At 43.1% G+C, this 68,991-nt stretch overlaps 8 protein-coding genes across 12 annotated transcripts; 3 read left to right on the forward strand and 5 right to left on the reverse strand.

Moving 5' to 3' along the window:
* Nucleotides 1–6,694: 6,694 nt before the first annotated feature.
* Nucleotides 6,695–8,090, reverse strand: LOC129599576 (uncharacterized). The gene is made up of 4 exons (XM_055497860.1): nucleotides 7,770–8,090; nucleotides 7,552–7,712; nucleotides 6,929–7,088; nucleotides 6,695–6,867 (listed from the first exon to the last, which is right to left on the reverse strand). Exons 1-4 carry the CDS (start codon nucleotides 7,987–7,989, stop codon nucleotides 6,695–6,697), a joined length of 714 nt encoding a protein of 237 aa, XP_055353835.1. The 5' UTR covers nucleotides 7,990–8,090.
* Nucleotides 8,091–18,272: 10,182 nt separating this feature from the next.
* Nucleotides 18,273–20,457, reverse strand: LOC129599577 (ELAV-like protein 2). Its single transcript, XM_055497861.1, has 4 exons — nucleotides 20,238–20,457; nucleotides 20,013–20,173; nucleotides 18,558–18,717; nucleotides 18,273–18,484 (listed from the first exon to the last, which is right to left on the reverse strand). Exons 1-4 carry the CDS (start codon nucleotides 20,455–20,457, stop codon nucleotides 18,273–18,275), a joined length of 753 nt encoding a protein of 250 aa, XP_055353836.1.
* A 1,153-nt stretch (nucleotides 20,458–21,610) lies between these two features.
* LOC129599554 (dachshund homolog 1-like) lies at nucleotides 21,611–23,969 on the reverse strand. The gene is made up of 5 exons (XM_055497841.1): nucleotides 23,722–23,969; nucleotides 23,601–23,654; nucleotides 23,015–23,230; nucleotides 22,595–22,951; nucleotides 21,611–22,143 (listed from the first exon to the last, which is right to left on the reverse strand). The coding sequence occupies exons 1-5, from the start codon at nucleotides 23,909–23,911 to the stop codon at nucleotides 21,968–21,970; spliced, it is 993 nt and encodes a 330-aa protein (XP_055353816.1). The 5' UTR covers nucleotides 23,912–23,969; the 3' UTR covers nucleotides 21,611–21,967.
* A 189-nt stretch (nucleotides 23,970–24,158) lies between these two features.
* Nucleotides 24,159–26,351, reverse strand: LOC129599551 (mucin-5AC-like). 2 transcript variants are annotated; one of them, XM_055497835.1, is made up of 4 exons: nucleotides 26,225–26,351; nucleotides 25,940–26,074; nucleotides 25,074–25,547; nucleotides 24,159–24,433 (listed from the first exon to the last, which is right to left on the reverse strand). In XM_055497835.1, exons 1-4 carry the CDS (start codon nucleotides 26,271–26,273, stop codon nucleotides 24,336–24,338), a joined length of 756 nt encoding a protein of 251 aa, XP_055353810.1. In that variant the 5' UTR covers nucleotides 26,274–26,351; the 3' UTR covers nucleotides 24,159–24,335. The 2 variants fall into 2 exon arrangements, with proteins under 2 accessions (XP_055353810.1, XP_055353808.1); XM_055497833.1 differs by having other exon boundaries at nucleotides 24,159–24,518.
* On the forward strand, nucleotides 25,884–29,469 carry LOC129599552 (uncharacterized). 2 transcript variants are annotated; one of them, XM_055497837.1, is made up of 3 exons: nucleotides 25,884–27,457; nucleotides 27,538–29,017; nucleotides 29,329–29,469. In XM_055497837.1, exons 1-2 carry the CDS (start codon nucleotides 27,399–27,401, stop codon nucleotides 28,277–28,279), a joined length of 801 nt encoding a protein of 266 aa, XP_055353812.1. In that variant the 5' UTR covers nucleotides 25,884–27,398; the 3' UTR covers nucleotides 28,280–29,017; nucleotides 29,329–29,469. The 2 variants fall into 2 exon arrangements, with proteins under 2 accessions (XP_055353812.1, XP_055353811.1); XM_055497836.1 differs by having other exon boundaries at nucleotides 25,888–27,457; nucleotides 27,535–29,017.
* LOC129599550 (uncharacterized) lies at nucleotides 29,383–32,274 on the forward strand. Its single transcript, XM_055497832.1, has 5 exons — nucleotides 29,383–30,323; nucleotides 30,767–31,092; nucleotides 31,337–31,565; nucleotides 31,634–31,775; nucleotides 31,901–32,274. Exons 1-5 carry the CDS (start codon nucleotides 29,800–29,802, stop codon nucleotides 31,913–31,915), a joined length of 1,236 nt encoding a protein of 411 aa, XP_055353807.1. The 5' UTR covers nucleotides 29,383–29,799; the 3' UTR covers nucleotides 31,916–32,274.
* A 1,505-nt stretch (nucleotides 32,275–33,779) lies between these two features.
* LOC129599555 (uncharacterized) lies at nucleotides 33,780–37,362 on the forward strand. Its single transcript, XM_055497842.1, has 7 exons — nucleotides 33,780–35,285; nucleotides 35,471–35,543; nucleotides 35,635–35,694; nucleotides 35,864–36,011; nucleotides 36,072–36,216; nucleotides 36,570–36,702; nucleotides 36,800–37,362. Exons 1-7 carry the CDS (start codon nucleotides 34,224–34,226, stop codon nucleotides 36,901–36,903), a joined length of 1,725 nt encoding a protein of 574 aa, XP_055353817.1. The 5' UTR covers nucleotides 33,780–34,223; the 3' UTR covers nucleotides 36,904–37,362.
* A 5,580-nt stretch (nucleotides 37,363–42,942) lies between these two features.
* Nucleotides 42,943–49,122, reverse strand: LOC129599548 (uncharacterized). 3 transcript variants are annotated; one of them, XM_055497829.1, is made up of 7 exons: nucleotides 48,614–49,007; nucleotides 48,308–48,448; nucleotides 47,714–47,860; nucleotides 47,213–47,649; nucleotides 46,629–46,975; nucleotides 43,277–43,788; nucleotides 42,943–43,123 (listed from the first exon to the last, which is right to left on the reverse strand). In XM_055497829.1, exons 1-6 carry the CDS (start codon nucleotides 48,792–48,794, stop codon nucleotides 43,764–43,766), a joined length of 1,278 nt encoding a protein of 425 aa, XP_055353804.1. In that variant the 5' UTR covers nucleotides 48,795–49,007; the 3' UTR covers nucleotides 42,943–43,123; nucleotides 43,277–43,763. The 3 variants fall into 3 exon arrangements, with proteins under 3 accessions (XP_055353804.1, XP_055353803.1, XP_055353802.1); XM_055497828.1 differs by lacking the exons at nucleotides 42,943–43,123; nucleotides 43,277–43,788 and adding an exon at nucleotides 45,180–46,169; XM_055497827.1 differs by lacking the exons at nucleotides 42,943–43,123; nucleotides 43,277–43,788 and adding an exon at nucleotides 49,014–49,122 and having other exon boundaries at nucleotides 46,201–46,975; nucleotides 48,614–48,800.
* Nucleotides 49,123–68,991: the final 19,869 nt, after the last annotated feature.

Here is a 68,991-nt window from a genome sequence, read left to right on the forward strand (position 1 = left end):
TAATTCATTGTAATTAAAATTATAGACTTCACCAAGCCGGCTAACTCCGTGTACAAGCACAGAAGTACTTACTCGTGTAACTCCCTTCCAAGCGGAGGCTTGGCTGTAAGCCGGTATGTTGCGTAAGAAAAACGAACATATATTTGTAATTTGTGCAGAGTACTTGTATTCATTATATTAATTCATGGTAAACTCACTGATATACTTAAAAGTTAAAAGGGTAGTAAACTACATGTACAAGCGTATGGGAGAAGATATTAAAATAATATAAGAACATGCATTCATATGTATTTCCATAAGCAGCGTGGGATTGCTTCGTTAAAGAAAATTTAGGCAAATTTGCTGTTGTAATGGTTCATCGTGCTAGTAGTTGTGGTGACGTGGTCTGTGAGAATGCGATCACATCAACACCACGTTTCTTGTTTCTACTACCTGCGCATAAAACTAGAGCTTCGTGAGCAGGAAACAGCATTGTAATTTGTAACTAGGGAAGTGCACAGCTGCTCGCTAGCACTAAAAGACCGAAGCGAAGCTAGAAATATTCCGAGCAGTACGGTGCCCGCGCTTGCATTTTGTTGCTTTGATGGCTATTGCCTATTAAAAAGTACTGCTTTCGAAAAGTAATAGAACTGGGGAAGTGAATTGCACGCAGGGTTGTTGAAGCACTGAGCAATTTTTCCTTTTACTGACTCTAATATCCATAATAGTGATCACTGATAGAAGACTGCATAAAATCAGACACTAATTAGATTCATTAATACTCACTATTCACGAGCGATATAATATATTATCTATGCTTCGTCAAAAAAAAGCTCATGCAGACGCTCTATTTTAACTGTCCAGTTCTTTTTACTTTTGAGCGGTACTCGTAGCTTTTTTATGGACTGCAGAATATTCAAAGGGGAACGGCCCCGGAAACCTGATCTATCGCCAATCCACCCCTGTTTTCATGCGGAAAAAGCCGACATGCTGTACATAGAAATGCCGACTTTAACCCCTCTCGCCGCACACTTTACATACGTTCTATAACTTAAAGTGCCGGAAGTATTGCAGAAGTGAACCTACCAATGGTGTAGCGCAGAGCGCTTCAGAGCAACGAAAAACAAATTTAAAATGATGTGTCCGGTTCCAATTCCAGATTATTTTTTTATAGATTACTATATGAGAAAAACTATAGAGTGCCAAATGGCTCAGTTCCCATGCGTGTCGTTTCGGCATCATGGTGTCCTGCTTGACCTGTGGTCAGAAAAATTACACAAAAAGTGACTTTTCTTAATTGAGTTTTTTAGTCGATGAACACCAATTTTCAAATCGGTATTCCCGCTCTTTCTGGTACCCGGCGTTAGTAGGTAAAAGTGCGCGGCGAGACGGGCTATATTATATGCGTAAAGTGCTGAACTTCTAGTATATTAATATAAATAATTATTACTGGATAGAAGAATCTTAGAGAAAGTACTGTATATTTCACGCATCATCACCATTTATGCGTAAATAACCCTCGGCTCCCGGATGCCGGTTTTTCTTCGCACAGGGTTTGAAATGTTGGGCATTCCCGTTTTCATGTTTGAAAGAAGTTTCGACCAGCTTTTCATGTGTTTTCTGTATTAGAAGTTGTCGCTTGGTCTTTTCAATGTATAGGGTGAAAGGCAATGTTTAATGTACAGAGTGAAAGGTAGGTGAAGGTAGTTTATGGAGTGGTCACTTTAAGTTATTCTGGGTGGCCACGATTGCGCAATAATTTATGTGTGCGTGACCGACGTGACCGATGTGACAGAAAGGCCCCTTTTCTTGAACATCGAGGACCTTCGCTTCGCTTCGGTCGACTACGGGAACAAATGCGCAGATGCGCATATCTGGATGTAGTGCGTATAACTCACTTCAGAACTAAGTAGCGCAACTTTCGTCTGAATATTAATGTGGTTGCACTAGCAAATCTGCACAGCAAATCTGCATTTCTGCACATTGGAGGAGAAGGCGGTACGCATGTGTACGGATTGGCGTTTGTGTTATCCTTCAGTGCGTACTTTTTATTTGTTTTTTAACTTTTAATTTTGAAACAAAATGATTAGAAACTGCTTAATTACACAGAAGAGGGGAGTATTGGTGATTTTTAAGCACAAGTTCCGATCTAGGTGAGCACATGGCCTTTTATGTGAGCACATTTTGTGCTATGTGAGCACAAGTTTTCAGGCCCTGCAGAAGGCAGCGCATTCAGCCAAATACCGGCTTCGGGTCGGGATTGCGCAAGAAAACGGGCTGTATTAACTGCGTCGCCGCGAAACAGGTCCAATAAAACAGAAACCGACACGTTACAGAGCGGTAAGTCCCATGTTTTTTGGAGCTTTCGGAAGCCAACTTTTGGAACTTCTGCTTGCCGGGCTTTGGTTTTCCATAACTCCACCACTTCCGAGGCGTACACTGCCGGAAAGGTAGGAAGCATTGACAATAACAAATCAGATGCAGAGTGAATCGAAGCCAAGTAGGCTGGGAGTGCTAATTCCTCCGCACGACGTATGCCAATACCTCCTCGGCTGACCGGGAGAGTCGCTTGTCGCCAGCACGGGTAGTCGTCATGGTTTACGCGAACGTTACTGAGTTCTTGAAAACAGGAGCGCAATGACTCGTCGATTTGATACAGCAGTTTTGGATGTCTCCAAGCGTTGCAACATCTGAGCATATAGATTATCTTCGGGGCGCCTAAACAGTGTCTAAGCAGATATAGCGCATGGTGGCGAGGAAGGAGTTGTAAACGTTCGCAAGCTCTCTTTATGGCGCTTGATTTCTCGACAAGAGTTTCACCAATCGCATCGTCCAGAACCGGGGCACCTAGCAGAGTTAAAGTTGAGCTTGACATAACACGGAGTTGTGGGTAGTGCGAAACAAAATCATCAACAACTTCCAGCCGTTCGGTCTCGAAACCTCCTGATACAAAAAGCTCACATTTGGATTCATTTATGTCCAAACCAATGGCACGTGCGCCTTCAATGACCCGTTTGAAGTTTTCTGCCACTATCGCCGGCGCACCGCCCAGGATTCCGTCGTCAAGGTACCAGGCGTTAAGCTCGGTGTTCAACGTGGCAATTACGCGGAGCAAAACCCGGCAGAACAGCAGCGGACCCAGCTGGTCGCCTTGTTGTACCCCAGACTCTGACGACAGCACCGTTTGATCAATGAACAGGGAGGAATGATGCCCATTGCCCATACGCCGACCAAAAGAATTCATCATATTCGGGAAAATGAGTATGCACAGCTTCCAGAACCGCTTCTCGAGAAACAGTATAGAAGGCGTTTCGAAAGTCGATCTTCACCAGCGCTTTAATGCCCTCCGGTGAAGACTGGACAAAATGTCGGGTTGCGTGGACGATGGCTTCGGCTCCGCCCCGGACGTTGAAGCCCGACTGCTGAGGAGTAAGCAAGGTGGTTGCCCGGTCCGCTATTCTGTTGCAGATTATTTTGGCGAGTAGACGACGCAACGACAGTCCTACCGCTATGGGGCGCAGTCCGCCGTCTTTCTGTCGCAGTGCCAGTAATCTACCTCCAAAGAAAATCGGTCGTATATCTGCGGGTATTTTACCTTGTAAAACCAGCGTCAACACCGAGGCAATGGCTTCGCAAAAGGGAACGCTGTCGTCGTCCAGCTTTGATCCCACCAAGTCCAGCAGATGTTGAGGCCTTAAGCCATCTGGACCTGCTGCAGAGCCCCGCGGGAATGTGTGGATAGCAGAAAAAACTTCTGCAGCGGTTATTGCAGGCGCGGCGGGAGTACTCGCAGCGTGGCGAGCCGTAGACGGTGGGGCGTACGTGGGGTGTTTCTCTCGTAAGCTCTGGAGGACTTCAGGTGTGCAGTCCACCACCGAATCTGTGGACAACAAAACTTGCATTGCTCCAGAGATGGATCCATCGTCGATTTTTTGGCCGACTTGACGAACCAGATCCTCTTCGCTGCTACGTTTCTTGCAACTAGGTGGTGGGGGGTTGGGAGGTAGAACTGCACCTTGGTCATAAAGCGCAAGGTTTTTCTTCACAGCAGTTGCAAGTGACGCTGCTCGCTCAGATTTCACCTTAGCTGGGAGACGTAGGGCATTAGGACAGAAAAGGAGTAGCTTCATCCACGAGTGGCTGTCATTCTTGGAGGCGACCTGTTGGAGCACTTTCCGAAACACGGATCTCACCGCAGGTCTTGCACCATGGAGAATGCGACGCAGTATTCGCTCTTTGTGCGGGTGAAAAGATGAGGCCGCAGGTGGGGTAGGTGCAGCTCCTTCCGAATTGGCTGACGAGTGAGCGGCGATGGCGGCGGTGGCGGCCGGGATCAGCTTCAGCTCCTGCGACAGAGTTTTGGGACAAACAGGTCTATGAGATCCCCAGGCCGGCAACAGTTTACCGCAGCCAGAACACGAAAACTGAGGCATGGTGAGGGAAACGTTATGCGGTAAGTGGCATAATTAAGGGGACCAATTGTGGGGAACTTACTAATAGTCCGCTGGTGTGTCGCTGGATGTCTACGGGACAGCTGCCACCACACAGCCTCTGGAGAACAACAATCTACCAGACTCAGGTCCCGTAGCCACCCTCCATACTGAATGACGGGAAATTTGTCATTCAGGGGCAAAAAACGTGAGCCCAATCACAAAAATAAAGGTTATCCGATGTAAATTCACTGAGTTATACCGATTATTCTTCTAATTTGCGTTTGGCCACGCCCATCTGAATTACAGTTGTTGTCCTATATATTATTATCAAAATGCGCTTCCGCTACAATGGGCATTGACTGCGTTATGGTTACGGTGTTATCTGTTTTCAAAGAGGCTTTCTGCTGCTTACCAAATGCTGTGTTGTTTTACTCGTAATTTACTTAAAAATCACTACAATTCACAAGGACGGAAAAAAATTTGCTAGCGGCAGCAGTTGGATAACGAAGACACAGAAATGCCGGAAACTGGAAACCCGGTTCGAGAGTACAGCGATCGAACATGTTCTAAAGATATTGCAAATCATTTCGCGACACAGCGCCATAATTTACTCAAAAGAATGTTTTTGAGTGCGCCAAATTGAAAATTTTCGTGCATGTACCCGAGTTTGGAACGATGTACTGGGTCACTTCCCGCAATTCCAGTGCTCTACAAACTACTGAGTATGTACTTGTACTGCTTCAACTGTATATATCGGTCTACAACTCCACATTTTTATGTACACCTTCGAATGAAACAATGATAATATTATGCAGAAGTACTGTACAAAGTTTGAGAATTGTGTCTTACAAGTACTGTAAATCTGTTTTGTAAAATTAATGGAATCGTACAGTTATGTCGGTACGTTCACATTATAGAGAAATTCACATTACTGTGTAAAGTATGTCTGAAATTTTTTATTTATTTTGTTGTAACTCTGTTTCTGGCTTTTCAGGATGCATGTAATAATTAACAGCACGATTCCGTAATGCAATGTATTTGGGAGTGGCGAAAACAAGCCAGGAGCAACAGCACAGTTGGTACTGAAATATTCATACATGAGCCTACGCATAAATTTTTTTTTGCCCTTAACAGCTTTTTTGTGCTTAATTTAATTAATTAGTAATTGTGGTCATTATTGAAAGTTTGTCGCATACTTTACATACATTAATCATGATTAATGTAAAGGTATAAATTTGGTTAACGTTTGAGATTGCGTCGGTACTCTAATATTTTGTATTTATTGCGTACACGTTTTGCTTAATTAATGTTTAATGGTTCAGATTATTTACTGTTAATTCTCAGCTGTTTTAATTTAGGAAATCACTATAGCCACCCCTTCTCGCACCTTGTTTTTTATAGCCACCCTTTTCTGCTATTAATTAAATAAAAACATTCCATTGTGGTTTTTCTATAGACACCCATTTAATTTTTCATTTTTAAGCTGTTTAATTTAGGACAACGCGTGATCTTCGTGATATTTCTAAGAATTTTGATTCTACACCACTTCACATGTTCGCGCTGTCCTTGTGTGGCCAAGCTCTGCAGAGAATGCGAGCAGTCTTAACGGACCGAGCAGCAACAGTGCTTCCGGTATCTGGCTTACTATGTACAGTAGTTCCTCTGTTGTCTTCAGCTGCCTGTGTGTTATTAAAGGTTTCTCCGCACATACCAGATGTAATTCGTTGTGAGCTCTTTGGTTCACCAGTGCAACGATATTCTACGCATGTAGAATAACAAGCTATATGTACTTTGCAAATGTAAGCAAAACAGCGAAAAGTACTGTACTGTAAATCCACGTCAAGAAAAAAGGATTTAGAATCCGCGTTGCTAATCTGAATTTGCATATTAATTAGCACAATATCTATATATATTTTATGTACCGGCGGCTACCCGAGACAAGACAGGCTTTAGTTGTTTTTTTCGTCTTGAAATTTTAACTATCAAGTAGTGCAACATTTGTTAACTGGGTGGCTACTGCCAATAAATTATTTATACCGACATTATTGTGGTACAGAAAGACCGAGAAAAAGCAATACATTTTTACGAGTACAAACTCGCAAAACACTGACGCGCTACACGATAAACGCAAGTAAAAAGATAAACAGTGATGAATCACTGTATCGACGCAGCAAATGGCAGCGAAAAGGCGTGCGCGAAAAAAAAAACAGGAGCGACTAGCATCGCGGCAAATCAGCTGTCAGTGACGCCGTTGCTGAGAACCGCTGCCGGGCCGCTACGGATTACGCGTGGTGGAAGCGCGGATCGGCGTCGTCCAGGAGCGTGACGTGCAGCAGCGGATTTGACGGATCTCCGTGCATCTTGTGGCATTCGTCGCGGGCCGTCACGGCCTCCTCCTGGCGAGCGAAACGGACAAATCCCCAGTTGGTCCGGCTGCAGGGCCGCACGCCGCCGTCTACGAGAAATCACCGCTAATGGTCACCCGCAACGTTGAACATAATGTAGAATAAACGTACTGCAGGGACAGTCGCGTGGCGCGATCGTGCTGGCGGTGATGGTGCCGCCCCATTGGTTGAAGTGGCGCTGCAGATCCGCCAGGCGCCACGCACACGGGATCCCGGTGGCGAAGAGGTTGCTGTGGCGGTGCGGCTGGGCGGGCGGGCGACAATGCGCCACCTGAATAATGACATATTATAAATAGGTTTAATGGTTGAACGTCCACACACATTGGGCGAGAGACTAATTCGAGGCAGCAGACACAACAACAACCGTTCTCCAGAATACACAGTATTTCAGATCAAGCTTTAAATAAGAATAAATAAGAATACAGCAGCGTATTTAAAACAAAAATGATTGCACAAAAATGCAACCATCGCTTTAATAAGCAGTAGCCATCAACATAACAAAAAGTGCAAGCGCGGGCACACTACTTCACAACTGAAATTTAGACGGTAAAAAAACAACTGAAACCTCTATTTAGATTTATTTCGCGCTTACAGTTTGTGTATGCTTTACATTTACAGATACATTGATTTACAGTTACACTTTAAATAGTTACAATCGTAATTTGTATTTTAATTAAAACATTTTTAACAGAAATAATTTAAGTCAGCTAAAACTGCGAAACGCTGAAGCTTACCTTTAAGCGCTTGGTTTTGCGCTTGGGACGGCCGTCGGCGTCCACCTCCCACGGAGCAGCCGTCTCAATGAGACAGAATCCGTCCAGCAGCTCCATCGCACGGGCGGCCGCCTCCGCGTGGCTGTACGTCACGAAGGCGAAGCCGCGGCTGGTTTCGCGACCTGCTCAACCAATGACAGTTACCCAGGGCAAAATTCAGCGCACAATGGGACCGTTACCTGTCGCGTCGGTTCGCATGGCCACACGGCACTCCTCCAGCGTGGCGTCCGGGCCGAGGATCCGCCGCGTGCCGAAGATGCTGCGCAGGAAAGGCGCACGCACGGCGATGGGGAGGTGGGTGACGATCAGGTTGCGTCCGCCCACCTGCTGATCCGCGTTCGCCATCTCCACGGGAAGATCCGCCACTCCCGCTGCACCGTCGGCCGTGCTGCGTTGCATCCTCACGATAAACAATTAGAAGAAACCGATCCTCTAACAAAAAGCACAACGCTGCACAAAACACCAACACAATTTCTGATGTGGCACGGACGCGTTCGCAATCAACACTGCTGAATCCAAAACACGTGAAAGTGAAAGTGAGCATTGCTGCAGAACAGACGACTGCAGCCTTGCTAAAGCCGATAAAGCCGCTGTATCAGGAATTCCGATCTACGAGTGTCACTGGAAGTCAACGAAAACAAAGAACGGCCGATTGCACAACAGGATGTACGACCACGCCGTATCCTGCTTCGCGCGGGCGTAGCACAGCCGGCAACTCAATTTCTCCGTATTATTCGTAGTCAGAATACAAGCTCATTCTTTCAAATTTTTTCTAATAATTTGCTTCGCCCGCTCGAAATGCTGCATCAGTATTCTACTTAATTACAATCAATGGAGGAATCAATCGACGAGCAGCAAGCAGTCTTCGCAGTCCGCGGTATTATCCATTCGTCATCGGTAGTTATGACAGGAAAGCGCACTCGCTATCTAGATAATTATCTAGGAAAGTGCACTCGCTTTGCGGGCACTGTATGACCGAAGCGTAGCAGGACCATAGCATAGGAAAGAGCGACTGCTATCCCTTTCTTACCCAGATTTACTTTATCCATTCCTCTTCGGTTATATAATGCTAACATTCCGGCTGGTAGAAATTTTAAAATAACTGCAACAGTCTGCAAGTGGAACCTCGGCCTCTGACTCCGGCCAGCATCTGTGCAACTTTGTGAATGCGTTTGGAAATGGTAAACAAACTTAGTTATAATTTATTTCGCTTCTGTGGATATACTTAATGTTGGCTTCAGGCGTTGCATTGCTGTGCGCGGTCACCGTCACAAAAGACACCTACCTGTACATGTATGCGGTAGTGCTGGATGCTGAATCCGGTTTGAATTGTCGGATTGACACAAACGCCAGTGGCAAATTGCAATACTTTTGTATCTTTTACTGTATCGTTTACTCTTTTACTGGGTACAGAGTACAGGGGCACTGAAGTTCTACCAGGTCGGCGAGAATGCAAACCGAGGTCGGAGGCCGGGATTGCCTTATAAAAGAAAGACAGACAGAGAAATGTCACGCAACCAAAAAGGCAGGCATCGCTGAGAGGTTAAAAAAAGCAGGAAAGGGCTTAAGAACAGTGTCAGGAAACTCGAATGCATGAAAATGGCAGGCTAGACTTTGCAATTTATCGGGCAGCAAAAGCCGTAAGTTGATGCGCGCCAAGAAATTTAAGGACCTCGAAAAAAATAAATCCAGAGCCAGAAATCTTCGAAATGTAAGTGCTTTTTTGCTCCAGTGCACCATAGCGGATTGCCTCAAGCTCAAATGGCGATAGATCGGTTGTATAGAGGCGACTTACTTCCTTCTAAACTTTTTAATGGCAGAATCTCAGTTTTAATCTCATTTCTCAAAGATTTCGGCGGTTGCCCCGTTTTATCGCTTGCCAGAACGCGAAGTGGCAACTGCCACTGCCGGTGGCAATTGCCAGTGCCACCTTTTATCCCCTGCCATTCGATTTCCTTCAGCCACTGTATCATATTAATCACTTTGACGATAGTTGAGTAGCAGAGTACCGGAGGCTCTGAGCCGAACAAACGAAGCGGTACGCGGCAGCCTCCATTAGGAGTCAACTGCTAACAGGGTCAACGCAGGAGACTGCCGATTTGACAGTACATATTCGCCCACCCTATTCACCGGTGACAGTCATTTTACCGTCGGTCAAAACTAGCCGCCTTGCAGATATCGATCGATAAAGTTTTACGATTGCTGACTCGTATCTACATCTATATACTACCGCTATCGTAGTTTACTGCCGTAGTTATTACCTATCAACGTCCTAACGATCGTTCTATGTATGTATCGTCGAAAATTTTCCATGGGTTGTTTTACCGCTGTACGGAGTATTTGGGCCGCAAAAACCAAGTTTTAAACTACCATTATAATACGCTGGACTGCCGTATCACGATGGTCATTACCATCGGTTTTCGCATTGACTTTTGGCGTTGGGTTGGCCTGGAAACGAACATTTGAATTTGCCTCGCTGTTACGTATTTCGGATAGAGAAAATTGTTACTTCATTTAACGTAAAGAACAGCCATATTTAGTGACTGTGTTTGGCCAAGAAGCCGACAATCGGATCCCCGGGTACTTTCTTGCCATTAAATCCTTGTGCTAGCATTTTTCAACCTACCAGCGTTTTAAGTAGCGATCTCGTTAAAACCTGTTTCTGCAAGGGTTGTCTTGGCTACATTTACCATATTAACCGCAGTTTTTTGTTACGGCATCTCATGCCAAACCAATTAAATTTCTATCAGAGCGGAAACGAAAAACTGCCACCTCGTTGCTGCGGTGATGAGCAACGGCCACCAGATGGATGCAGAGCAGTCCGTAAAGCATCTCAGTAATCATTACTTCTCATGTTCCCAGTGATGGTCTTCCATAGAGCGGAAAATCAGTGTGAAGATAACCAATGCAACGGTGTTTAGTAAACACGGGGCTATTGGACTCGCGGTATTAAACACTATTTACTGCCGTGAGTCCAACAGCCCCGCATTTTCTAGTCCTATAGTCCAATAGCCCCATATAGCAAAAAGAGATTTGCAGATACTCGACATAGTCACTCGACGTTCCAGTATTCTTTGGAATGGGATCGTTGCACTGGGACTGGTTGTGCTTTTGGGTCGGGTTAAGTGGCAACTGGTTTTCCGTCTGTGTATATATTCGGATGTCCACACACAGAATCACTAAAAACACAACGACATAAAAACCCACAAAGAAATTCCTTCTTTTGAAAGCGCTTAAAGTTGTTTAACAATTTCTTTTTAAAGCGGAATTTTGAGTTGGAATATGGCGGCGGAAACGGTGCGGCTAATTCGTCATCAAGGGTACAAGTATTCTAACTACGTTACCGGCAGAAACGGGAAGGTGACCAAATGTTGCAAATGGAAGCACAAGTTGTACCTCAAATAAGGAAAATACTCCATGAAAATAGCGGTTGTTGCTTGCGGTGTCCATTTGTTGTCAATCTGGATTACTTGCAGACATTCATCACCTCCTTCTTCGAGGATTCGTCATCCACGTCACCCACTCCGACAATGGCAGTCACAACTGCGACAAAAAAAATAAAGCTGAAGAGGCTTGGTGTTTACCAGAACGGCAAAAATTATGAATGAACTGGAGTAATTGTAAGAGTTCAAAAAATAATTACTAAAGTATTTGCATGCGAATTGCGCATTGATTTTGCGTAATATTGCTACATGTTTAATTTGTAGCTAGATGCCAAAAGTTCCTTTAGAAGTAGCCATATGGCTGAGAGCGCGCTTTTAACCGGCAGCTAGGCAGGTGAATGCGAGTTCATTGAACAACCATCATCCATCCTCCCACCTTCCTGCCGGGTACACTCTCTAGTGTTACGCAACCCGATGGTACTGACGCTTACCCTGATCGACTGTTGTAACGTAATTACTGAATTACGGCATACGCCCTGGGCCATAAATAATTAGAACACCTCATGGAGGGCTCATATTACGGAGGGTGCTTCTACGTAATTTCCCTCTGCGTTTCTAGGCATGGTCTAATGAATCTGTAACAGGTATCTGCAAAAATCGATCGTAGCTGATCGCTTTCACCGGCAAAAGTGCAACCACCGAGGCACCGATCCACCCACCTTTCTGCCGGTAACAATCTCTTTCCATCTCTCTCTCTCTATCTGAAATTCAGCAATTGTAGCGCGGCTGTTAATACTTAATATAATATTATTGTTTTATATATTATTTGTTAATACCGTATGTACGCACTCACTACGCAGTACGAACACAAGTATTAAAGATTTATTTTTCCGCGATTTTAGGGAGCTTTTTGAAATTTCTCTAGTAAGCTCTATGGGTAATTGGGTGCAGCTTTTGCACATATTTGAGTAACTTTGTAAAGGAATGTTTTCAAAACTTTCTTTCGAAGCATTTGTTTGTTTTTCTAAATCAAATTTAGATCGTTTAAATTCTTCGACCACAATAGGCCTATTATAAAAGGTAACGCCGGTAATAATGCAGAGGCTTAACATGCAAAGTTCAGGGAGTAAACCGTGCGTAAAATTTGAGAGCTTTCGACTTCATTACCAGAAGGATGCAGTTGTTTTTGGTCGCACCAAGAAATTTTTTAAGGTGACTAAACCACCGAGTAAACTGTAAATTATTCGCTGAAACCAGTACAAACCAGTCCCCCAAAATGTAAAATCACAGACTAAAAATAAAAAAAGAACAAAAAACAAATGCGCGGAGGACCCAAGAGAAAACGACCAATCAAACACTAGGAAATGGGATTCGCCAGCCGAGTCCGGTGACCCCCTTAAGGGTTGTTAGTACTTAAAGGTTGTTAGTTTTGGAAATTATCTCCTAAATCAACATTGACTTTTTTAATAAGTTGTTAATTTTATAAAATAGAGCTTCGGATAAATGTTCCTACCTTTATCTTTAAAAGAATCTTAAGTTTTGGAGAAGGTCTAAAAAAATCTTAGATGTTGTAGTACTTAAAGGTTGTCAGCACTTAAAGGCAGTAGTACGTAAGCTGTAGTATTTAAATGTTGTTAGCTTCTAGAAAGTTATTATATTATTATGGTTGTTGGATTATATATTTCGAAACCTAGCAACCCATGTTTTTAAATGTAGGAGAATTGCTGCTGCACATTTAAAGCAGTTTCACATTCAATATATAACTGGCTGGCGTTTATAAAATAACGATTTAACTTCACTTGCTTGACTGTATGCAGTATAACTAAATTTCTTAATTATTAGCACTTCGAGTACTGTACTATTTATTGGGCTGCTTTGTGTTTGTTTAACTTTGTTTTTCTACCGTTTTAGCTTGTAGTCTTTAGCGTTTAGCTTTTTTAGCTTTCAGTTTTTAGCTCTTACCGATACTTTTTCTAGCTTTTAGCTTTTTTAGCTTTTGTTTCAAGTTTTTTTTAGTCAGCTCCAAAGCTTTTACATTTCCGGAATTTCTAAATATTTCTAAATATTTCGACTCGGCCCCGCGCAGCGGGGCCGTTACCTCTAATTTTTGAACCTCCAGAATTTAAAACTATAAAAATATCTTAAAATTTGAGTACCTTAATATCTCACGGTTTGAAGTGTCTATATTATATAGTATCTAATTTGTTTAAATTTTAGAAGCCGGACGGCGGCCCGTTTACCGTATACACTTACGTAGCGACTGATTAACTCACTCACTCGGTATCTTGGTTATTCCCTAGCCTACGTTGCTCTGTAATACTGGTGGAAGCTTGGGTATTCAATAACCTCTAAATCCAATATATATTTAATTATTTTTATTTTTATTAAATACTGAAGATCTTGACTGAATGACTGAAAATCTTAGTAGCTAAAGATGCAGCCTGCGAGGTCACATTGAGCAGCTGCTATTACAGGTCGGTCGCGCCAAGTGTGGACAGTAACAAAAAATTCCCAGCTGCTACCGTTGAACCCCAAAATGCTTTCGCTATTTTTATATGATCGTTCTTTATCTACAGCAACTTTTTTAGTCATATTTCTGCACCAGAAGCTAATATGCAGGGATCGGGAGCCGAATTTTGATTTTCAATTTTTCCACAAACATCGCACTGCTTGATAAGAAATATTCATGATCAGTTAATAATCTTTAAAAATTGTGGGTGGTTGAGAACTGTCAACTAATGAAGTGGTCTTACAGTGGCACATTTCTACCATTCATTGAATTGCTGACATCTTACCCCAACGCGGGCCGCGCTCTCCAGGCAACCACTTTCTTTTGAAGGTGGCTTTTAAGTTTCAACATACAGGTCTATGGGCGATATACCTTTTTTTCAAAATTTCCACGATCACGGATAGCGCAAGATCCTTTTGCTTACCCACAGAGAACACCTTTTGGGCCCCTCACTAGTTTTTAAAAAAGTCCTTACAAAAAGGTCACCTCTTGAATATTTTAGAAGGGCAATTATAAAAACACTAAAAACGCCCGCTATTCACCCTTCTCGCCCGCTATTCACCTCGCCCCTTATTAACACGTTAGAAGACTGCGGTTTTATTATTATTTTGTCCGCAGTGAAAAGGTACATAAGAAAAGTGGAAAGTTAATGTTGAAACTACTTACAGAAATATAATCAAATTTATTTTGTGCAACTGTCCACACTTGGCGCGAACACCCTGTAGTTGTTTCCCACAAGTTTGCATTAATTCTGCGCTGAAATATTGGCTGAATGGCTTTTTATGAGCACTGTGTAAATGATCCCACTCAATCCATTTTATCACCGTTTAAATGCTATCTGTCGTACCGAAAAAATTCAAGTTTTGAGTTAGATAAATCGGTACAGTAATACAACGTTATATTAAAAACGTGAAGAGGACAATCAAAAAAAAATTACGGAGGTTTTCACATTTTTTATAAAACCAGTCGAATTTAACCAGAAAGCTGTCCGCATTTCTACATGTTTAAAATATTTTCATAGCTGGCCTCGCTGGGGTTTTACATTTGAAACATTTCTAGTAAACTTATTTATTATTTATATAAAAAACTATTTTATTGTTGTACGCACTACGCAGTATATAACTATTTTCTATTCTCATTCACGATTCCATACCTCGAACACAACTGGTCGCGCGCTAGCGCGACCGATACTTGTAAATAATTATTATTATTGATTTTTACTCCATGAAGCGCTGTTATACGTATCTATAACAACAACTCGTGAAAATACTCAAAGTAATACGTTTCTGGATATTCAGTGGTTTAGTCACTTTAGTGCGAGGCCGACGGGAATATTATGCATGACCGACGGACAGACAAAAGCGCCGTATTGTGTACTTATAGGTTTTAAGTTTTACTGTATGCTTTCTATAATACTTAAATTTATTATTCATACAATAAATACTATGTATAATTTTTTAATACATTTAATTTTTATTTATATTTATCTTCTTTTTAATTTTATTATTTTTATGTGACTGACGGACAGATTAGTGCGTGACCGACGGACAGACAAAATTCCAGTCCCCTTGAACACAGAGGACCTTCGCTTCGCTTCGGTCGATTATCCCCACACCTCACCTTCTTTCTTTAGTGTATTTTCAAGGAAATGAACGCGCGTCCCATGATTAGGATGACAGCGGGTGGTTAAAATTTACCCAGTTTAATTAATATACAGTAATTATGCGCGGTGTACCGATTTATTTTATCGGCTGTTTGCAGATTAAGAGCTAGGATTTTTCAGGCAGTAAGTGAATTCGACCATGTTCAACAAATTTTTACTTTTTTAGAATTGCAGGGAAAGTCATTTGTTGTGAAGAAAATCAATAAGTAAGATAATGGAAATTTTCATATACTCGTACTATTGTAACAGGCAATTTACTGCTACACCGGACGGTTGCAACTGCGACAAGTGCCGGAAGTCTCTGAATTTTCTCCATTTGAAATGGACAGTTTGGAGATTTTTTTGAAACATAATTTATGCTAACAGCTAAGTCATTTGCACAAAAACACAGGTTATTCGGATGGAAATCGCTCGCATGCTTTTGGAGGTGTGCGTCTTGAACCCTTTGGGCCTATGCGTCTCCCAGGCAGTCGACATAGCGATTGTTAAAGGAAATCCTTATCCGGCTGATTTCTTCTGGAATACAAATGCCGTGCAGATTAACGACTTCTGTTATTTTTCTTTCTGTCTTTTTTATATTTAGAAATAGTCACATTATATACCTGTGTGAACGATTTTAAATAAATTATTTTCAACCACACTGCGTCCTTAACTTGTTTACAGTAACTCACGCAGCAAGAAAATCCAGTGTTACAAAATTCTTCAGTATTAATAAATTACCATTAATTTTCTAGTCACACCAGTAACGATTAGAGCACTGCAGTATCATCGTACGATAGACACCATAAATTTAATTAAAATCAACGGCAGGATGACGGAGCAAAAGGTCAACTCGTGATCAATAAGCTGCATGCCAGTATAACTCAACAAGCTGGAGGAGTCGTGTAAAAATGGACGGACAGCCCGGAGACCAGCGCCGGGGGCGGTCGCTGTGCTGACGGTGTTGACCTTTAGCGCGGTCTGCTGTTGGACACCCATTCGATTATACACGACCATCTTGCCGCTAACCCGGCCAAGACAGCGACACCGCCCAGACGCTGCTCTTCGCGGTAAATACGCCGTTATACGCTTAATTTAATGTACGAGTATTTAATTCGTTTTGGTTATTTATAAAATTTACTATTTCATTATTGATATTTATTTGATGTACTTATTGAAACAAGTTTTCTGAATTAGTTTAGAGTACACGCTCAACGACACCAACCGGAGTCCGGTACGCGCCGGTGTATCGGTGTACGGTGAACGGGGCAGACAAGAAAACACCTGTATTATAAGAAATCATACTTTACACATATCACACACCTTGTAGGCCACTCAATAGTACTGTATATAAAAATTTCCATGGAAAAATACCAGTTGGAGAATTTTCTGAAAGGTCCGTTAAAAACCCTCTAAAAGTGCCTATTACCCCATTCCGATTTTAACCTGTTAGCCAATTATTGCCGCTTCCAACTTTCTATATTTTAATATACATATTCGGATCCGCAATGAAAAGTTACACTGGAAAAGGGCGAAATGGAAAATAAACCGAAGTACAGAAATATTTTTAAATTGATTTACGCAGCTGCCCAAACAGGCCAGTAATAATATATAATAATGCATAAAGTAATGATATGTAAATAAAAAATAGCTCAGCTAACCTTTTACGTGATTGGTACATGAGATGACCCCAAACAGAATTGCATCTCCCATAGACCTGTATGTTCACAAGTGCTTCCGCAAGAATTCGGTTGCTTATATAGCGCGCAGACCTAAGTGACTTCGAGGTAACATTTCCCATAAATTAAACAAACAAGTACTTTATTGAGGTTCGTATTGGACAGTGTAATTAATACAAGAATATCAGCTAACAAAACCCATAACATCATTTTCGTTCCGCTAAATGAAAGGCAAAGTACAATTAAACATGCATTAAAGTGCCCGTAGAACCGATTTACCGATCTGTACCGATTTTTAAAAAAACTGCCCGAACGATTTCAACGTATTGCGCCGTGGTGCAGTGGTACTGCCTACGCGGATCTAACGACGTAGCCGGGGTTCGATTCCCCCATCGGCGCCTTTTTCAGCCGTTTCTCGGTTTCCCTCGGATTGCGCCCTGCTTAGATGGTAGCAGATCGTGGTTCGATCACGGACCTATGGTATGAGACTGGTGTGCTAACCTCGAACGGGAGGAACAGAGCAAAAACGAATAAAAGGATAAAATGAATGGAGGATGCGGTGAGCCGGAGCCGCCGCTTAAAAGGATCGCTTCATCACGCTACGAGGACGTAGCGAAAGCTGCAAAGGGGGTGTGAGCGGAGAAGCGGCTCACGTACAGCGACAAAATCTTTCAAAGGATTTCAACGTATTGCGCCGTGGTGCAGTGGTACTGCCTACGCGGATCTAACGACGTAGCCGGGGTTCGATTCCCCCATCGGCGCCTTTTCAGCCGTTTCTCGGTTTCCCTCGGACTGCGCCCTGCTTAGACTCCGAAAAGCGCACAAAATAGCGATAAGTAGCCGGTGATTTACAACGATACAGCGCATGCACAACAATCACGCATCCGGTATCGCGATTACGTGGGAAAACCGGCAATACGATTAACGTTTATTCCTGTGAAATGCGATTAACGTTTCTCCCTATGAAATTGGTTGCCGTGAACTTAAATTCCAGTGCTTATGGCCTTTTGTTTTTATGTTAATGGTTCCAATGACCTTGTCTGCAGTCTGCACTGGTAATAAGAAATAAACCGAATGCATTTTAGCAGTACTTGGAGATTGTGCGCAATACTAGATATAAGCACTTAATTGCAAAGAAATCTATTTTGTCATTCGAATACGTGTAATTAATCTGGGCTCGTCTGTGCGCATGAACCTAATATTATTTATTATTAATAATTTAATATCCGTGCCTGACAGTGCACATGTCGGCATTGTTATGGTACAGAAAGACCGATAAAAATTCTATAAATAACTGTAATAAAAATAAATAAATCTACGCGAGCATGAACTCGCACAACTACGCGTTACACTTGAAACGCAAGTAAAACAAATTAACATTAATTATTCGCCGAGTGCGTAATAAAAGAGCGCGTAACAAAAATCAATGAGGACTAGCACAGCGGTGAACCAGGCTGTCAGCAGCGCCGTTATTGGTGGCCACTACCAGCTGCAGTGGCGGTTTCCGCGTGGGGGAAGCGCGGATCGGCGTCGTTCAGGAGTGTGACCTGTAGTAGGAGCGACGGATTGGACGGACCTTCGCTCAACTTGAAGCATTCGTCGCGAGCCATCATAGCCTCCTCCCGGCGAGCGAAGCGGACGAAACCCCAGTTCGTCTGCTCGCAAGGCCGAGCGCCGCCGTCTGCAAGCAAAGATCACTAAAGGTCATCAGCGCATAACCTAATAAAATAATTCTAAGAATTAAATATACTTACTGCAGGGACAGGTGCGCGGGGCGATTTTGGCGGTGGTGATAGTGCCGCCCCACTGACTGAAGTGGCGCTGCAGATCCGCCAGCTGCCACGCACATGGAATCCCGGTGACGAACAGGTTGCTGTGGGGATGCGCCTCGCCGGGCGGGCGGCAATACGCCACCTGCAGAAAGACAACTTACAAATAAATGCATAAAAATACAATTTTTAATTAGTTCCATACTGTACCGAAATACTTATATATTATTATTTATTTTCGGTCGTAAATTTTACAGTAAAGATTATTGGCGTTACTTTTTACTGCTCACCAGTGAACATAGGGAGGCTCCCCCTTCAGAAAAACCTTAGTTTTTGCAGAAAGGTAGTATATCTACTGGGTAGTTAGTGTTATTAAAAAAATAATTTCAGCTGCTGTAATACCAAGCGTGACCAAACGCAAATTAAAGAGGGCTTGGGCGTGACCAAGCGCAAATTAAAGAGTGCTATTCTATTCTACACTGGATGCACTGGCGTAGGCTGTACAGCCTTGAATGGCTCAAGCCCACGCTTCCGAAATATCCCGCTTACACCGGTCTAAAATTCTCGGACCGGGTTTGTATTATACAGTACATAATAATCTGATTTAATTATTATTTATAAAATATTATTATTATAAACTATTATCATTATAAAATATTATTATTAATTCGTATTATTGCTATTTAAATATTGTTACAGTGAATCCTCTGAAATACGTACACCTCCGTACGGAAAATTTCGTACGCAATTCAGGGTTGTACCGAATTCAAATTAGCTACCCCCAGGCCCCTGGGGGGTGACTGTAGACTAGGGGCACTGCCCCAATACGAAATGCTCTGCACATACCGTGCAATGCATAAAATACACGGATTTCATTAGTTAACATACAGAATTGCATCAATCTGTTTGTATATAAACACTCGAAAACAATTCTCTCGCACACTTTTAGCAGAAAACATTAATAAAGCCTTACTCACCGGTCAGGATACAAAAGTCTAGCAATTTCGAGTACAGTTTTCTTTGCTTCTTTGGATTCTCACAACTTTACCATCAAAAAGTTGAAAATCTCCAGTTCCGAAATAACGGCGTACGCATTCACGAGGTGACTGCGTACAGTCAAATACTTATGCGGTACAGAGATTAAGGGTACGTGTACGCAACGCTGAGGTGTACGTTACGTAGAGGTTCCTCCCTGTACTTTAGTCTACGACGTAATTCGGTACAGAATTTTTCGTACGTAACAGAGGGGTGTACGTTTCTTCGGGGTGTACGTACGATGAGGTTTCACTGTATTTACTTCTTCAGCATATTCATATTTTTTCTCTACATTAGTTTCCGGTTACACTCGTTAACAGAATAAGATAAGACAATTTTTTCTAAAATAACGCATTTCCTTATGTGTATAATTTATATCGGCCGAAAAAACCAAAGCCTACTTACCTTTAAGTTTTTGGCTTTGCGCTTGGGATTCCCATGATCGTCTACCTCCCAAGGAGCGGCGGTCTCGATGAGACAGAATCCATTGAGCAGCTCAATGGCGCGGGCGGCCGCCTCCTCGTGGCTGTAGGTGAGAAATCCGAAGCCGCGGCTGAATTCCCGACCTACTCAACCAACCACCGCCGGTTACATGCACAGTGCGGATTCAGCATGCAGTAATGTCGTTACCTGTCGCGTCGGTACGCATCGCCACGCGGCACTCCACCAGCGTGCCGTGTTCACCCAGAATCCGCTGTGTGCCAAAAATGTTGCGCAGGAAGGTCGCTCGCACGGCCATAGGCAGGTGGGTGACAATCAGCTTGCGCCGGTCCACCTGCTGATCCACGCTCTCCGTCTCAGCGGGAAGATCCGCCACTCCAGCTCTAGTGTCGGCCATACTGCCGAGCATTCACACAATACACAATCAAAAGTAAAAATAAAATTTAATAAGCGCAGCGTTGCACAGAGCACCGACACGATTCCTGACGCGCAAATTAAACGCGATGTGCCCGAGACGCGTAAGCAATGGACAATGAAGAATTTAAATACCTGACAGTGAAAATGAGCAGTGCTGCAGAAGAAACGACTCCAGCCTTCGTTAAGCCGATAAATCCGCTTATCAGGCAGGCTGATCTGCCATTTCCATAGAAAGTCAGTGAGAACAAAGAACGGCCGATTGCACAACCGGCTATATCACCGCTCCGTATCCGGATTTTGCGCTACCGTGAAGCCGGATACGGCGGTGTAGTACAACCGCAGCCAGAATAAGTATATTTTTTGTACATATTCGCTCGCCCGCTCGACTAAACACTGTACGAGAAGTCGAGAACTAAACTACTGTACATTCACCGGAACAATCAATCCACTGACAAGCAGAAAACTGTCTTTTGGGAATTTCAGCAGTGGTTTTCTGAAGTAATTCCTGAACTTAAATTCTTCCGATATTGGATTTTCAAGGAACGAAACGCGCGCCATAGGATTATAACTGGCGCTATCGATTTAGTCTGGCTTCTTCAAAGGTGTTCGTCAGCAAATTTAATCATTTTAATTAGCATAAATCTGCACGGTGTTTTTGGTTTACGGTAAATATGCGCTGCGCGCCAAATACTGTAAATACAGTACATAGTGAAAGTTTGTAGGCAGTTTTTCAATTTTGCCGGACTTATTCGTACCACTTAGTCGTATTTTATGTTCGATTTACGACGCATTTTTCTGTGCAAATTGAAAAGAACGGAAGTTTTTTAAAACATTGACTGTAAAGCAAAGTTCGCTTTACGCAGTGCACCGAGCGGTTGCAATTGCTTCAAGCGCGGAAAGCCTTTGAATTTCCTTCCTTTTAAACTGTCAGCTTGGAGATTTTCTGAGAACAATTTCTGTCAGGCAGGGAAGCGATTCCACAGAAATACCAGCTTGTTTTTAAAGAAATCTCTCATGCGCATTAAAAGGTGTGCGTCCGGAAATAACGCATCCCGGGCAGTCAACATGTGCAATTCTTAAAGGAAATCCGTATTAGGCTGAATTCTTGTGTGCACTGGGTACAAAAAGTGCGCGGTCGAAAAATGTTTATTATGATTAAGGGCTTATGTTATTTCTTCTTTTGTTCCTTTTGAATCCAAAGTAGTCAAATTACCCATGCAAAGAATTTCAAGTAAATACTTTCGAACCACACTGCTCATCATTTCTTTACACTAATTCACGCAACAAGAAAATCCCATGCTACAAAAACTCTTCAGTATCAATAAATAATTATTATTGTTACCATCAATTTTCTCATCACACCAGTAGCGATTACATTATTGTATTACGATATCGATATCGCACGAATTAACACAAGAAATTCCATTAAAACCGAGGACAGAAAAATAGAGCCAAAGGTCAACTCAACTGATAACGCGTGATCAACGAGCTGCATGAAAATATTACTCATCGAACTGGAAGAGTCGTGTAATAATGGAGAAAGGATCGATTTGCGGTGGCGGAGTGCCGCCGGGTGGGACGGTAACCGGGGCGGGCGTGACCGAGCCAGGCTGCGGCACGGGACAGACGGGACGGCTGGCGCACTGCGCGCAGCTGGTGTGGCAACGGATGGACAAGCCTGCCAAGCGCATGTTATAGTGTATTGTTATTGTTATTGTACGGTGCAGTCATTCGCGCACAATAAAGTAAATAAATTAATATAATATACGAGGTACATATAGAGGTGCAAAATGGAAAAATACAAATAAGCATATATCGCTAAATATTACGCGTAAGCAAACGAATGTAATAGTTATATACGGAAATAAATTAAAGTATATTAATAATCATATTTAAATCAAGAACACCCGAGTGAAAGGTTTACAAAATGAATGAAAGCATAATTTTAGACAGATTATTTAACTTTTTAGATATTTTCATATAACTATATTAGAATAGTAATAATAATATATAACTATATTAGAAATAAATAAAAAATATATATAATAAAAGGTCAAAAAGTATGTCAGTATTACGTACCTAAATAAATAAATGTGTTATATGAAGTATTCCGTATGTATAAGTTTTACCGGGATTGGTAGCCACCGCACAGCGGATGCGGTCAGAGCTGGCGGTGACGGTAGTGCCGTTGCTGAAGCAGACAGTGCTGGAGAAGATATAGGGCAGCGGGACAATCACCGGCGCGTAGTAGTACGATGGGGGGTAGTAAGGTTGGTTGTAATATCCGCCGTAGTTATACGACGGATATCCGCCTCCGTAGTACGGCTGGTTATAGTAATTGTTTCCGTAGCCATAGCTCGGTCCGTAACCACCACCATAACCGCCACCATAACCGCCGCCGTAATAGTCGTTGTACCCGTAATTACCCCCGCCGTAACCGTAGTGGCGGTCATCAATGGCAGGCGCTTGGCGCTTGCTGCGTCCGGCTAAAGAACGGGTTTGTTGTTAGAATGGGTTGCAGTCAGAGTGGTTAGTGTTACGTTACTTACGGAAATTGGGCCGGGCAGCGAACGGGACGATGGGCGGCGGTGATCCGGGTGTGGGTTGTGTGGTCGCCGTCGTGGTGGTGGTCGGTGGTGGGGTGGTGGTCGTGGGAGTCGTCGGGGGTGGCTGGGTGGTCGGAGGTTGGGTGGGCGGTTGCGTGGGCTGCGTTGGGGGCGCTGTCACAATTCCCCCTCCGTTGGCGGGGCAGCGGCGTGCAAAATCTGCAAGGAAATGCACATATACTAATTTATAACGTAAAAATAAATTTTTAGAATATACCATTTTTATAGTTATAATTTTTATTTAACTATATACATATATAAAAATTCTACAAAATGCGCAAAATGCATACTACTTTACAATCAAATGCACTGCAAGTATATTTTCAACATAGATTATTCGGAAATAAATAAAATATAATTATTTAACCTAAAATATAATTAGGAGAATAATCAATAAAACAAAATAAAATATTAATATAAAGGATCGATACATTATCAAGTGCAAAATGCAAGGAAACGAAAATTTAATCAAAGGAAGTTTAAATTAATTTATCTTAAGAAATATTAATGCCGGCTGTCAGTGGCATACTTGTGTTCTGTTGGTTGACGGCCGAGCACGCTCCCACTCCGCGGATGCCCAGATCTATGTATAAATAAATAATTAGGCGTGCCTATTCCAATAATATAATGATTTTAGTTGGCGTGCGTACTGAAATTGGTCTGTTGCGCCGCATTTAACGCGCAGACAGTGGGATAGGTCACCCCGTCGGATCCGCAGACGGAGACGTAAGACGACGGTCCATAGTTGCAGCTGCACGATGATGACCCACTGATAACTTGAGATAAAGCACCCGACGCTCCGAGGAGCACTACTAACGCTACACCGAACAACGATGCCATTTTTTTCTAAGGAATTATTTAAAAATATTTAACCATGAGTGAGCGCATTCTTCCTTCGTACGCGCGCTTATATATACTTTCAGCGGCCGATTTTCTCTGTATTTACGTCTGGACCGCGCTGAGCGTGCACTTTATGGAGTACAGTGTTTTCTCGGTGGAAACGAATGAGCCGGCGAAATTCCCTGACAAGTGTGGAATGCTGTGACGCGCGCTGACCAGTTTCAAGTGGCCGGCTGTACGTTGAAACTTGTTTAATAATCTGCTGACTTTATTTCTTTACCAGCTCCAATACCGAGACATTCTCGTAAAAATTTAATTTTTGAAGTGGAATGAACGACACGAGTAAAGAAGATATAAACACGCTTCCGGTGTTTTACAGTATTATTATTTTAATTAAATGCGGCGTTCTGGAAGATGGCCTTGCTCATGCCGGCAAAGTCCGCGATGGGCTCGGGGGTGCTGCCGCCCGGGGTGGTCGCCATGGGCGCGGAGGAGACGGTTGTGGCGCCGGGTTGCGCGGTGCTTCCGGCGACCGGGACGTTGGTGCCGGGGCACCAGGGAGCGGCGGCGCAGAAGCGGCACGAGCCGAAGCACCGGATGCCGACGTCTACAATTAATGCGGCCGTTTTTAATTTATTTATTAATACATTTTTGTGATTATTAATTATTATTATTCTGACGGTTCTTATTATTTATTACGACATTCGTTATAATTCAAATTTTTATTTCATCTGCGTAAAATATTTATTTACGAATTTTTTAGTTCATTTTTATTTATTATTACGATATTTATTATTAGTGAATTTTTTTATTTTGCTATTATCTGTTACGAATTTTATTGATTTGTTAGTTTATGATATTTATTATTATTTTTACGATATTTTTTTGTGATCATTTTTAACAGTTCTGGTTAGTTTTTTATTCTTTATTGTGATTATTTTTGATGATTTTGTTTTTAACGAGTAGCCTTTAACTGAATATTGTATATATGTATACCATTTCAGTTATAATATTTATTAAAATTTGTTTATTTATTTCGGTGTGTTAATTCTGGATTTTATGGAATTATTATTTTATAATATTTATTTTTGATCGATTTATTATAATAATTATTTCTTGTTATTGGTTGTTAATAATATTGTCATTTAAACGATGATCTTACTGGGCGTGTTGGGATCGGCCACGGCGCAGCGCACCGCGACGGGATCGTACAGCGTGGTCCCGTTGGTCAGGCAGACAGGCGGGCCCACCAGCACCGGACGGAAGCTGGAGCCCGGGCGCTCCTCCGAGCTGGAGCGGCCGCCGTGGCCCGGACGGTGGTGACCGTGGCTGCGGCCGCCGTGGCGACGGCCCGGTTTCAAGGCGCCGGCGAAGGGCTGGATGGGTCCCGGGGATTGTTGCGCGACGGTTGTGGAGGTTGAGACGGCGGTGGTGGAGGTGGTCGGGGCGGCGGTGGTGGTCGACACAACCGCCGCGGAGGTGGTCGAAGCGACGGTAGAGGCACCGGAAGTGGTAGAAGGTGCCGCCGTGGAGGTGCCGGTGATGCTGTTCCACAGTCCGAAGCGGATGCAGACTTTGCTGACGGCCGGGATGGCGGCGGGGCAGGGACATGGGCCGAGGCACTTCAGGCCCAGTGCTGCTTAAATTTAAACGTTCTCATTTAATATAATTATGAAGCAAGCAAATTAAGAAAATAATATCAATTTTTATATATAAGAAAGATTATTAAAATTAAAAATTTTATATTTTAAATTTATTTGGTTGGTATAATGTAAGTAATTTCTAAAAACAGAGAAAAGTTTTATAAAATACAAATACATTAAATTCTGGCATATGTGATATTTTAGTTTGTTTTTAAAAAAGGTTAATTTTAAAAAAAAACTTTAACAGATGTACCATTTTATTTTTTAATTAACATAATAACTTAAATAAAAAGTTGCTTAAAAAAAGAAATTAAAAACAAATTAATTAATTATATAAATAAATCGTTGACTTAGATGCCGCTGTGATTAGCATAATGGTACTCACCGCTGTTGGTGCGTTGAGCGTTGGTAAGGTCACAGGGCGTGCCGTATGTCTTCCCGTCGGTGGCGCACACTTGCAGGCCGCGCAGGATCCCGGAGGTGCATTGGCAGCTCAGCTGCGGCATCTGCGACAGCACGCCTATGCAAACAGAACGTTGACCTTTGATTTTCCCGTTTTCATTAATATAATATTTTTTATTCTTATTATAATCATTAGTTATTATTACGACCTTAATATTTCCTCCAGTGAATAATGTTTTTGGAAAATAATTCAAGTCGTTAGCCTTACCGCCCGCGCTGATCATCACCAGGAATACAGCAATGACTAGGCCGCTCATTTTTTTCTCGGGACAATTATTAAAGAAATGGGATATTTTAGTATTAATAGAACAGGTGGATGGATCGTTATGGTTATAGTGATTTTTTATTCGGTTTATATACTTAATTCTACGGGGAATTCCGTAGATTTTATTTGACGTAGGTTCAGGAGCGGATGACGGTGGTGGACCGTCACGAAGCGCGGTAGGGAGGCGATGCTAGTGTTTATCACGTGTTATTGTTGTCGTGTGGACGCGGGCGCGGCGGTTACCTTGTGGAGTGTGTTGATGCAGCGGCAGCACATTTTTTTCGAATATAGTGTACCGTTGCACGTCAATGGCCCCTCCAGAAAACACGCTGTTTCAGTTCTTCCAATCTTTCCACGAAAAATGCGTAACAAATGCACTTTTGAAAATTTTTTTCGTATTTGCCCCTCCCACTATATATCTGTATGTGTGCATATAGGACCATTCTAAAGCTGATCGAATGTGACACGGAAAGGGTCTGTACGTGTGAAATTGTTACAGCTTTTGCTTCCCCTTTTTTTCTGCGTCTGCTAACTCTTCCGTCAATAGAAACAATTTATAAGTAACAATACAAATAAAAATAATAATTAAATAAATTATATCAAATACAATACATATAAAAATAATAATTTCAATAAATTATAAATATATATAGCAATTTCAATCAGGATTTTACACGTTAATAGTACTTATTATAAATTACTTTTATTACAGTGATAAAATCAGTAAAAATTAAAATACATGCAAACGATAAACATTACTGTACAGTGCTTACTATATACAGTACTACACTGTCCTAACTGTACTTTAGTACATAAAGAATGGATACACATTAAATGTACGTAGGCATGTTTTGCCAGTAGATTAATACAATTATAAAATTTTATTACTCGCACTTGCGTGTTTATTAGCTTAGTAACGCTATACAAGTCGCAAAATACAATGCTGAACTGCATGATAAACATTATTCTTTCTATGACCTTTGTGACCTTTGCCTAAAGAAAATCAAGTTTCATGTGTGCCGCTGCGTACAGTACTGTATATGGTGCAAATATACTGTAATAAATTGCTGATTATCGTTAAAACCGTTAAAAAGCTCATGCTCTGACTCGCAGCGCGATGGCGGCGCAGCGTGCCCACTATCCCGATCCGCCGCTGAACCCGTACGAATCCCCGGGGTAGGAGCGTAAGTCCGCAGCCTGCCGTTGATAAATTAATCTGCTATATACTCACCGTGATCTCCGTGACCTTTTAGCAGCTACTACAGCTACGCGCCCTACCCCCGCGCCTACGAGCAACCCACCGCCTACGACCACGCCCCGCTCCCGGAGGCCCCCGCGCCCGTCGGTCCCTGGCGCCCGACGGAGCGCCCGGTGGGTCGGGACGGCCTCCCGATGTTCCCGGCCAGTCCCCCGCAGCCCTACGTCCCGCGCTACATGACGGAACGGGAGGCGGCCCTGCTGCAGTGCGCCCCACCGGAGACCACCGCCCACCTCCAGGGTCCGGGGCACCTGGCGCACCTGGACGTCCCGGCGTATCACCCGGAGGTTAACCAGCCTCTCCCGCGACCTCCTCCGCCCGTTACGCCACGTTCCACGTGTCCGCGGTGCGGCGCCAACTGTCTGTGCAACCAGGAGACGGTGGTGGCGCCCCGGTCGCGTCCGGCCAGCGCCATGCCCCGCGGGAACTGCGAGGAATTATGCGCGAAGTTAAATCAGGCCTCGGGAGTGTGCCGAAGGTGCGGGGCGTCGTGTGCGTGCAACTGCGCCGGGGTGGGGCAAAAGGTCATGCCTGGACAGTCACCGGCGTCGGAGCTGCCGAGCACGGCGCCCGGGCAGGTGCGGAAATGGATGAATTTGCCGCAGGGCGCCGCTAAGATCAAAGACCGACTGTACCAGTACCGGCAGGACCATAAGATCTCGGGATATGCCGGACATTTTCCCAACACGCATAATATGCTCGGTGGATCGATTTACCGGTTAACATCTAACGAGCAATGAATTTAAAACAAATTTTTTTTGTACCTAATGTAGAATTATGGCGACCGCCCACAGATGTCGGCAGTTATTTTTTTTACTGCATTAAAATATTCTATTACGACGGCCGCCCGCGGATGCCGATACTTGCAGTCACAGTTTTGCAGCATTAAAATCGGTGCATTATGACGGCCGCCCGCAGCTGCCGATTAAAAATTATTTGCGCCAGAGTAATTATACCGCAACCGGCATTAAACAGCGTACATGTATAATTATTGTTGAGTTTGTTTTCGTGATGGAATTAAATGAGATCTGCGATAAAATGAGACATTGGTCCGCTGATAAACATCTTTAACCGACACCGTAGTTATGAGTAAGGGTCGCTGATTAACCGAAGGACAGCCCGCACTCACAGTAATCTAGTGCGATTTCACGTCAACCGGGCGCCCAGTCACTCGACCGCACACTTCACCTACCCCGAAGCGCCGCACTCCTGACTGCTAATTCCTCGATTAGCCATACATTTCGCTATTCGAGATTTGCGTCAAAGTGCGGTCGGCTTGAATCAGCTGCTCGCCGGCGGCCGCGTATATAAGCCTTCGACCAGACTGGATTTAATCCGTTGCGAACTTCGCATTTTGCTTCCGGCAGTCGAATTCTACTGTACGTTGCATATTACTAAAGAAATCCTATAAAAGATAACCATGTTTTCCGTTCGCGCCGCTTCGGCGCATCATCGGCCTCACGTTAATCTGTGCCTCGGTAAGTTTACTACATAAACGCATTAAAATTAATAATAACTAAAATGTACCTAACTTGCTTTACTTAAGTATATTTATTACTTTAATTTCTAACTATGTATTTGTTCTTTACTAATTTAACATCTATTCATTTTAAATATTTATTAAATTTTTAATAATACAGAACTAATTCTATAGAAGTATATTTAATATTATTTTTAATAATGCAAAATAATTTTTTAGTTAGGTTACTTAATCTTTTAAAAAGCGTTTAATTAAATTCATTTACTTTAAATTAATTCAAGTGCGTAAGTGTGTAATTAATTTTTTCAGTACTTCTGCTATGCATTTTGTCGCTCTACCTCTCGACGCAGCCGGTGACCGGCCGCCGGGCGGGCGGCGGCGGCCGTAGCAGCAGTAGCGGCCGCAGCAGCAGCAGTCGCAGCGGCGGCTCCTGGGGCCGCTCTTCATCCTCTTCCCGTTCCTCCTGGGGCAGCTCCAGCCGCTCCGGCTCCAGCTGGAGTTGGGGCGGTTCCCGCAGCTCCTCTTCCGGCTCCTCCCGATGGGGCTCCTCCAGCCCGTCGGGCTCCAGCTCCTGGTCGTGGGGCAGCCGCAGTTCCTCCCCATCACCGTCCCCCTCCCCTTCCGGTGGGTCCAGCTGGTTCCGGTGGGGCAGCAGCCGCACCTCCTCGAGCCCCTCCAGCTCCAGCCGGTGGGGCAGCCCCGCCCGCCGCCATCGCCGCCACCCCCTCGAAATGGGGAAGCTGGGCGCCCAGCGGCAAGCCCCGCGTCATCCAGCCGGCGATGCACTACGCGCCCGCCGGGACGTCGGCCATTCGGTCGGCTGTCAACCGCCCGGTCGTCCACGTCCCGATCGCCACCGGAAGTCTGCGCCCGGTCGTCCCGGTGTACTCGCCGCACCGCACCTACATCCACACGTATCACTACTACCCAGGGGGATACTCCAACACCTACCTGTTATCCCACCACAACGGGTACGTCAACGGCTACCTCCTGGGGCGGATGGTGGCCGGAAGCCATTACCGGGACGCGTACGGGTGTTGTTATGACTGCGGATGCGGGTATTATGGACCGACACCGGCGTGGTATTATGACAGCTACGTTCCGTATCGCTACAGCTACTATGCTGAGAGCAGCGCCCCCTCCGTGTATACTACGCCGTCGCCGGCGAATACCGCCGAGAAAGTGGACGTGTGCACGCTGGCGCGATGGAATCTGGAGCTGCCGTTCAGTGAACTGCCGAATATGATTCTTAGATTCATCGCCAGTGAAAATATTTCCGGCAGCTCGGATGCCGGAAAAGCACGGTAAGCTATTATATATAACATGTACATAATTAAAACATGATAATATAAATAATATGTGGACATATATAAAATTAGTACACGAATACACAATTACAGTATACATACTTTTACATTCATTTATTATAAAAATTTAATAAATATTCGCAATTACATACATAGAAAATATGCATTTACGTAAATTAGCGATTAGTCTAACATGTGCACTTATATCTACGTACATATCAGGTATGTATCTGTACATATACGATACGTAATTTTGTATGAAAACACCACATTAGTTTTAAAAGATCCATTCAATGTATTTATGCAGAGACAATATACATGTATTGTATGTACATGTTTATATATAAAATGTCCATGTGTGCCCTTTTTCCTATATACATGTATATAAGTTATTTCCGGTTGGCGTCTGGCTATATTTTGCGGCTGTACTGTATTTGCAGCTTTATGTTGGAAGTGTTGAACACAAGCGCTGAGACCTACGGCAACCTCCCGGAAAAAGCCAACATCTTCCAGATTGACAAATCCTACGATCTGAAGCAGTGCAACATCCAGATTAAACGCCGCAACGCCACACAGCTGGAAAATCCAACGCCGACGATGAACGTGACTGCCGGCAACAACACCACGGCGCATAAACATTTGGCTAAAATCCAGAAATGGCGCAGCAAGAACCTGCACAAAGGTAGTCTCATCTGCCGCAGTCCCGAAGTAGCGCAGTTCATCGAAGAGTGCCATTTTCCGCCGCCGGAAGAGCCCATTTTTGCCGGTAAGCGTGTGGTCGCTAGTGCTGCCTCCCGCGTAGACCGTCAGTAAATTCAATCTAATAAATTAATCAGAAATTAAAACAATGAAATGAAAAATAATTAAAAGTAAAATTAACGCAAAATAATTTATTTAATGCTAATTTAGTTTATAAATAATTTCACAATTGTTTAGGTAATTTCTATATATTTTTATTTAGCAAATTTATTTATTGGCTAGCTAATTAAAATAAATTAATTTTTAATTAGGTATCGCGCAGCTGAAATCGGTGTATCTGAACACTTCCGGCGCCGACGGCAACGCCACGACCGCGAAGGACGTATTAAGCAATCTAATTACGGCCGCTAAAAACTGCTATCCGGCCGACGTGAAACCCGATGTGCACCTGGCGCCCTGTCTGGACTTTTCGCTGGATGCGGCGCAACTACGCAGCCTTTCCACAGCCGGCTCCGTTTTCGGCAATGAAGATTTATGCCGGTAGGCGTAAAAATAATTTATTTTATTTGTCTGATACGGCGCATGCTGATCGATGCTTTACTTAATAGTAAATTCTTGACACCGGATGTGAAGAAATGCACAACACCGCCGCCCAGTGCCGTGTCGCGCTGCAGCAGTGCCGATCTCCTGACGCTCAACGTGTTCGCCCGCAATTTCTACCTGTGTGAAGAACCGGTAGACAGCAGCCTGGTCAGTATAATCCAATATTTTATTTAAAATTTGATTAAATTTTCATTAAGTTGACTAATTGACTAATTTGATAAAAACTTCAAAAAAAATTTCAGACGCTGATTCTAACCAGGCATTTTTTATAGATAACCAAGAGCTAATAGTACCGGATGCAAACTTATTACGAAACGGACATTTCGATGGAAGCCGCGCGATGCATAAACCAAAGATATATCTTCTCTGTACAGGCATATATTACGGCGTTTAAAGTTGGTGTACAGCGATCCAGCACCGTGATACGGAAAATCAACGCCTCGTTATCTGACTTATCTCATGCACAGAATCTGTTTGACACGTATATTCTTTTACTCCAAAACAATGTACTGGCTTTTCGTACTATATCGTTATATATCTTCGATACCATACTTCTATACAATATGATATATATTCTTTACTGGCAATTTCTAATTGGAAAATAAAAAATTTTTCTTTGATGAGATTTAGTGTACTAGAAATCAATAAATTTATTGACGTTGATTTGAGTGCCGGTAAAAGCCGCAACAGCTAGGCCAACGCGCGTTAAAGCGGACGGAAGACTAATGAGTAATTAGCCGATAACAGGTTCACTAAGTACCGCAAGTACAAGCGCGCTCTATGGACCAGCCATCCCTCTGCAAAAATAAAAATCTCTACCATAAGGTCATGCAATTAACGTCCTTTTATCCCAGCCAGAAAGCACAGTGCGTACGCCGAAATACCGGCTAACAGCGCTGGTCAAGAGAACTGTTGTCGCGTTGCGGTGAATGCGGCCGTCACGTCCCGGTGGCGGACGCGTTGGTATTGACGCGGACGTTGACGTTAGTGACTATTAATTACCAGAGCATGTCAAGAGCACCTTACCTACTGTACAATTCTACCACCGCTCGCAATCACACGGCCGTGTTTCTTCCTTATTTAAATCGCAGCAGTATCCGTCATAGCGGCACAGTATACGATTTACTTGCCAAATACCGGGCAATATTCTGGAAGGTTGTTTAGCCGGGACCGGCGTGTTACACGTTGCGTGGACGAAGGCCGCTGTGGATGACCGCATGTGCGGATATGAGCTCAATCTGTGGGCATCGCCAGCTGGCCTTGGTCCATGCCGTGTCAGCGCTTACGCTCCACCGCCGTATAGATTGATGTTTAAGTCGATATTTATTTATTATTTGCCGCTACCAGGTGATTAATCGGACGCGACATTTTTGGTTCAGGCCAGACTGCAGATAATAATTCCGTCTCCACTGTACTGCGGCGCAATCTGCTGGATGACCTTTCGCAGCCATTCAGCCGCTTCCGCTGTAATACGGTCAGTGAAGAAAGTACCGCCAATTTCTTATCAGTCAAGCACAATGATTCTCTCGTAATGGGTGCTATTACGCGCGCCTCCGCATTCTTATCAAATGCACTACTTGTGTTTACACTATATAACCAACTACACTGTACTTTGTATATGTACACCTCGCACAAATACATGTTTAATGTGCACTGCATTTTATGACTACGTATATGTCGCACAATAGAGTGACTTTTAGATTTTGCATATTAACCATTAAATGATTCCGGCAGTTTATTCTGTGTTATTCGCTGTTCAGTTATTCCCCGAAGCTGTTCAGAAAAAGCCAATTTTTTGGACGGTCATCGAAATAAAAAAAAGGGTGTTTGGTACTTGTACTGAATGAACACGGTATGATATAAAGATAACGTTATGTAACATTTTTCATTGGTTCGACGTCGCGGTGCAAGTATTAAAATTTTACATCGTTTTCCTTTGGCCCTCCTACAACTGCACACAACTAGCACGGTTGTATGAGTATCTTTACTTGCAATGTACGAGGTACTTTGGAGTGCATTATACGCGTGTTACAAGATTATTATCGAAATGCTGCAGCCTGTACATCGCGATCATTAGGAAATACAGTACAAAATACGCTTATGTTAACTGTTGGTGTTAACATTTTGATTTCCTACAACAACTAACGCCGGTATAATCTGATGGAGCGAGTTCGCCGCACGTGTTGTAGCCGATTAATCGGAAGGAAAGGACAGGTTGCACGTTTAATTGCAGGGTAGAAACTGCAGCGGAACAAACACTGCGCCGAAAGCAGCCGACAATTACTCACACCGCACTGACGCGCTTGGCTCGGCCAGCCTCATTTCCCATGAAATTTTGTTGTTCATGTACACGTCAGGCTGTTCTGCATGGTACCCCCAACAAAACTAGCGTCAGACGGCGTTGTTTCCGGTTACTCGCGTTATGACCACATCCAACTACGCCGTACATTCATCAACTTGAGTAATCTCATGCATGCTGCATATATATGTACGCGTACTTGAAGTATATATAACCACAACTTACAGCTTCATCGGCCGTTAGAATTTTCCTCAAACAATTGTCTGGCGATATTGATTACTCTTCCCGGAGCAATTATGGGTCGACTGACCTTAATAATTTTCTGGACGTCGATCTTCCTGGTCTTCCTGTACCCGGAAGTAGTCCACACCCGCGGCGGTCGCGGTGGCGGCGGCCGCGGCAGCTCCCGGTCGTCCTCCTCGCGCTCCAGCTGGGGCAGCAGCAGCCCCTCGGGATCCTCGCGCTCCTCCTGGTCATCCAGCCCGAGCTCTTCCTCTTCCCGATACAGCAGTTCCCGGACCTCCGGCTCAAGCTGGAGCCCTTCTCCGTCACCATCCAGATCATCGTCGGACTTGGATTTCAGCTGGATGCCGTCCCGTTCCACCTACCAGCGTCCGGTGCTATCCCGGGAGACCCTCGGGGTCTTTGGGCGACAGTCCTCCAAATGGGGGAGCAGCGCGTCGACCGGCAGTCGCCCGGTGGCTGATTACGCTGCAGCCGGTGCGGCGGCGGTGCGGAGCGCGGCAAACCGTCCGGTGATTCATCTCGCGCGCCCCGCTTACACCCGGGTCGTTCCCGTTCGGACCTGCGACGTCTCCAACGGGTTTATCCTAGGCCGGGTGATGTCCGCCTCCAACCACCGGCATTACTACGTCCCGTACCGCCATAGCTCCGCCTACACGACCGCGAGCCCCCCGTCGGCCACTTCCGGGACGCCGGGGACCCTCCCGACCCGAAGCTACTGTTCCCTGGCGCGCTGGAACATGGAGCTGCCTTTCAGCGAACTACCGAACATGGCGCTGCACTTCCTGGCTAATGACTCCGCGTCCGGCGCGACGTTCACGGAGAAAGCCGGGTTCCTGGCGGAGATGCTGAACAGCACCTTGGCGGTGTACGGGGACCTGCCGGCGGCCGCCGACGCCTTCCAGCTGGATTCGGGGCTCAATATCAGCAAGTGCAACTTCCGGTTGCCCAATCCTAATGCGCGGTACGCGCAATGGCGCCCGCCCGCGGGTGCCGGGGCCGCGGAGGAGCAGGTCGACGGGTATGATCATGCGGAGACGCTGGAGCGGATGCGGCAGGTGGAGGAGGATTTTTTCCGGCCGGACAGCTGGATGTGCGATCTCTACAGGAACCATGTAAGTTAAATTAATTATCAACGTAGATTTATCAAATTATTTACATGATTTATTAAAAACCTATACTGAATGGCTGGTGTATGTATGTTATAGTACGTGTTTTTTTAATTGTTATTATAATTTTATTAGTATTAATTTGTGGGATATATATGCGCTAACGTGGAGGACCTTGCTTTATGCTGCAGTCTTCTATCTTCCCCGACATGCCGGACTGTGATAAGCCACTTCCGCCTCCACCGGAAGAGCCTTTTGTAACCAGTACGTATGCATGTATATCTGTATTATTCTGTACATGCATAGAAGTACGCATTATTACTGATGAGTTGCTCGCAACGTAATTCGTATACAGGCATCCACAATCTCCTTGCCAAGTACACCAACACCAGCGAAAACCTCGACCTGCTGTCAGGTACAGTCAGTTGCTCATAAGATTACGTTAATTTTAAACCATGTATGCGTTCTTACTTCTTACCCATTTTATTGGTATCAATCTAGAACTGCTAATATCTGTACGTACAGAACGATACTGTACTGTTAATTAATACGAGTATTTGTAGTCAGCGAGTACTTCGTTGCAGACCTACAGAATGCGGCCAAAGCGTGTTTAGTCGATGGAAAACCGGGATCCTCGGCGCCGGCCTTTTGTCTGGACTTCTCCCTCGATGCCGGACAGATAACGGCCGTCGGCAACGACGACTCCATCTTCGGCAACGAAGACGTATGCCGGTAAGGCCGGTGACGTTTCCGCTGCGCTACTGTACAAATAATGCGAAATTAATTTTGCAGTGTGTATTTGAATCCCAACGTCTCGTGTTTAAACATTAATGCCGCTAACCGCACCGCCAGCCCGTGTGGTCTCAAACAGTTGACCACGCTGCTGGTTTTTGCCAGGAATTTCTATCTGTGCGCCGAACCCGTCGGCAACAATCTGGTACGGCAGATTAATTTTGAAAAATGAAAAATTAAAATACCAATCAGTTAGTAATATTGTTGATTTCATTGAATACATCTAATTCAGTCAGTTTAATTTAATAATTTTATTAGGATTATTGGTTATCCAAAAATTCCACATAAAAGTAACAATATCACTTTAAAAATTACAAATATTATTTTTGTGAAATTATTTTTGAAATTGTGAATATTATTTTTGAAATTATAAATATTATTTTTAAAATTATAATTATTATTTTAAAAATTATAAATATTTTTTAATATGTTATTTTTTATTATATTATTTTTTATAAGTTATTATTAATATTAATTCATATATGCACCGTTAATTAGCTGGAGTACGCCATCAGCCTGCAGCCAACGACCACAACAACCACGACCACGACGACCACGCCCACCACAACCACGCCGCCGCCGGAAACTGTCGACACTTCCGGTCCGCGCGGAGACCCCGCCCACCGACCTGGTAAGAGGCTACACCATAATCTGGTGGTCTGTTTGTGATTAAACTTGCTAGGAAAGCGCTTGATTGCGTTGTTGACCTTTGCGCTGGCTGGTTGCAGGCCCGCCCAGTTTGGGCAGCGGGTTGACCTTTGTGGCGCGGATGCCCCAGTGGACGCCCACCGGCGGTCTGCTGCAGCTGGCGTCCTGGCTCTTCCGGCCTTAGCGGAATAACGCCGCATCAGGCGTTGGCGTTGCTCCCGAAATGCTTCCGCTGATTTCCTCCATATTGCAGTATTCAATTGCACCAAAATGACGTCCTTGACAAGACTCGACAGATTGCTATACCAACGTCTTTCTGCGTCGATTTTACGTATAATTTGTTAACCAACGCGCGGTCGGCATTTTAACCTCGCCGAGCGGGAAAATCGCAGTATCAATACAACGTACGAACTCGTACAGTAAATTCGGCATTTCTTTATCACTGCATAAGCATTATGAATGCGAGCACACAGACTGTATAATATTAATTTTATTTTATATGATATGCTTATTATTCAGAAAAGCAGCAGCAGATGTCGGCTGGTATTAGTTGCTGCCGGTCATTTATTTTTCATCGTCCCAATATAAATTATTGTTTGATAATTCATTAAATTGGTTATACACTTAATAGTCATGTTAAGAATCATGTTACTCTGTACAAGAATAAATCAAACAAACATAGGGAAAATATATGTACCAAGTATGTATGAAAAGGTATTTATTAAAAATTTAAAATATAAAAAATATATATAAAAATGAATGTAAAAAAAATCAATTAAAAAATAAAAATAATAAAACAAATGAAAGTAAACATAAATAAATACAAAATAAATATAAAATAAATATAAAAAATATAAAACCTAATACGTATGAAAAGGTATGTAGTTATTTGCAGTGTATGAATATATCCACATTACTGTAAGCCATTGTCGTGCGCTGGTAAGTAGCAGATCGTAGAGTATCGGCTCGTTGTCGCGAATAGTAAGGCATTTCCTATAAAGCCGTAGAATTTTAATTAAGCTGCGGGGGTCACAGTACATCTGCTTTTTGTTAAATTTTTCTTTTTCCGTACATCGGATTTTCCACGGGTCTGCAGTACATTATAGCACGCATCGATATTTCGCATTTATTATACAAATAAAGTTGTCAGGTCAGGAGACGGTAGAAAAGACATAAGAACTAGGCTAATTCGACGACATTGGAAAGTGGTTCCATAATTCTTAGCAGCAGAACTGTATAAATTTTACAGTTGCATTATTTTGTTTCCGATTGGACGATTCGAACCTCCAAAAAACGTCGATACATCCATTGTACATTAAGGTATTCTGGGAGAAAATAAATTCACTGGAAACACGAAATGCATGCGCCGGTTCGTCCTATTAAAATTCCCCCCAAGTCAAACATCGAGAAAAAGTGAAGAAAAAGATCGTGCAACCTTTTTATTTTTATTTTCTTTATTTTGGGTGTAATAACTGTTCTGTTGTGCGTTTGTGTTTTGCTGCTTATTCATAGCGTAACCAATCATAAATCGAAGGTCATGAGTGTTTTTTTTGCAAATGTACTGAATGACGAGCAGCATAGAGACATTCATTTTGCATTACTGCCTCAAAACAGTTTTCAAAACGATATTTTAAACGGGACGAACGCAATCGAGGTTAATGGGTCCAGACGCTTTTTTTAGGCGGGCTTGCACAAGCTTTAACGGGAAACGGGATTTATTGCGGAAGCTGCATATATGCTTATACGGCGATCAAATGCTAACAAATAACAGTAAACATAACCGAGCGGTAGAACAGTTACAATATTACCCAATCGAACAGTGGAATGCGTTCGATTCATGGGCTCCGTCACGGTTGACTAGCAACCAATGTCAGTACTCCTCAGATTGCCACCATTAGCACGCTGCTACTCCCGTCAATTCATATGACCCACGTTGTTGATCAATATGACAGCGTATACACAAGCATCGCAGAATTTAGTTCGCGATCGTTTTTGTGGGAGACCATACCTATTAACAGAAAAGTATAGAGTTGTGACTGTGCACATACCGTAATTATCGAATTTGTGGCCCTGGGGTGCAAATAGTTCGAATGCCATGGCGGAGGGGGGCTTATTTCGGGGAGGGGGCGCAATTTCGGGGGGTGGCATTATTTTTCGAACGGTATATTCTGGGAGGGGGCATTATATTTTAAACAACTGCGTACCCTGTTCTAGTGTTCTAGTAAAACTGACCGCAGTAGTTACCGGTAAACGCAACACCGCAACCTTCCCAGCAACATTTCCGAGCATAAACTTATGTCCTTTTTGCCAACGAATACCGTATTATGTTGAAGACCGTTTAAAATTTGCTAACAATCACAACAACTTTTATAAAGCATTTGCGGTACACCTATCATTTTGCAGCGCTTGACATTTATTAACGGCCCCCTGGGGCGTAATTTCGGGGGGTGGCCTTATTTTTCAAACAGGGTCGGGGAGGGGGGCTTATTACAGGGGGGGCTTTTATTGCGGGGGGAGCCACAAATTCGATAATTACGGTACATTTGTTCGACATGTGGACAGTACATCTCGTTAACGTGCCGACGCAACGACAGCAGCAGTCTCGCGTTGTTGTAATCCCGGACGGATGTCTCTGATTGGTCCTTATTTGGAACTTGAGTATTCAGACATTGTGGACTATGATGGACCCCACATGGAACAGGTGAGTCTGATCGTTTTGACCTTTAGCTGGGCGGTGTTTGCAACTTGTCGGTAAAGGTCACTATCTTATTATTCGGCGTATTTCCGACTAGCTGGGAGACAGAATATGGCATAAAACTTAAAGGTGAGCCGGAATAAGGAATTTGTCCAAGTGCCTCTCTTGAGATTCAGCTAGGTGTTTATCAGAAGCGTTAAATTGTTTTCCAGTCTTCACTGCAGCCATTACCAATGCCAATCGGTATTGGCTACCGGTTTGTATATCATTCTCCAGATGATGCCTTATCGAAATATTAATTTTTATTTACGAAAATCAAACTATGGATGATATTTAATTTAAAGTTATAATTAAAGCGCCATGCGTCTATGACCTTTATTACTTCTCTCTATACATGTACAATCGGATTTGTGTCTAATTCTGTATTCTGTACACGCGTACTAAGTACTGTCCAGTCCATGTGTGGTTGAATAAAATTGTGTAATTTTTCTGGTAGACGAAATCAGCAATCCGACCTAGAGTCCTTCCAAAAAAAATTTTATAATAACTGCTAAGGTTATTAATACAGCCCTTTGCAGCCAAGTGGGGGGATTTTAGTAATATAATTATTAACTATTCCTAAACGTTATTTTGTATTCTTTTTCTTACGTTTCTAGTGTAGCTTTTTATTGCAAATCTAGAAATGCTAAAACTGGTATCGTTTGGTGTGCCAATAGGGAGCCGAGTAGCGTTTAGGAGAAAGGGGTAGGGGTTGTTTTTAAGCTGCTTAAAAAGGGAAGAAAAACCGAATATCCGGTAACCAGAAGAAGCCATGGGTTTTGCTTAAATCTTTTGATACAGCATGCGTTGCGCTTATTTTCGGGTTAAGAAAGCTAAAGGTCAATGCTGAGTGCCTCCCCAAACGAGATATTACCAAAATTGGTTGCCTATGATATCCGGCAGCTGCACGCCTGGCGACCAAAGAAGTTCACCGTGTATATCTACAATGCTTGTAGAAAAACTGCAAAGGTCACGTCGGCTTAACGGAAATCAAAGGAGGCCAAATAGATTCGAGGAGCACTGAAGGATAAACAGCATACACTTACCTTTTCTGGGCGAAGTCCTTTAAGAGCATTTTTAAGCAAACTAAATGCGGAAAAAACGCAATCTTACTGCCACAAGATCGGAGCCGCATTTCGTAGCTGGCTGTCTCGACTTTCGATCTCTGTCTACTCCAAAACATATCCCCTTCGTAAAAACTCTAAGCGAGAAGATGTTGGATTGTGCTTGATTCTGTGGTACTTGAACGCCTTGAACTGCGCTAGAACTGCTATTGCGCTTGTATTACTTTTGTCCCAGCTCACGCATTCTCTCGAGAGGCTTACAACTCGATGTTTAATAAGGACTCATTTTTTCGGGAAAACTTTACTAGTCCGAATGTTACGCTGTACAAGCGGCGTGATTGTGATGGTCAGATTGACTGAAACAGACTTTGCGCGAGTTTTCTCATGCAGGACGCTTTGACAAGTCTGAAGTTATGCAAAATGGTTCTTGGTCAAGGATAGACGAATTCCCGGGAAGCATTTCCTGGCTTAACATTTGGAAGGCTTCGCTGTAGATTCGCGCTATTAGTTATCGCAGATATTGTATAAAAAATTTCCCTGTCGTGTACGATTGCGGCCATATTAAGATAGTTAGATTCGCCGTCCGTTGTTGGTATATCAGCTACGGCACTCCATATTAGCGTGCACTGTGCCTTCGGAGTCCATTTATTTTCCGTTTGCACTGAACGCCACTTCGTAACATTGAATCCGTCCGGAATGTACGGCATTTCAGCATTTCCCAGTAGCCGCGTTAAACAGTTCCGGCATCTGTCTTCATACTTCGACAAAAGTTCTTGTTCCTTGCCCTCCTACGACTCCTTGTTCCTTCTTCCACGTTCCTTGTTCATACATCAACAAAAATTCCCGAAAGGTTGCGCACGATTTAAAAATTAATTTCATACACCGTTCCACGGCTTCCGCCTGTATCCTTCACGCTGATAATGACATTGTGATCTTCGTCGAACATGATGCAGCGGCCGATCACATTCGCGTACATTTTGCACTGATGGCGAGGAAAGGTAGAAAATGAGGGCAGACTGTTGTTCGATGAGTGCGTTCCGGAAGCGCAATTCGTCCGGCTCTGTTAGAAGCCGTTGATGGTATGCTGGGGACCGTTTGCTTTAGTTGCACCTTGATAGTCTGTTAATGTAGCGAGGAACAACGCCTCGGGGATTTTTCGACTCCTCCTCGTGCACCGCATTGCCAAAATCAATTATACGAATATCAGTGTTGGTGCGCTGAGTGTTGGTTGCTCAGCCGGAACCACTGCGTGTCACACCGTTCGTTATAGGATGTTGTGTGATCCGCGTGCACTCAGAGGATGCTCTCTGGTTTTAAATCTGTATGGGTGTAAGTTAGTTCGTAGATATAGTGGACGACTTTGATATGTTGCGCATCCGTGTGACGGATTTCGTCCACTGGGAAAGGCAAATGGCCATTATGCTTAAGAATATCGTACAGTCTGCGGCCTAATTCAGGGAAGACGAGACAGTAGTAGCCATTTCACTGGAAGCGAGCTACTAAGCTAGCAGTTGCACACAACTGCATTGCCTACGAATGTCATGTTTCCGGATTAGGATATTGCGCTATTGCATAAAGTACATTTAAATGGGGTACCATAGGTAGTGCTGTACGTGGCCATAAGTAAAAACCGACAGGCCGTTCGATCGGTATGATGTGGCTGACCACAGGTACAAGATGTAGCAAATATCGAACAGTGTGGATGGCCATCCATATTACTGCGAATGACCATAGGTACAACATGACTTTCAGTCCATAGATTCTTTTGGTTAATAAACAATCTTTTGGTGGATCCACTGGTCGATGACGTCGTTAGGAATACTTGGTCAGCCGACGCTTCATTAACGAGGGTAGCAACTGTCCCAGTTGCCATGCTCCTTTCTAAAATTAAATTGATTTCGTTCAAAATTAACAAAGAACAACAAATTAAAAGATTTTTTAAGGGAATGAGGTTGACAGTTATTATAACGTACCCGTTGCAACTATGCGTCATTCACATCCACACCGAAATTTCCCTGTTCCGCGATGTACCTGCGGATATTTCTAGCTCAACAGCGATTTCGGCCGCGGGGTCACAATGTCAGTTATGGGTTTCTTGGTTTCACAACTCGTTAAATAATGCTTGACTGTAATCATACATTACACAGACTGTTTGAACCATCGACTGATTTCCTACTGTTATAAGTCTTGACATCTCCGCAATTTTTCTCAAACCGGAACCGAGGTGGCTTAAATCGTGTCTTAACAAAAATTGACGATACGCTAGTTACGGCTAACGGTGTTTCTTCAAAAGCGAAGTACATAAGTAGTACGTTAGTATAAGTACCTGTGAGTGTTTGAACCAGGATTTATATTTTCTCGTACTATGTTCCAGAAATATTATTACTGCGCTTAATTATCACTGTTATGAGTAGTTCATAATAATTATGTACTGTAATATCAGAAATGAAATAACGGATCTGGCATATAAGACGCAGGTGCCCAGCACTCAATTATTTTGCTCATTGCCAAAATTCTCTAGTTTGAAGAAACATTCCCTTTCAAATTCCACAAAGTCCATAATTCCCAACGGGTGTTCGGCTGGATAGACCAGCACGTTACCCACTCTAAAAAAATAAAAAGTTTGAAATTATTTATGTTTTAGAAATTATTTTTATAAATTATTTTACCCTTTTATTTTTTATAAATTATTACCTTTTTTTCTGATACTCTGAGAATGTTATTCGAACTAGCTTTATAGTGAGAAAAGTTTAACCTACCCGCATAAGGAGCGGTGGTCCATTTGCTGCGGAACACGCCAAAACCAGCAGCCGCTTGAAAACGCTGATGGTGATCGATCTTTTGGCGTCTGAATTGCATGACTCTGTTCTGCTTTGCGCATGGCTTCCACACCTTTTCGGGGTCTATTTTGGCAGCCGTAACTCATACCGTACCGCCTTTCCGAATGCTGACGTATAGTCATTCTGTCTAAAAACTGTGTTCCGGAGGTTGTGTAGTTTCTTTTTTAATACCAGATTCTGGGTTCAATGTCAAGCCTCGATCGCTGTTGCTGGTAAAAACCACTGACGTGTCGTGCACGTTAAAGGAAAAGACCTACACTAAATATGGAGCGAACTTTGACAATATCAGAATAATTATGGCTTGTTAGCTGCAAAATGAAGAATTAGCTTTGCACGCTTCCGCAGGGACGCGTCGTGGACCGTCGGCAGTGTGGAGGTTGAGAAACGACTGTCCGGCCAAGATGTACTAATTGAATTCACGATATTCTGCACTGCAATATTCAAGAAACTGAGGTTGTCAAAATAGTCTCTTTTATTTCCTGTTGAGGAGCTTTTAGTGGTAAGTTGTGAGCACTGAGCAGTGAACACATGCTAAAGGCAGCTTACTTGGCGTCAGTAACTCTTAAAGACACACCGGCACTTCCTAGAGTGTTCACAGCGCGACATGTACAGATATGGATACGTACTGCAGTGATGCTTAAACGATAAATACGGAACTTCTGTTTTGCCATTTGTGTTGAAGGCAAGTATTTATTTGGCCATTATTACGCTAAATAAAATCGCATAATTGTAGTGCACGTCTTCAGTTAATCTTCAAGCAGATTACACTCTGTATGTCCTAAAACCTGTCGGATCTTTTCCACTACAGCCTCTTTCAGCGTTCCAACATTGTACGTGAAATTTGCTATCATACGACAAAGAAGAATGTACAGTAGCTTAACTGTACCATAGCCGTATTTCATGCGCTACTTTAACGTCTTACTGTGACCTTTTTGTACCATGCACTTGCACTAGAGGTACGGTTTCCCAGCTATTCCGTATTTGGCAGCGTTTCGTTCAGCGGTTTTGCTGAGCGCTCGCATGCCGGGTACGGAGTGGTTCCGCTACAATGCGACAGTGTCGTTTGCAATACATACTTGTCATTTGCGATTGAAAACCAGTCTACGGAAACGCGAAAAGACAGCATGTTCAGTTTCATAACAGGACCAACTGCTGTAATAAAACCGAGCAATGTTGCTAACATGCGCATAACTTCACAACGCCAAGTTTGCTGCATGAACCCCCGTTGTTGATTGCTTACTATTTAGTGAACACGGATATTATTTTCTCCCGGTAGTGAAGTGGTTCGTCAGGCCAAAAGTTAAGTATGTCAGCCTACTATGAATATTATCGCTATAATCTGATTATAAAATGAGCAAAAAAAGATTTTTATTATGCTGTAAAAACCCGGAATCTGTGAGTGTATCACATTATTTATCAAAAAAACACACGCCTGCATTTCTTCTGCATACGTACGAGCCGTGCCAATAGCCGTGAACCTACGATCTGGCCAACCAAACGAAGGCGGGTTTTTTTTAAATTGTAATCTGTTATGAAAACATTGGCCCTTCAGAGAAACTCTAAGGCATTTGAATATTGTAACAAGTGGTTACATTATTTATTCAGCACCTATTTTACCTGCATCCTTGATACGATTCTGTACTTGCGACTTGCGTCAATTGCCTGCGTTATACATTTCAAAATAGCTAAATCGCATTGACTTGATGAAATACTCGTATCGTTTTGCCTAGTCTTTATACTCGTATGCAAACTGAAGTTCATTTATGCAGGAAAATGAAACTAATATTATTATTTCTGTTACAAGTACAAAATGTGCGTACTCAGTTGGGTTGTACGGGAAAACCAGTTCGATTTCAGTCATCTTCGCCTCGATTTTATTGACTAGCAACAGAAGAGTATTTAGTAGAGTACATCCGTACATTGAAAAAAGGGGCTGAGAGTTGCGCAGGCAAGGAATCCCAGCACTTGCTGTCGTTGCGGCAGTACACATGCTCAAATCAGGCGCGCTACGTAAGCGCCATGTTTAGCCACCACGTAAAACACCGGCCAGTTGACGGCAGCAAGTACAAGGGGTACTTGCCCTGTTGCCCATAAAACCGGCTTTTTTTATATACGCAGTAGCCCAAACTCGACACCGTTAATGTTTCCGTTTACCCATCACCGCATCATATTCGCAAGCTTTCTGCCCGACAGCTTTTTCAGTAGTGTTATCCCGATTCGCAGCAGTGTCGACTAGCGGGAAGGGTATGCACTTCTCCAGATACAAGCTCTGTTGGTGCTTTTAATTAATTACCATTACAATATGTCAATTTGGACTCTATCGCCAGTTCGACAGACCCCTAGAAACCTAGAAAGCTTTTCGCCCGATATTAACCAGCGTTTTTTGCACGCGCTATTCTCTGTGCTTTGTAGGTTCTGACTTCTGAATGCCGGTGCAGCCTTGCTAGAATATCATCACCAAATGATCGGTACTTCCTCATGGACGTTGCTGACGAGGACGGTGGCCTGATGGAGCAAGCACAGGGTGTGGGGCAGTTGTGTTGTACGGGTTCGATGCAGCAAGCTGATTTTACTAACTCCATATAAATCCTCCGGAACACAGATTTATTTGCAGTTAAAGCATGGTTAGAGTACTCCGCACATTCGCTTCATTACCCGGCAAATAGCAAACTTTCCTGAGCAAAGCATTATCAGTTACTCTTCTTCTAACAGGGCTGCTGTTGAAGGTCCCGCTCTAGATGGATCACCGTTTGCTGTGCTTCACTGTAAACTTTTTGCGGAATTAGCAGTGTGTACTTGCATCCCAGTGTCTCTGAAAGCAAAAACATTAACGCCGACAGCCCGTGCGGTCTGCGCCAGTTGACCACGCTGCCGTTATCTGCTTGTTCAACATTTTTGCCGCTGTTATTGCTTTTTCGACATTTTCTTGGCAAAACTATAGCCAGGTACATTTCACCAGCATATACATGCGTATTGCATACATAAACATTTCGGCATCAGGTGTCGCCACGTTCGACTGCACCTGCAAATTTTCCAAGGGGAATATGTATTTCACAGTATTAAGACTCCGTTTTTAGGCTTTACTGAAAAAAAACAGTGTTTATTTGACAGGAAAAGCGTGCAGGTAGAAATGTGCACCCAATCCAAAAACTGCGCCGCAAGATATTTTACTAGCTGCATGTGTCAGTTTTCCTGAATAAGCCAGCGTCCATCATCGCCTGGAACGGCCTGATTTTCCTGCTTAGAACTCGTAAAATTCGGGCAGACATACCGGTTGGTACACTTATCCAAAATTATTGTGTAACCGTCGATTAGCTGGATGAAGATAAACGGTCCGTAACACGTCTCCGGTATAACGACGTAGCGGCCATCAGCTGCGACCCACGCACTATTGGAACAGGAAGGAAATAATTTGTAACTCCCGTCTTCAGCAAGTTCTGTCCGCCAACGCGCCGGCACAGGCGCCGAAGCAGCTGCAGCTCGGGCATTTTGAGCCAGGATCTCCGCAGCAAGGACACCGGTACCACTCCCAGCAAAGACGGATGCGGCGACCATTGCAGCTACCTTCAGCGGGAATGGTAGCGCCAAAGGCGCACTGGCCGCGCGGATGCCATCATCCTACAAAATGCAGTGTCAGATTCTCGTAGCCTATGCGTATTATTTGGTATTTAGTTATACACCTTGAGATTATCAGCTCATACTCGGTCGTTGAGTAAGGTCGGTAAGATAGATTATTTACGGTAATTATTTCTATCGTCCTGGTCTCTCCGTTGGTAGAAACGAAATAGGATAAATAACCTTTTCAGACCCTTTGATATATTCGTACCTCTATTTTGCAACGAATTTAATGTTTACCAGATCGTTTGATGATTGTCCCTCAAATATACGAGGATAAGGATGCAAAAGGATATCTCCAAAATCCACGCCCGTCTTGGATACAATATTATAAACTGCCTTTTGTGGTAACAGTTGGGCGCTGCTCTGAAGAAAATTAGTGCAGCCAATCTGCTGCCGAAATCCTTCCAGTATTGCGTTTGACGCTGATGATAAGTAACAGGCGGCAAAGTGCACTTTGCCGCCGTCAACCAGGGCCATGCCGTTAAGTGCCTCCGCTAAATGACCCTTCCAAACTGCTGTCTGCTCGCGGACACCGGGCGAACCGTGTACGGCGGCAATCAGACCAGCACGCAGGCTTTCGAAGAGCAGATAGTGAGTTGCTACCAGAGCAATCGTTTTTAGTAGGGACAGATACATGGGTGCTTCACCTTGTGCGCAGGTTGTGCCGGTTCGATCTGCAATGATCACGTTCAGCCCGGATACCGGATTGCGCTGCAATCAATAATCTGACTGCTTTACCAAAATAAGAAGCGCTGGTCATCAAGTGGCCGAGCGTTTGAATGTTGTAACTGGTGGCTATGTGCTGCGCTGAAGGAGGATCTCCATTATCATCGTTTGTATCAATCCGTAATCTGGTCATCACTGAATCCACTTCGGCCATTATTGCTGGAAAAGACGAGGAAAGATACAGCTACCCCGCAGTTAGGTATATCGGTATACCGCTGGCTATTTCACCATGGCATGCAGCACTCCGCTATTTGCTGTAGAAGTAGTTTTTTCCAAAGAACGAAATCAAGTTAGTAAGGTACAAAGAGCAGTACTGCGACGGGTTACTGGGGGTGCTTGCCAAACATACTGTACATCGAACAGTCGAACTCATTTACACTTTACAGCCGTTTCTCGTAAGGTAATTTCCTTGGGTTGCGCTTAAAATACACCGCCACGATATGTACGTATGCCGATTCGCAAGTCAACGGGGTTATAAATAATTAATGCATAGTAGTGTTCCGGCACCTTGGTGCACTGTACGTAGTACGTACCATACGTCGGCCATAACTCGGCATACGCCTGTAGACTTACGGCGGTTTACGATAAAAATGTACCGTGCGTTACCTTTCAGACGATCGACATGGTTGCCACATTCATGGCGGCGGAGGGCGCTTTCAATGGAATCGTCTGCCTCAATCTTCGGTGCCTTGGCGTTGGGGCTAAGAAGAGCAGCAGCAATGGCTCTCAGGGCAGTGACAATAAAGGCTGCAATGGGGAGAAACAGGATTTAATCTACATTAAAAAACAGAGTGGCACATTATGGCATATTACAAATTAGAAACAGACAGGCCGATCTTTAGAAATTTTTGTGGGGAAAAGCGTTTGCGACAGTTAGCAAGGAACAGCTGATGCACTAAACTAAATACAAACCGTATTCTGGCGCTGTGACGGACGTCAGAATTGCAGTTATATCCAGACATATAACGATTCTCTCTTCAGTGCAGCAGTCCAACAGACGCGAAAGAAGTCGAGAAACGTTGATAGCCGCTTCTACATTTTCCGCATTAAGATGTCGGAGGATATTGTGCAGCTGTTGTTGAATACCTTCCATCTTTCTCTACATGGAGCTTGTCAATGCTTACGGTTAAGCTTTGTTTAAGAAAATTGTAGTCAATTACGGTTTAGCTTTCCCAAACCGCGTTGGTAGCGCATTTTGGCGAGCTTAACGTGAGCTTCGTGAATAGCTGCTTGTTTATCGGTTTCTATCGTCCGATTAGAAGCAAATAGAATGAACAAATACACCACTGCAACAGCAAGCTACTAAACGTACCTGTACGAAGCTCAAGCGAACATGATCGCATATTCCGCAGTACCGAAATAAAGAGTAATAAAAGCGTTTAAATGTACCTTCTAACCTGCCCTATTTCGCTGTGTCCCATCACAGCTCACAATAAGCCATTATCGAGTTCAAAGTCCCAGCAATAGTCTTTGTAATCGCGACATGTCTTTTAAACTGTTTACTCTGTATTCTGTTTATAATTCACAACAAGTCTACGCAAATTTAAAATTAAAGTTATGAGTCATATGAAGTAGTGAGATCATGGCTTTGTGACTTGCAGCAGTCACATGTACATGTACTATGTTCAGCAGAGTCGGACATACAGCGTGTATTTAGAAAACGCCCCATATAATATGATAATATTATATAGTCAGTCATTTAGTGGCGATGAACGCTAACTATTCTTTACTGCTTTCAAATAATACGGAATTATCATTGCAGTGTTCTCTTGAATCCCAACGTCTCCCAGTGTCTGACCAGGGCACATAGGAGTCCTCCACGTTCAAAAAATTTTCATTTTTTGTAAAACGGTAGTATACTGTCGTGTACGCTTAAAAAATATTATCATCTGCCATGGTCAAGGGGGCGTGGCCAGACAACAATTTAAAGTTTGCATATTATCACATACTATCTGTATACGATGCAGTGAGTACACGTTATTAGTAATTATTTTTGCTTATATTTTTACTATAGCATCGTGGACTTCTGCAGCTGTCTAGTGGTGATGTGAACCAAGCCCACATTCGGCGGCTCGTGCCATTGCTGCCGGAGCACACATTTTCGAAACTTTTTCATCGATTAGTGTTGTCCGGTTGTATGTAGTAAATCGTGCGAAAAACTTATTTCACAAACTAGCAGATCCGTACTCGTACTGCACTTCATAACAAATTTTCAAAAATGTGCACTCAGGCAGCAATGACATGAGCCGCCGCACGTAGGCTTGGTTTACATCACCACTCGACAGCTGCAGAAGTCCACGATGCTATTGCAAAAAATTAATATAAAACAAAAAAAATTACTAATAACTTGTATTCACTGCATTGCATACAGATAGAATGTGATAATATGCAACTTTAAATTGTTGTTTGGCCACGCCCCTTTGACCATGGCAGATGAAAATATTTTTTTAAGCGTACTACGATAGCCCACTACCATTGTACAAAAAATGAAAATTTCCTGAATTTAGAGGACCCCTATGTGCCCTAGTGAGTATTAATGGCGCCAACCGCACCGCCTGCCCGGGCGGTCTCACCCATTGACCACCCTGCTGGTGTGCGCCAGGAAGCGGTCGGTAACAATCTGGTACGGCAAAGTACAGTACTTAATCTAATAAATTTCAACACAATCATAATAGTGAACTTATTTTTAGTTTATTTATTTTATTATCGATATTATTATATTGGACGTACAGTAATATTATTATCGATTTTCCATAGAAAATTATAATCCGTTGTATTACTAGCGGTGGTTGCGAACCACATTACTGCACGAGCGCGAGCGCCAGTACCACTGGGAAATGGTATCAATAATAATATTACTGTACGTCCAATATAATAACATCGATAATATCGGTAATATCGTGCACGCAGAATGTATAATTTTATCATGTTCTTATTAAGCAATATGCAGCCGTAAAAAAGTAGCAGCGGAAGTGGCAGGTGTCAACCAGTACTTATTTGTTTCTGCCGGCCATTTGTCTTGCGAAATTGCTTATTGCGTACGTCTAGAGCGAAATCTGATGTTCCTTGGGGTACGATATAGTATGCATCTCGCACTTATTATGAGGACGAAAATATTAGGTCAAAAGACGGTTTAAGAAAAATAAAAATCCGGTAAATTCGCCGAAACTAGAATGCGGGTGCTGTCATAATTCACTGTCAGCAGTCAGCGTACGAATACGGAACACCGTTTGGTGGTAGGAAATCGTAGTGTACCGGCTTCTAGTGCCAAGTCTTCCAAATAGCTCAAAGAATCCTAATATCTGTATCGTCCTGCGATTATTAAAACATCGTTTTTCTGCAAAAAACTCTTATATTCATGACATCGATTCGGCTTAGTAAGGAAATGCAGTATGAGACGAAAATTAATTTAGACTGTGTAGACGGTGTGAATTTACGTATATATATACGTACATATGCAGGTATATATATACGTATATATATATGTACGTACATACGTATACGTATATATATACCCTGCATATGCAGGGTTATCGCGCCCAGTGTGGACAGTAAAAAAACATTCCCCAATGCAACCATTGAAGTCAAAACGTTTTATGTTAAATTTATATGATAGGTCTTGGTCTATAGCAGCTTCCTTGGCCATCTTTCCGCTCTAAAAGCTATAATGCAGCAAACGGGAGCTGAAGTTTTACTTTAATTTTTTTCCCGAAAAACCGCACTGCTTAACGAGAAATAATCATCTTCAATCAGCAATAATTTTGAAATTTTGAGCGGTTGAGAATCACCTAGTAATAACGCGGTGTTTTAATGGTCCCTTTCTGACTTCCGTTAAACCACTAACATCTCGTCCAACGTAACCCGCGATCCAGGCAACAGCATCCTTCGAAATGTAGGTTTTAACATACAAGTCTATGGAAGATACATCTTGTTTTGAACTCACAACGAGCAGTGATCGTGTTACAATTTTTTGCTAACCGGTAGCAAATACCTTTTAAGGCACTCGATAGTTTATTAACAAGGTCACGGAAAAATCACCCGTTTTCTGAATTTCTGAGAGGGGCCATTATAAGCTTTAAAAAATAACCGCTACCCCCTCCGTTTTAGCGCCACCCGACTCCTTCCGGGCGCATTAACAGATACCCGTTTTGGTATCATTAAATTCACCACAACACGCTACACTAGAAAAAAGCGAAACATACAGCAAAACGGTTTACGGGAATATTTTGTAATTTATTTTACGTAGCTGTCCACACTTGGCGCGATAACCCAAAGGACGTATCCAAAGTAAGTTCCCTTTTTTGCCTCCCTGCCATTTGAAGTAACACACATGTGATATATTTTTTATTGTATGAGCAGTTATACAGACCAACTAACAAAATAAGAATGGGGAAGATTCAGTGAAGAAATGCGAAAACGCAATAGCGAATAGCGAATGCTGTTACTGCAACATTTTCAACGGGTTTTTTCGAAGCTTGTTCTTTTTATTGCCACTTCCGTCGTTTTACAATATCGACAGCAAATTTAAAGTCGCAGCTCGAAAAACCGTTCTCAATATTATGTTTTGAGAAACTCACAGAGTAGAGCAAACATTTTTTTTCTCCAGGACGGCATAATTCCCCTTTTCAGCCTTCTTGCTGCTGTGAATCCAGAGTTCTTTGCATCTATAAAAGAGAATTTTTATGGCCAGTTATGCGCATTTTAGACACCAATCGTGACCAATGACTTCCAAGTTTTACCGATAGCTATAATGTTTTACAAGAAATTTTCAATTTTTTACCGTTCTGGAACCTTCATCAGCTTTGTAATTTTCCCACCTAGTCATCGAGCGTTTTTGATTTTCTGGAAGAGCAGTATAAAAAAGTTATTTTGCTTCGTACTTGGAATTAGGACAAAAAAGAATTCCTAATAAGATGAAATTTGGTGCTTTACGGAAAATGAGCAGGAAGACTGGGAAAAAAATCAAACTGTCTGGGTAAACACGTGGCAAGCTGCGGAAAACCTCAGACGGTTTTTTTGGCAGTTGTTCTCCATTAATTGTAGTTAAGTACAGTTTTATTTATTTCGGTACGTTAATAAAGGACGTTTTTAAAAATGTGGTTCATAGGAGTTACAAGCGTTCAGGCCGGGAGATGCAAAATAGGGAAACTTACTGTTGGTACGCCCTTTGTACTTACTTACCTAATCTCCATACATTGTACGACCAAAATACGAGTGTGTTTTCGTAATAGTGTTTTCGTAGTGAAGTGGCGTATTGACTATGGCTGTCGAATTTAGTGGATACTAGTCAAGATATGTATAATAAGTTTACAGTGGTTTTGAACTTACATACCAAGTACTGTACAGATGACAGTTTTTTTTATTGAAATTATCTAGTTGATCACCCTTTCTCCACTGAAATATTCGGTGGCAGCTTCGAAAATTGAACCATGTGTGGGTAAAAAGACCCTATTTTCCTGGAATGACGTATTTAAATAAATAGATGCTAAACATTTCCCTTGTGCAAAAAAATGCGTTTTCGAATTAGTTGTCATTAATTTCGACAAACACTTGTTCAGCATAGTTCGGGTCTGGTGATGAAAAGGTCACGAATGCCCCGTGACCTTTTCCGTGCTGAGCCTGGTCAGCGTCAGCCTGATTTCATCGGTTATTTCTGCCGTTCTTGCGACCATATTGTTAAATTAAGCTTACCTGTTTATTTGTTTCCGGTAAAATAATAGACTGTGAAATTTATTCACGTAATAGCTGTTAGTGGTACATGCCGAGGACATTTAGTTTTTTCCATTTTTTGACAGTTTTTTTAATTCTTATTGATCCGTACGCGTCGGCATTCAAAACTAAATCAGATTGCTATAAAAATTTCATACACTACCACTGTACAATTGGCAAATGCATCAAATGACAGACAGCATGGAGTTATCCCCTTTGAACTGCAGCATCGACGCAGTTTTAAATAAAATTTTTAAATGGGCCGAACGCAACCGAGGTGAATGGGTGCAGCCGTTTCTTTCAGCAGGTCTGCTAAAGTTTGTCAGCCCATTGTAGCCGGAAACGGGTTTTCCGTGTGGAGACCTTAAATGCGGATGTTACTTACACATATACGGTGACCGACTAAGTAACTTACAAATAACAGTACGTGAATAATACCGATCGGTATGACTGTTACTACCAAGCAGTAAGCAACAGTGCTAAATTGAATGGTGAAATCCGTTCGACTGGAGTCTCCGTTGCGGTTGACTAGCAACCGGAATGTCAGTACTCCTCGGTTTGCCACTGCACTGACAGGCCGCTATTCCCGTCAAGTCATATGGCCCACGTTGTTCTGTATGAAAACTTCGAAACCAGCATCGTAGAAATAAATGCAGTTCGCCATCGTGTTTCTATGGATTGTCATAGCCGTTTGCAGAAATGCATAACGTTGTGAATTGTTCGACATTTCAACAGTACAGCTTCGCTTAGGTGGTGGCACAACGACAGCTGTCTGTATCGCGTTGTTTTACTCCCAGACAGTACAATATGATTGCCATTACGACACGAGTCTGTCCGTCTTAACCTGGGGCACTTCGACCGACTGATCCAACACGAGAGATAAGTGCCATTTAATCGGCCTAAACCCGGACGAATCTCTTTCTCCCGTTCGTACTGTATGCCAGTTCGTTTGTTGACTATGGATACTTTCGATTGGTCCTTATGTGGAACTCGAATATTCAGACTGTGTGGACTATGATGGACCTCAAAGGGAAAAGGTCAGCCTGATATTTTGAACCAGTAGGTGGACGGTGTTTGTAACTTGTGGTAAAGGTGACGATCCGTACGTGTATGCAGCAAAATGCCAATTGATAGTACTTCATACAGCACTCCTTGACAACTTTGAAGTTATTCAAAATGCTTCTTGGTCATGGATAGCAAAAATTCCCGGGAAACTTTTCCTTGCTTGACATTGGAAGGCGTCCCTCTAGATTCGCGCTATTAGTGATCGCAGATATTGCATAAAAATTTCGTTATCGTGTGATATTGCGGCCATATTAAAATACCGTACGATTCGCAGTCCGTTGTTGGTGACCGGAGCCCAATTACAGTATTTCCCTTTTGTACTGAACGCCACTTCGTAATATTCAATCTGTGATGTATGCTTGTATCGTACGTACAGGCAGAGAATGGGCGCATCGTAACCTTTATTGTACTGTATCGTAGCGCGCTGAGAAGCAACTGAATATGTAGAGAATGACCAGAAGCGTAGCTAGGAAAATTTAGTTACTAAGAAGATCGAAAACAGGAAAGATAGAGAAAGCACGAGAATCTGGGAACCATACATCACAGAATCCGTCCGGAATGTACGACCGAAACATCCACGGCATGGCAACCTTTCGGTTTGCACTGAATGGCGCCGTGTTAAACAGTGCCGGCATCTATCTTCCGTGTTCGTACATCGACAAAAATTCCTGAAAGTTGGCAGGATTTGAAAATTAATTTCATACACCGTTCCACAGGCTTCCGCCTGTATCCATCACGTTGATAACGACAAGGGCTGCAGCGTGATCTTCGTCGAACACGATACTGCCGATGACATTCGCGTACATTATGCACTAATGGTGAGGAAAGGCGGAAAACTCCCGCAGTCCGGCTCATCCTTTGCAGTATTTCGAGTGCGTGACTGGGTGTACTTTTTGTGTCGAAGGGTCCGGCGGTTTATTGTCAGGAGTACTGGTACATGAGTACATTAAACGAGTACATTGTCGAGAGTTCTTCACAGGATGTTGGGTGATCCGATTGCGCCAGTGTCCGCCTGAACACAGAGAATGTTCTCCGGTTTTAAATCTGTGTGGATGTAGCCTAGTTCGTGGATAAAATGGACGCCTTAGATACGTTGCGCATCGATATCGACGTGACGGATTTCTTCCACTGAGAAGGGCAGTGGTCGTTGTGCTTACGGGCAGCGTAGAGTCTGGGGCCTAATTCAGGGAATTCGAGACAGTGGTAGTAGCCATTCCACTGGAAGTGCGCTAGCAGCTTTGGATTAGGTATTGCACTATTGTAATAAAGTACATTAAATGGGTGACCATAGGGAGTGCTGTACATGGCCATAAGTTAAAACCAACAGGTCGTTTGATCGGTATTATATGATGTGGCCGACCATAGTACAAGATGTAGCACATACAGAACAGTGTGGATGACCAGACATGCTACTGTGAAACTAGCGGCATTCCTTACAAGGCGCGTGTGCAAAGTAACTTCGTCTGTATGGGAAGGCATACGCATCAACTTCAAGTAATCGCGCAACTTTCGGGCGGCTTGACACGGACGAATCGCTTAATTAAAATACATTTGTTATCTTGTATTTAACATCTTCCACTTTCATTTATGTACAGTTAGAATCTTTTGGATAATAAACAATGTTGTGGTGGGGTTTTTGCTGGTCGATGACGTCATTAGGAAGAATCGGCTTGGTCAGCAGGCGTCTTCACGTCGGCAGAATAAGGGTAGGAACTGTTCCAAATGCCGTGCTCCTTTCTAAGGAAAATAAGTTTGTTCAAAAATAACCACATACCCTACGAACTAAAAGATTTTGAAGGTGTTTGAGTACGTGCATAACGTGCATAACGTACCCGTTACAGATGTGGGTAATTTACATTCACACCACTGCAAAATGGTACAATTTAGAATGCGTATCACCTGGTCAGCAAATAGATACCCTAGTTGTTTTAGCACTTGACATTTTATTAGGCTGAACCGTTGTTAGCGTGACGGCTCAATAATTAAAAACAATATGGCAAAAAAGCATCTGATTTTAAAACGGAAACCAAGCCACCCTTCAGCGCATCTTTTGTGACAAGTGGGAATAAATTAAAGGTCACAGATGCCGTTGTTGGACGCCCCACCCCAATTATAAACATACGCTCAAACATACCGTCAATAACTTTTAAAGACACACCGGCACTTTATAGAGTGTTCACAGCGCGACATGTACAGATACTTACTGCAGTGATGTTTGAACGATAAATACGGAATTTCTGTTCAGCCATTCGTGTGGAAGGCAAGTATTTATTTGGGCATTATTAGAATACAATGTTAAACTCGCATAATTGTAGTGCACGACTTCGGTTAACATGCAAGCCGATTACACTGTGTATGTCCTAAGACCGGTCGGATCTTTTCCACCACAGCCTCTTCCAGCTTTTTCAACATTATACGAGCAGTGCGTTATCATACGACTAGGAAGAATGTGGCTCAATTACCACAGACGTATTTCCTGCACTACCTTGACGTATTGCTGTTTTGTTGGTGACCTTTCGGTACGCCGCACTTGCAGTAGCAGTACGCTTGGGAAGCTATTCCGTATTTGGCAGCGTTTTGTTCAGCGGGTTTCCTGAACGTTCGCATGCCGAGTACGGAGTGGTTCAGTTACAATGCAACATTTGTTGTCTGCAATACATAGTTCTAATTTGGTATCGAAGAAGCAGCTTGCCGAAGCGCGAAAATGCAGAGTCTTCAGTTTCCTAACAGAGACAGCTGCTTGAATAAAAGCGAACAGTTTTGGAAGCATGCCCATGAATCTCAACGACACTTACATACGGCGGCTATGCCGTATAAAAGTCAGTCTTTAATCTCATAAATTCGTACTTACAAGCGTGCGTAGTGCTTTTTATTGCCTGCAATTTAGTGAACACGAATGTTTTCTCCCGATAGTTCGGTAGTTCGTAAGGTCAACAATTAGAAACTTTAGCCTACTAGGGTAGGAATAATATTGTCATAATCTTATTACCAATGAATCCTGATGCTTAATACATACTGTAAACCGGGGAATTATGCGCGTATCAGATTATTCATCAATTAGACGCACAACTGCAAATTCTTCTGGATAGGTACGACCTTTCGAGAACCTGTTATCCGGCCAACCAAACAAAGGGGGTTTTTTGAACTTTTAATTTGTTATAAAAAGATTGGCGCTTCAGAGGAACCCAAAGGTACCTGATAATTTATACTTACCTTGATTATTTAGCACCATTTTTATCTACGTTCTTCATACGATTCTGTACTTGCGCGCGCTACCGTTACAATTTTAAAATAGTTAAATTGTTTTGACAGGATAAATAAGTTTTTGCCTATGTAATAACTGATAAACTCATTTCGTTAAACTGATGTTCATTTTTGCATGGATATAAAGTTTGTTTCAAGTACAAAAAGCGCTATGCGGGAAAATCTTTGCGATTCACGTCATCCTTACGCCGCGATTTGTTGACTAGCAACAGTAAAGTATAGTGCTTATTAATATTAAGTACTAATAACTCAGTAAATTTACGTATACACAGCCGACTAAACTCGACACCGTTTATATTTCTGTTTACATTGCGCCAAAACATCACCGCATTACAGACTGTACATTCACCAGCTTTCTGCGTGACAGCTTTTTTCAGCGGTATTATCTCAACTCACATGTACAGCAGTGTCGACCAGCGGCGAGGGTATGAAAGTCTCATATGCAAGCCTTTTTTTATGATTTTAATTACTCTTATAGAATGGCACTATGGGCTTCATCGCCAGCTCGATGTTGGTATCATTGGTCAGGCCCATAAAAAATTTTCGCCCGATATTAACGAGGTCAACCCTATTTTGCCGCCCCTTTGCCTTTTCACTTTACCTTTATCAAGTTTTGACCTTTGCATTTGCCGCCGTGTATGCCTTTGCCGTTCCAATTTACCGTTGAAAAACGCCGTTCGAAAACCTGTACCGTTAATTCACCGTTGAAAACTTGGTAAACTGCAGTCCACACTTTGCCGTTTCTAAAATTTCTGGCTTATTTTAAAATTATCTCATACATAAAAATGAACTGTACAGAGTACAGACAATATACGTAGATTTTCACCCCCCCCCCTGGCATAACCTTTGGCTATTAGCGCCACATTTTAAAATATTTCTTACACCATCTTTGGCCATTCTCACCACTTCCTTATGTAGTTGATATCCTAAATTCAGTGCGATTTTTTAACTGGGTATGCACAAGATCTGCCATGCAGGCACACATTGGCGTGCCGATTAAGTCGCAATGAAAATCTGTTTTGTGCAGAAAATTGCAATGCGCGTTGAGCCAGAAATGCGGAACAAATACCGTTACCATTTCCCGTTACCGTCCGCAGATTTTTGATATCCCAGACCGATGACGACGAAAGACCAGAAACTAAGAAACTGTATAGAAAACCGCTTCATTATAGAAAGGGTCTAAAGATGGTGAGAATAGCCGAACGGTGGCGCGAGGTGGCCGCAGAAGCGACAAACAATAGTTAATTAACGGCAAAGGTTTTTCGAACGGCGTTTTTGAACGGTAAATTGGGACGGCAAAGGTATTCACGGCGGCAAAGGCAAAGGAAAAGGCAAACTTGAAAAAGGTAAAGGGGAAAGGCAAAGGCAAAGGGGCGACAAAGGTAAAACGAACCGAGCCCATCACGGACGTTCCTGTCGAGGACGACGACTGGATGGAGCGAGCACCGGGTTTCGGGCAGTTCTGTTGTACGGGTTCGATGCCGCAAGCCGATTGTATGCTGCGAGAATACGCATCCCCGGTGTGCTTCCGTCATTAAAATCTCGGCTGTACGGCGCACTGTAAGCCTTTGGGCGAATACTTAACGGGATGAAATAGTCTTCGCATATTTGACGTAGAATACATTTGTGAAACACTTGGTGAGATGTAGACTTGTGCTTCGTTTCGTCCAACATACATTGGCCGCGGTTGCTCTACCTAAGCCTACAGCATCTACGCCGGATTCATACCCGTGGATTTCCTCATAAACCTTGACCAAAATATCTTCGTACTTGGCTCGCATCAACAAATCGGCTCTGGCTTGAGAAACTCCTCCCGTGCTTTAGTGCTGAACCATATGTACACTACTCCATCGGCAGACGCACGGAACTGGTTTCATTTTGCCCACTACAGCCACGAATGACATGTTCTTCGCGCCACTATCAAACCCTTTCTTGTGAGAATTTGGTTTGGCATAAAACTCACTCTTACGACCACTGCATCCATCCGCACGATCAACCACCGCGGTCTGAAAACTTTAAAAAGGATTAATAAACCGAATATAAGCATGTATTTAATGGATCATAAGGTCACCATGATCAACGCGTTCCTTAAGCAAAATATAAGATACCAAACCGTTTCTATTTCTGATCATAGGCTTACCTGGAGACCGCTACCCGGCGCCCAGTAACCAATCGAGTGTACGGTGTCTTGCACAGCAACACAGAGGCCTTCGAATGAAGACCCTTTGCCATGACTACCGGGGAGCAATCGGCGTGTCACGGTGTCAGTTTCTGTCCGCGGTCGGACCGCTGCACTGTTTTTGTCAGTAAAATCAAGGACATACAATTGGCATACAAAGTAAGTACGACTGTACCACTATTTGCGACACAGTACTCTTTAAATTCACTTGAAACCTTAAGTGATTGGAGCACACTAGCTCTTATTAATATCCGATCTACCGGCGCTGCAAATTATCGTCCTGAGAAAGGAAAATAAATCTAAGGCAACATTCGCAGGCAGCTCTACACTTGAGTAACCTTATTTGTTTACCAAATTAAAGACATTGTGGTGTTTTCACCACTTTAGCAGGCCTTTCTTGACTCTTAAAAAATTTCTCAACAGTCATTATCTCTCTTAACGAATATTCACTGTGCTTTTGACCAACGATCCGACGAAGTCTAAGAAGCCAATTACGCTTGATTTACGGTTTATACCTATACATAAAACCAAGTATAGTTATAGCGGTTTCTTTTCTGTTGTGTTTGCAACTTTTTGATCAATTATTTTCCTTGGACACTTGCGGCAGTACGAACACGTATCCTTGTTCAGGTCAGGAAAGCCGAAAACGTACTGAAAAAATTATTATAACGTATTGTTAACGCACCTGTACGCTTCGGCATCAGAAACTTCGGCATGAGTGCGTTTCGGCACAAGGACATTTCTGGCACGCTACTGTTTCGGAAAACTATTCTGTGTAGTGTGTACAGAGTACACTTTATCGAAACCATCTCATTGGAATATTTTCTCTTTTTTCCTTGCGTTTTTTTATGGTTTTTTTGAGCTTATGTAATATTTTTCTTATGCTTTCGTTTGTTTTCTTACGTTTTCTTATTTTTCTTACGTTTTCTTAGGTTTTTTTTGGTTACGTATGTTTTCGTAGAAGTATGTTTTCTTCTATGTTGTGCTGTTCTAATATTTTTTTTATGTTTTTCTTTAGATTTTTAGTGTTTTTAGAATGCACTATTTATTAGACTTTTTAGGTTGTTTAGCTATTTGGATTTCTCAAGTATTTTCGAATTTGGTTTTATGCCGAAGTGCACTTATTACGAATGTATGTACGTACGCCAGTAATATGCAGCCGCAGGTGCATACAGTATGTGCAATACAAACTCTATAGTTATTCAGTGGGTACAGTAAGTACTGTATTCAGATTGTATGGCAAACTCAAAATTAATCGATTCGATTCCGGTCAGCGACACATGATACATCAATAATAACAGCAGTACTGTACTGTAACACCCTCGTTGATCAGCAACCTGAATATCTGCCGTCGACAACACTGCTAGCGTTCCCGGCAGATCACAATACATGTTGATACTAGTATAAGGTCGTAACCGCCCTTAGGGCAAGCGGGCGGCGGTGTTAAGTTTTGGACGTGTAAAGAAGAGAAACTGAAATCATGGGTCTGTAGATGTTGTTTTATAATTAAGCCGATTAAGGAAAGTAACTTGAACGGGTGGCTGAACGAAATCCCACCCTCCATTTTCGGTTTATTTCTCGTGAATCACTTATCGCATCGCGAATTGTTCAGGCTCCTTCGATAGACAGTCTTTGTGACTAACCAAAACAATAAACCTTGTTTCAGAAAAAAAGCCGTGCTTGATAAAAGTAATGCGAATTGAAATTGTGTAAATAATTATTGTTTCCCAGCTCGATGGAGTCGAATCTCTTCGCAATTCTATTACGTACGTCATGCTCGAATATCTTTAACTGGCTTAGCAAGAAAATGGCGGCTACTTCCAACAGAAAAATGTTAGTTGGCACGGTGCATGCGCAGATTGAGCTTTTTGGGCAGCGAATCTTGAGGGCTTACTGTAAGAATACAGTTGTTTATCTATGTACTTCGTTTTCCGCTGTTTTTGTTACAATTTTTTGCTCGCAACAGGCGGCAACACGAAATGCCGGTTTTCGAATTGATTTGTGAACACTGAATTTTTCACGACAAAAAACGACGATTTAGAGTGCGCCGAAATTTATTTGACGCCCCGGAGTGATAAACTAAGTGGGAGGGCGTTTTTCTTTCGTACGCACGGGTGACGCTTTCAATCGAACGGAGTGTTAATTTTGAGGTTGAATTACTCCAACTTCCTTGACAATCAAACAAACCATGTTGTAAAAGAAAATACACCGAAATGTTATAATATATGGAGAGGTAGGTAAGCTAAGTTTAGAAACTGCTTTTGCTGTGAATTGGGCGTTGATCGAGAAAAATAAAGCTCAGTTACCACGCGGATGTGCGGTGTCACAGGCCCGGGAGTCTCAAGGTGCAGACCACGTTATTTGGGTTGAACTCAGGTGTTCGTGGAGGTCAAGACATTGAGGTCATTAAGACGACAGGTACCCAACATATGGTTAAACTGGTACACCCCCGGTGCTGCATATTGTTGGGAAGAGCGTTTCGTGATCTACAACCCGACACCAGCAATCTTTAATAAAATTTTAAACTGAAAAAGTTATTTTGACGTTAAACAGCAGTACAACAGAAAGTTGTCGAAAGCGCTCTGTTACAGCAGTGGCAGATCGAGCCTATCGGTCAGTTTAGTGGGCAATGGGCAGCGATCGGGCCTGCCACCTGCCAGCGCTCCTGAACTTGTGCGTCTTCCTGGCTATCTCTCTCTCTCCCCGCTCACAAAGAATATTCTGTAAGTAGCCATCAAACTGGCAACGATACGAGTAGTGATGCAGCTGACAACAAATGTCCTACACGGCAAGAGTTGAACCAAGGTTGAACCTTTGAAATATTCTAAGTTTATTGGCATTTCAAAACAGGAGTAGAAGTTTTCAAAAGAAAGCAATTAAAGCCTAAAGGTATGCGCACATTCAAATGGCTTATTTACATTTTAATAACAAAATATGGGGCTTTGTGCCGTAGTTCAAAACCTAGCTTAGTTCATTCGAAACTTAGAAATTACTCCTAAGTTAACAAAAATTAATACATCCGTGCAGTCTTTCCTGTGAAAGTCGGTAGGTGGCGAATTATTTGTTACGTTTTGCTAGCTTGGTATTATTGGTAAAGGTACTAAGGTACTAAGGCACGAAAATGAAATCACAAAAGGTTTGGACTTCGCAGTTTGCTTCGAGCCTATTCGCTATCGTAGTTTGGGAAAGACTGGAAGGACATGAAAAGTCTCGAGCAGGATACACAGTATTTGCTTTTCCCCACATGGCCCGGTTTGTATGCAATCGGCCGTGTGGTCAAGCAGTCTTCGTGGGCTGACCGGCTGACCGAATGGTTGCCGGCAGGCCGGCACACAGAATGCTCTCTGCGTGGCTTCAATGGTCACTTGCCTGTTGTACTGAACTTTGACGCGATAGTGGTTTCCAATTTATCAAGTCCAAAAAGATATTCCTGTTACAGTGAACATTGTCGGCATCAAAGTGAACAGAAAGACAACAACTCGCGCTATCCGTTGCACTAATTTTCATCTCGACGTGATGTCGGGTTCGCCCGGAATTTCGGTTTAAAATTTTGTTTTTGATCTTTCAATGGCGTTTTTTTCGAATTTTTCAAAACCCTACCAGCAACGGATAGTCGACATCAAGATCTATCATCAGAGAACATATCGTCCTAACCGGATGTATAGTGAATATTTTCACCGGGGTCGAAGCTAAAAATTAATTTCTCCATTATTTTGTTAATGACCCTACAAAACTTCCCAAAAAAATTAGTAGATGATAGCACACCGTCTTGGTGGCGAACGGCAATAGTTAAATTGACCGTACATTTACCAATCCGTGCACACAAAAAATTAGCGCAAGGGGACCATATGCTGGGTACCCCTCGTCATAAGGGTCACAACAGCAACATTTATGTTCGCGCGTAAAGTACTCACCTCTTTAGGGGTGAAAAAACCTTGAGGATCACTAAAAGTTAGATATGACCTAGTTCGAACAACGGTAGAAAACCGATGCCATTTTTTGTTACTGTATTCCATGTCTGATATTCCATCTGATTTCAGTGTTTACTGCCAATCAGCCGGTATTTCTACCTAATACCTATTCCGCTAGTATTTTCACCGTATTAACAGCTTGTTAAATATTTAACATTTATGTATTGCGGCAGTCTTCCTTACCTAATCGAGGTATTTTCACGTATTTTGCAGGCGTTTTGTAATGTTTTAATCATGAGAACACACTGGCGAATACATGCGGATGCGGAGAATACCCTGACACAATAAAGGAAGCAACAATCATGTCTAAAGCTAAACAACTGAAAACACCTCGCGAATACAGTAAGAATACAGGCAGAATACGGATGGAATACGTGGAATTACTGCGGACGGCCAAAGAAACTTTTGTCATAGAGGCAAGATTGATATGCTTTCGGAGCGAGCCCGTACTTTTACACCACCTGTATTTTGCCTTTATTCCTAAGGCATTTTCCCTCGCTTATCTCGCTTCAGTGACCGATTAACTGCAGCCTTCTTTCAGCATGTCAGCGCATTCCCACGTAATCGGCCTGTGTTTAAAAAGTGTTCCCTGCTGCTAGAGCTAAAAACTGAAGAAATCTAAAAAATACGTTGTCAACACGGACAGTTTACAGGTAGAATACGTGGGAAGTTGAGATTACGGTTATGCTGCACAGTAAGACGTAGTCAGTTGCACTTGCAAAAGAGAAAATGCAATAAAATCTCTCCTTAAATACACTTTCTTATTTGATACACTCGTCTATAATATTCAAAATGTAAGAAACTGGATTGTCTCGTAGACCTAGCATACGGGGCATTCTTTTCGTAGCATCCATCTCTTTATAACAGTTACATACTGTGTTAACTGTCATAAAAATAAAAATTTTATGGCCACCCCGCCTACAGTTATCACCACTATCCTTGCCACCTAAAAAAAATTCTGCCCCTGAGGGCAGTTCTTTATAAAAACAAACCCCGTCATAAGAAACGAAACTGATGGAACCGTGCCTGTATTATGTTGTCTGTCAAATTTACCACGTATCGGGACTTCGATGCGAATTGCATCCAGGTCAAAAGCTTGAGCGCACAACAACACGCACTGATTATGAGTCAGACACATTCACTGATAACGTTTTACGCATTGGTCAGATGGAGATTCCGTTGCTGAATTAGAAAACCTAGTATTTTAGCTCGGTTTTATAGTTCATACCTACATTCAAGACCACTCAGCAACTCGTAATAAGTGTTCTGAACTGTTTAAAATTGTCCAAAGTGACACCATATTGTATTATAGCGGTAGGTTATTACGGTGTTATTTATTAACTGTTAAGAGTAAGTTACTTAATAGATTTAATTAACTGTTAAAAGTAAATTACTTAATAGATTTAATTAGTTAACTTAATCGGGCAGGAATTTCTGAACTAATTATAACAGTTAATTTTGGTTTTATGCTGTTATTTATTATTCAGCGTAAATAATTAGATTCAAATAATTCGTTAACTAAATAAGTAGATATTCGTCAACTAATTAAGATAAATAATTGAGTAGATAACAATGGGAACTAATAAAAACAGTACGTTAACTGATAATTAAGTAGATATTCAGTAACTAATTAAAGCAGTTAATTACGGTTTTAATTATTATTAAGCGTAATTGATAGATTTAACTCGCGTGCTAATCGAGCGAAAATTTTTTAGCTAATTATAACAGTAACCAGTCACGCTTAATGAACACTGCAAAATTGTTGCACACTAAATGATTTTCGCAATTAAGCTTGAAATTTTTGTGTTCCGTTGTCCATGACAGACACGATACGAATGCAGCATTCACGATTTTCTCAGATCTGGCGATCACTTCCAATCACGTATGTGTTATCACTGGTCGGGACGTTTCTCATTTTATTGTCCTAATCAAAGCGGAGAGATTAGTCACTACAAGTGCGCAAAAGTAATGTCGCAGATACTAACGTGCTGTTTGAATTTGAGAGTTGATATTGAGAGGTTTCTTGCTGAAAGATTTTACTGTTCAACGTAAGTGAATGCAAACAGGGTACGTGAGGGATGCATAGGAATGCGTGCAACAAAGTGAACAAAAAAGCGACCGATGTTATAGCGTTAAGAAGTGAGCCATAGGCACTGAAGATCACCACAGGGACCATTCAGGTTCAGTCAAGTCTTCGAGGGTGTTAAAACCCTAAAGGTCGCTAAAGGTAAACACATGCCCTTTTGAAGCCGCCGCGTGAGGAACTGATGCCATTGAAGGTGTCAGGAACCTTAAAGGTCACTAAAGGGCACCATTGTGACCTTCGGGTTCGCCGCGTGAGGAACTCACGTCTTTGAGGGTGTCAAAAAAACCTTAAAGGTCACTAAAGGTCACCACAGTGACCTTTCGGGTTCGCCGCGTGAGGAACTCACGTCTTTGAGGCTGTCAAGAACCTTAAAGGTTACTAAAGGTCACCACAGTGACCTTTCGGGTTCGCCGCGTGAGGAACTCACGTCTTTGAGGGTGTCAAAAACCTTAAAGGTCACTAAAGGTCACCACAGTGACCTTTCGGGTTCGCCGCGTGAGGAACTCACGTCTTTGAGGGTGTCAAGAACCTTAAAGGTCACTAAAGGTCACCACAGTGACCTTTCGGGTTCGCCGCGTGAGGAACTCGCGTCTTTTGGGTGTCAGGTACCCTATAGGTCACATTTCAGTTGGCTCTCCCCGTGAGGAACTTTGCACTTTGCATCACCTTAAAAGAAACGCGGGCTCGCTTCGCTCGCCCGCTTGATTAATGTACCGTAGAATGCAGAATTATTTTAAGGGTAGACAAATGCCACCGAGAGTGATTTCAGTACATATTACTGATAGGGAGACCACAGATATTCGCAGTTCTGTAAAGAGCGAGATTAACGTTATCCAGCGTACCTCACTATACCGATACGTACTTTGCCGGAAAACGCCATCACCAGTTCTCGGGTCGCATGCTGTTAACCTAACACATGTTTGCTGTTACGGGTTCGTCAATTTCACGGCCTCTAAAATTTTGACAGCGACTCGAGGTTGTTCTTGATTGACCTGAAAGTTTTATTCTACACGACGACGGAACCACGGCATAACATTACTAGCGTATAGCAGCGCAGTATAATCAACCACTCGCAAATGATGACCGCACGTTTTAATAAGGAAAGCAAACAAAGCTGTCGCCCAGCCGAACTGCACATCTGCGCGGTCGGATACGAGCACTCAGCGCGTCTGCGCGACTGTCCGCTGCCCAGCACTGCTGTAGTGGCACCCGCACTGGGCGGCACCTTGAGCGATGCCGTCCCAGCGGCCAGCGCGCATCCGCAGTCCATATTGCACACAGCAATCTGGCTGTGCGGCAGCAATGTTTACCTACTTCGTTAAGGATTGGAGCGTACATGTGAATGTTGTTTAAAGAGGGCAGAGAGAGCGCTGCAGTGCTATCTCATTTATTTTGCCATGACGAAACTGCTCCAATCAGGTACGGATTACTCAGTGTACATGTAAAAGTACGCCGACGCAGCAGTCGATTATACTTAGGGCAGTTCTGCGTTCCCAGTTTTTTTCCATCGATGTTGGTCATGTTACACGCTTCGCATCTTGGAGCGCCCAGTATGGGAACTTTAGCTGACCTTTATCAGAGCTGGCTGACAGCAGGCAGGTTCTCGTAAGGAAGCCCTCTCGTTCACGTAGCGGGTTCGTAACTAGTCAGAAAATGTTTCTATTCATAAAGGTTGTTGTCGAACGCCGAACGCCGCAAAGATTGGCGTTACTACAGACTCTGGCACTCTGCACTTCATTTTATGCTGCCTCGGGAACAAGAGATATGCTTCACGAGATCATTCGTGCCGCCAATGACCATGACAAACGTGTTTGAACAGATGTAAGACTTATCTTGAGTCCTCTGGTACAGCCGACCCTACTGAGCACACAGCCTCCGCTGTGTGCGAAGTAGAAGGTCTCTTGTTCCCCTAAACGTTTCATCCGTGGGCTGACCAAGGCGTCAGGATGACGCCAACCACCCTTTTCCGGTCAAGCCGGCCGATCCGTGCGAAACCGAAGCTTCGAAACTGAATCCCCATACTTTGACCGTTTTTCTTGTCACCACTAGTATCCGTTTCCCGAGCTTTGTCGGCTGACAAACGACAGTTCGTCGTCTCTGAATTTGAAGTAGAGAAAATCAATTATTGCTCCCGTTTGCCGTGTGGTATAACTGACAGCAGTAACGCGCCACCTTCTGCGTCCTAACTTACAAGGAAATACTCTAGATGCAGTGCGAAGTTTTTGTTTGTCCTCCTCTTCCGCCCTGTTGAGTTCTTCCTCCTGCTCCCGAACTTCTGGAATATATTGACAAACTGCAGAAAATCCGCCTGTGTGTAAATGTCCTGCCAACTGCGGACAAACCAGTCTTCATCCAGGAAATACGGGCTCCCAAGTGGATACAGTGGTCCCTCTGTGCTGTCCCGCACATACACCACCAGTAGGGTTCCCACGTTAGGTACATACATCCGTCGGACGCCGACAGCGTAACAACGCAAAATCGTCCTCATTACTGCGATTTTTTCTCGGCGTCGTTCACTACTGTTCACGCTACATCGTAATTACTTGACACTGTTTCAAAGCATCATCGTCATCTGCTCTGTTCCATGATAAATGGTAGTATTCCTCCAGTTTTTCCTGAGTATTCTTCATCCGGCAGTCCATCACAACAATCTTGCAATCTTTCGCAACCACCGAAGTCAATGGTGCCGACTGTCGCGGTGACCTTTTCTGCAGAATCTTCTGGAGCACAATTGTATCCGACATAGTTTGCCGGCTCGATACTGAGTAACTAGACTTCCGGCATTGTCCAGATCCACGTACACCGCATCAAAAGCCGGCTGGAATCTGAACTGCGGAATTATCCAAACACTTTGTCTGCTGGCACCTACATGGTCATTTCGCGCTGGAACACAGGTTGCTTATTCTGGGTGTACGGGTGGGAAAGAGTAGCACGTGTCTGGTAATTGTATACTCCAGTACACGCAACTTAATGGTGGCAATCGAAGCAGGTTCTTCTGCGTCCACTTCACCCAGGA

The sequence above is a fragment of the Paramacrobiotus metropolitanus genome, unplaced genomic scaffold (genome assembly GCF_019649055.1).
Source record: "Paramacrobiotus metropolitanus isolate TYO unplaced genomic scaffold, Prichtersi_v1.0 Parri_scaffold0000148, whole genome shotgun sequence".
NCBI classification, from domain to species: domain Eukaryota; kingdom Metazoa; phylum Tardigrada; class Eutardigrada; order Parachela; family Macrobiotidae; genus Paramacrobiotus; species Paramacrobiotus metropolitanus.

Excerpts from the sequence above, each read along its gene's own strand:
- LOC129599576 (XM_055497860.1), bottom strand. The coding sequence starts at position 7,989 with ATGCAACGCAGCACGGCCGACGGTGCAGCGGGAGTGGCGGATCTTCCC. Across the intron at positions 7,089-7,551 it reads GCAAAACCAAGCGCTTAAAG|GTGGCGCATTGTCGCCCGCC; the intron begins GTAAGCTTCAGC and ends GTCATTATTCAG. Across the intron at positions 6,868-6,928 it reads GCCACGCGACTGTCCCTGCA|ACGGCGGCGTGCGGCCCTGC; the intron begins GTACGTTTATTC and ends GATTTCTCGTAG.
- LOC129599577 (XM_055497861.1), bottom strand. The coding sequence starts at position 20,457 with ATGCTCGGCAGTATGGCCGACACTAGAGCTGGAGTGGCGGATCTTCCC. Across the intron at positions 20,174-20,237 it reads GATGCGTACCGACGCGACAG|GTCGGGAATTCAGCCGCGGC; the intron begins GTAACGACATTA and ends TTGGTTGAGTAG. Across the intron at positions 18,718-20,012 it reads GCAAAGCCAAAAACTTAAAG|GTGGCGTATTGCCGCCCGCC; the intron begins GTAAGTAGGCTT and ends GTCTTTCTGCAG.
- LOC129599554 (XM_055497841.1), bottom strand. The coding sequence starts at position 23,911 with ATGGCATCGTTGTTCGGTGTAGCGTTAGTAGTGCTCCTCGGAGCGTCG. Across the intron at positions 22,952-23,014 it reads CGCTGCCCGGCCCAATTTCC|CCGGACGCAGCAAGCGCCAA; the intron begins GTAAGTAACGTA and ends CCCGTTCTTTAG. Across the intron at positions 22,144-22,594 it reads TGCGGTGGCTACCAATCCCG|GCTTGTCCATCCGTTGCCAC; the intron begins GTAAAACTTATA and ends TGCGCTTGGCAG.
- LOC129599551 (XM_055497833.1), bottom strand. The coding sequence starts at position 26,273 with ATGAGCGGCCTAGTCATTGCTGTATTCCTGGTGATGATCAGCGCGGGC. Across the intron at positions 26,075-26,224 it reads GGTGATGATCAGCGCGGGCG|GCGTGCTGTCGCAGATGCCG; the intron begins GTAAGGCTAACG and ends CTGTTTGCATAG. Across the intron at positions 25,548-25,939 it reads CGCTCAACGCACCAACAGCG|CACTGGGCCTGAAGTGCCTC; the intron begins GTGAGTACCATT and ends AAATTTAAGCAG.
- LOC129599552 (XM_055497836.1), top strand. The coding sequence starts at position 27,399 with ATGGCGGCGCAGCGTGCCCACTATCCCGATCCGCCGCTGAACCCGTAC. Across the intron at positions 27,458-27,534 it reads AACCCGTACGAATCCCCGGG|CAGCTACTACAGCTACGCGC; the intron begins GTAGGAGCGTAA and ends GTGACCTTTTAG.
- LOC129599550 (XM_055497832.1), top strand. The coding sequence starts at position 29,800 with ATGCACTACGCGCCCGCCGGGACGTCGGCCATTCGGTCGGCTGTCAAC. Across the intron at positions 30,324-30,766 it reads TCGGATGCCGGAAAAGCACG|CTTTATGTTGGAAGTGTTGA; the intron begins GTAAGCTATTAT and ends CTGTATTTGCAG. Across the intron at positions 31,093-31,336 it reads GGAAGAGCCCATTTTTGCCG|GTATCGCGCAGCTGAAATCG; the intron begins GTAAGCGTGTGG and ends ATTTTTAATTAG.
- LOC129599555 (XM_055497842.1), top strand. The coding sequence starts at position 34,224 with ATGGGTCGACTGACCTTAATAATTTTCTGGACGTCGATCTTCCTGGTC. Across the intron at positions 35,286-35,470 it reads GCGATCTCTACAGGAACCAT|TCTTCTATCTTCCCCGACAT; the intron begins GTAAGTTAAATT and ends TTTATGCTGCAG. Across the intron at positions 36,703-36,799 it reads AGACCCCGCCCACCGACCTG|GCCCGCCCAGTTTGGGCAGC; the intron begins GTAAGAGGCTAC and ends GGCTGGTTGCAG.
- LOC129599548 (XM_055497827.1), bottom strand. The coding sequence starts at position 48,794 with ATGGAAGGTATTCAACAACAGCTGCACAATATCCTCCGACATCTTAAT. Across the intron at positions 47,650-47,713 it reads GACCAGCGCTTCTTATTTTG|ATCGAACCGGCACAACCTGC; the intron begins GTAAAGCAGTCA and ends TGATCATTGCAG. Across the intron at positions 46,976-47,212 it reads GACAATCATCAAACGATCTG|GATGATGGCATCCGCGCGGC; the intron begins GTAAACATTAAA and ends TGCATTTTGTAG.